This window comes from Rhinopithecus roxellana, chromosome 13 (assembly GCF_007565055.1).
Source record: "Rhinopithecus roxellana isolate Shanxi Qingling chromosome 13, ASM756505v1, whole genome shotgun sequence".
NCBI classification, from domain to species: Eukaryota; Metazoa; Chordata; class Mammalia; order Primates; family Cercopithecidae; genus Rhinopithecus; species Rhinopithecus roxellana.
The window spans coordinates 51,212,919-51,285,007 of NC_044561.1; the positions used below are offsets into that span (position 1 = coordinate 51,212,919).

The 72,089-nt window shown below is 43.8% G+C and overlaps 1 long non-coding RNA gene across 1 annotated transcript; it reads right to left on the minus strand.

The window, feature by feature from the left end:
* Window positions 1-25,346: 25,346 nt before the first annotated feature.
* LOC104680122 lies at window positions 25,347-56,183 on the minus strand. Its single transcript, XR_750411.2, has 4 exons — window positions 56,001-56,183; window positions 53,221-53,386; window positions 40,812-40,904; window positions 25,347-25,495 (listed from the first exon to the last, which is right to left on the minus strand). It is a non-coding gene; the product is annotated as an uncharacterized LOC104680122 (long non-coding RNA).
* Between the last annotated feature and the right edge of the window lie 15,906 nt (window positions 56,184-72,089).

Below are 72,089 nucleotides of genomic sequence, written 5' to 3' on the forward strand. Positions count from 1 at the left end.
AAAATTCTTCAGGGAATGCTTACCTGAAAACAGACATGAGAACAGTTTGCTAGGATATTCGTGGTTAGTTGTTTTCATCAATTTATTAGAGGAGAAATTTAGTTTTTATTAGATTATCAAATCAATTTAAACAGACACGTATTTGTATATCAGCATCAGGAAGAGCAATGTAAATGTCCTATGGGTGACATCATCATATTCTTTCCCAGCATTTCTCAAACCTATCTAGCCATGGAACCCTTTGTCAGAGAACATTTACTAATGATTTACAAGACATTCATGAAAAATACTCTCCTGACTAAAATCTTAGCAGAAAAATAGAATTCAGCCATTTATCCACTTAGGATAGGACCATAAAGAACTCAATATACATGTAAATAAACTATGTTTTTTTTTTAAAGCAACAGGAGAGAAGTCTTTCCAGCACATACTATTAACAGTCCCAGAGTATCTTCCCATGGCTGTGAATAACTAGTAGGTTGACCTGCTGCCTTACATAGTGTCTTTATCTCCCCAGTAATTTCCCAACAATCCTGGAGTACTGGAAATGGAAGACAGCTTGAAATGGTATCAAAGCCATTCATCGGCCTTCAGATCCTATTGTCACTAAACTAACTGAGGGAAACCAACATCAGAGCGAAACCTCATGACATGAGCTCATTCCTACACAGGGTCTGGAAAACATCACTTCCACTTTAAGTACACACTAAAAAAGGGTGATGATCCAGACAGACAATCTTAGATGCACTACACGGGTGGACGAGGGGATTGTAACCAGCCATCCAGGAAATCTGGCATCTGTCCAGAAAACAAGTCTAAATTTTGAAAGGGCTCTGCCTAACACATTCAGTTTATGTCCACAGGTCTCTGAGGAAGTGCACTTATAAAGAGGAGATGACTACGTTAGAAATTATGACTGAGGCAGCTTTTGTGCTGTAACTCTTGCTTAAAAGGGAAGTAGGCCAGTTCCCCTTTGAAACAGTTTCTGAGCAGCAGGTGGTTACCACCAGGAAGCGAGGCACACGATGCAGCAGTATTGATATCCGACTGTGTTGTAAAGATCTTTCCTTCATCCGTTCGAAAGATGTTACAGCGAGGGCAGAGAGGGTAGAATTTTTAATCAAAGAGACCAATAAATTACAAAGAGACTGAGTCACTTGTCCTATTTCAAAGAAATATCAGAAGAAGAGCTCAGGGCAGTAAAGAAAGTTGAATTAACGCAGCCGGGTGTGGTGGCTCACACCTGTAATCCTAGCGCTTTGGGAGGCCATGGCAAGTGGATCACCTAAGGTCAGGACTTCAAGACCAGCCTGGCCAACATGGCAAAACCCCATCTTTACCAAAAATAAAAAATAAATTTAAAAAAGCCAGATATGGTGGCACATGCCTGTAATCCCAGCTACTGGTACTGGGGAGGCTGAAGCACTTGAACCTGGGAGATGGAGGTTGCAATAAGCCGAGATCATGCCACTGCATTCCAGCCTGGGTGACAGTGTGAGACTCCACCTCAAAAAAGAAAAAAAGAAAAAAAAAAAAAGGATCTCAGTATTGGAGAACGTTTATAAGTAGCTTGGTTTAGGGGAGGACAAATGAGGAGAAAGATGATCTAAAATACCTTGGGACAATCTACTAGCCAACTATCTATACTCTCCCACCATAGTTTTCATTATTCCATTAATGAATGCTGAGTCTCCAGAAATTAAAAAAGACTATTTCTCCACCTACCTAGGCTGCAATCCATTTTAATGAAGCTAAGTATAGAGACAGAGGGAACCTAGATAATAATAGAAATAACTGTGCTAATGTTTAAAAGAAAAAAAGAATGAGGTTAAGGTCAATTGCAGTAAATAATAATGAAAAATATGTGTTATTCAATGTAGTCACTAAAAGGATGAAAATATTTTCAAATGTGACTCATTCCAATTGAAACAGGAAGGGAAGTAAAAGCATCAACATCTGACAAGACATTAAACTCCCTAAGTCAGAGCAGCACAGCCCCCCTGGGGAAGAAACTGTCCTCCTCCCAGTGGCACAGAACCAACTCACTCAAGCCAGGCGCTACGGAGAAAGTCACTGAATCACATATGTGTGCACACACACACACACACACACACACACACACACGACAATAGCCAGCCAGAGAATGAGAAAGAGAGAGGGTATACTGACCCCTAAAGGACCAAGGCAGACTGTAGGTATCTTTCAAGATGGAAAGGAAAGAAGAAAAAAAAAAAAAAAAAAAAAAAAGGCAATAGATAACTTAGCTCAAAATCATGTTGGGAGAGGGTTGACCTGTTCTTGGACCCACAGATCTTGAGAGAAAGAGTAAACGAGCCCAAATGTCCTCAGTAGGCACTTGAGGTAAGGAGCCAAGAGCTGACTTAGAACTAAGGAGAGGGAAGGAGGACCCAAAGGAATAATAAAGCAAGAAGGGGAGCACTTAAATACACCGCATGTCTTCAAATTCGCAGGCCCTGGGGATTCGTAACTTGAAGAAAATGACCAAAAGTTATTTCTGAAGGCTAGAAAAATGTACAGAAAACACACGCTGCTTCAAAAGTGGGAGTGGAGAGAGTGCGAGAAAGGGATGACATGCTTCTGTGAATAAATATTCCCACTATAATTCCCTAACTGGCAAAGTATCTTGTGTGAATGATACTTTTTAAACCCATAGGTAGAAACCTAGCTGAGAAATAATCAGCGCAATTAGGCAGAGTACAAATGTGTCCGTATTTATGCAACTTTCTTGGTTTTTTATTTTTTTAAAAAAAAGCATTAAACTTCACATCACAGAAGAATGAAAGGAGTGTCATTTGTCTTAATTTTTTAATATTTTAATTTAACCTAATCAAGATTTTGGTACGAGTGGAATCAACTTCTAAGAAGGCAGATAGAATTAGAGTCTTGAGGTGCAACTAAAATCTAGATGCTTCCTCCTGACTTTCCCCCACCTCAGCCTCCTCATCCAACTGCCATTGAACCCCCTCCACCTTCCCAGACTGAACTCAGTACTTCCCCTTCCTTCACTCTATCTCCTCTTCCATTTTCATCTCTCCTTCTCCTCTCAACCTTCTTGCACTCTTTTCTAGATCTCAGTTAATGAAGTCGGCATCCATCCAACCTCCAATGCAAGAAATATTTTGAAAACCCCTGCTTGAAATAAATGTCACTTCCTTCACCTATAGAATAAAATCCAAACTCCCCCAGCATAATAGAGAAAAGTTCTTCACATATAAGTGCCCATCTACCTTTCAAACCTGTCTCCCCTCCTTACTCTCTGTTCCCAACACACCCAATTATCCTCCAAGCCCCCAAACCCAATCACATTCCCTTCATCTGGGGTGCCCTCCTGGTCTTTGCCCAGGGAAATGCTATCTACTCCAAGACTCAGCTGAAACACCAGCTCTCTGTGAAGCCCTCCCTAACTCCCCAGGCATAGTCTGCAGGTCTCTCTTTTATCCCTCTATCGCCTTGGGTTAATGTAATAGAGCTTCCCTGTTTCTGGTAATTGATCTGTTTTTAAGACTGTCTTCCCGAGTGGAAAGCAAGAAGATACTGCCTTCATCTTTGCATGTGAGCACTAAGCACCTTTGTCATCTTCCCTAAAGGAACACACTTCCTGCTATGTGTTTCTCCCTAGTGCTACCATATACTTGCATGTTTACTTGTTTATTACCTGTCTCCCTCCACTGGAATATAAACTACATGAAAGCAGGTATGTTTGTCTATTCTGCTCTCCCCTGTAGCACCAATGCCCTGAATAATGCCTGGCACATGATAGGCATTTAATACATATTTGAATGAACGTGGATCCAAAATGACTTAGAACAGTATCTAGCACATTCAACATACAAGTACCTCCTACTTCCTAGAATTTTTCTCAGTATTCCTCTACTTCTCCCTCCATCTCCTCTGAATTCCTACCATGACTACATGAGGTTTCACAATACTTGGCATTTCATCCATTAATGTATTTTAATCTTGTCTTTCTAAGAAGATTATAAAAATCCCAAGGACAGGTGCCACGTCTTTTAAGAAAGTCAGTATTAAGTATAACTAGTGCCAGGCACTTCCATGCTTATTGGATCACTTAATTTTTTCCCTAAACATCCTGCAAAATTATTATATTATTCCAGTTTGACAAATAAACTAACAGAGGTGCAGATCTACCCAAGCTCACGTGGTCTTTAAGTAGCTATTCAAATCAGCTTTGACTCTAACTTTCATGTTCTTTCCAGTACCTCACACTGCATCTGTTAATTTAGCTCTGACACGGTGCGGAGGCTTATGCCTATAATCCCAGCACTCTGGGAGGTTGAGGCAGGTGGATCACCTGAGGCCAGGAGTTTGAGACCAGCCTGGCCAACATGGTGAAACCCTGTCTCTACTAAAAATACAAAAATTAGCTGCCGGGCGCGGTGGCTCAAGCCTGTAATCCCAGCACTTTGGGAGGCCGAGACGGGCGGATCACTAGGTCAGGAGATCGAGACCATCCTGGCTAATATGGTGAAACCCCGTCTCTACTAAAAAAATACAAAAAAAAAAACTAGCTGGGCGACGAGGCAGGCGCCTGTAGTCCCAGCTACTCGGGAGGCTGAGACAGGAGAATGGCTTGAACCCGAGAGGCGGAGCTTGCAGTGAGCTGAGAGACGGCCACTGCACTCCAGCCTGGGTGGCAGAGCAAGACTCCGTCTCAAAAAAAAAAAAAAAAAAAAAAAAAAAAAAATTAGCTGGGCGTGGTGGTGCGCGCCTGTAATCCCAGCTACTCAGGAGGCTGAGGCAGGTGAATCGCTTGAACCCAGGAGGCAGAGGTTGCAGTGAGCCAAGGTCATGCCACTGCACTTTGGCCTGGACAATGCGAGTGAAACTCTGTCTCAAAAAAAAAAAAAAAAAAAAAAAAAAGTTGTGTTAGTGATTGAATTGTGTCCCTGCAAAATTTATTTATTGAAGCCCTAACCCACAATATGACTGATAGGGCCTTTAAGGAGATAATGTTAACCTTTTAACCTTCAAGGTCACATGAAGTCATAGTCCAATAAGACTACTATCTTTGCAAGAAGAGAAAGAGACACCAGGAATGTGTGTGTACAGAGAAAAGGCAGCCACCTGAGAGCCACAGGAGAAACCAGCCTGTCAACACCTTGATTTTGGACTTCTAACCTCCAGAATGGTGAAAAAATAAATGTCTGCCATTTAACCACCCAGTCTGTGATATTCTGTTAGGACAACCCTAGAAGACTAATGCAAGCCCATTGTTAAATTTTTCCAAAGCTACAGAAAAGCCAAAAGAAGAAAAACAATCACCCACAAACTCATCATCCAAAAGCAATCGCTATTAACATATATTCTATGATCTGGTCGTCTTTAACTTCACATATTTTTAAATAATTGTAATTAGACTGGAAATACAAATTGGTTACACCAGTTTTTTGATTAATATTCTTAAGTTTGTGTACCATTTTTACATTAATATTATGATACAACAATTACTATTTATCCATAAGAAGAAACTTTTCCAACATATTTTTCAAAATGTTTTCCCTTGTGAAAAGAAGAAAAAAGTTTTCCCTTGTGAATTGTGTATTCTTTGCCTACTCATCTATTTCTTTGCACATTATACAAAGAATATTCTATTTTATCCCTTTTTTGGAATGATTTTCTACGCCTTTTCTCAATTATCTCACCCAGTAAGTACCTACCATTGTGCTGAATACAAAACGAGTGTGACCTAATGTTGATGATCAATCATTAAAAATCATTCACCCAACAAAGTGATCAAGGTTAACATCAGCAGTATGAAGTCATGTTGATATCACATGCACCTGCCATGATGCAATGAAAAGGGCACTTCATCTTATGGTCTTCTTCCCAGAAACCCAAAACTTTGGTCTAATCGTGAGAAAATATCAGACACATGCATATAGGGAACATTCTACAAAATGTCTAACCAGTTCTTTTCAGAAATGTCAAGGTCGTGAAAAACAACAAAAGACTGAGAAACTGTCACAGACTGGAGAAGACTAAGGGGGTGTAATGACTAAATGCAGCATCGAGTCCTGGATTAGATTCTGGAAAAGAAAAAAAGTCATTAGTAGGAAAACAAATCAGAATAAAGTCTATCGTCTAATTAACAGTATTGTATCAATGTTGAGTTCTTACTTTTTATAAATATGCCACTGTTATATAAGAGGTTAACATTAAGGAAAACAGGTGAAGAGCACACAAAAAGCTCTCTGTACTGCCTTTGCAACTCTTCCATAAATCTAAAATGATTTCGACATTAAAAGGTGGGTTTTGTTTTTAATAATTCACTCTGGATGCGTAACTAGTGGCATTTCACAGACAATCACACCTTTAGCCAACACAACCTTAACCCTTTCATCAACAACCTTAAATTACAAAATAGAAGAAGTATTTATTGAGTTCCCAATCAATTAGAAGATAGCTAAGACCCAGAAACTGAGATTACATACTGAGTGTGAGTTTGCTGAGCTGAAAAGGAGATTGACAAGAACAAAATTAGGTCATAAGACAGGTCAAAATCATGCTCTCTAAGCAGAAAAGGTGGACTACACAAACTAAAGACAAGTTCCCCCAAGGCGGCATGGTATGTTGGAAATATCCTGGTTCTGAAATGCAATCACACAACTGCCAATTTCCAGTTGGTTAGTAACCTTAGGAAAGTAAATAATCTTCCAGAGTCTTGGTTTCTTCCAATTTAAAACTGAAGTGGTAAGGTTTACTTTATGAAACTCTGGATTAGGGGGTCAATCAACTTTTTCTGTGAGTTAGACATATTAGATTAGGGCCCACCCATAGGACCTTGTTCTAACTTAATTACCTCTGCAAAGACCTTATCTCCAAACATGATCACATTCTGACATATTGCACATTAGGATGTCAACATGTAAATCTGGGGACAAGGGGAAGGAAAGAACAGAAGGAACACAATTCAATCTATAACTCTTTAGTTTTTCTAGCTTCTAAAGGCCACCTACATTCCTTGGTTCATGGCCCCTTCCTCCTTTTTTTTTTTTTTTTTTTTTTTTTTTTTGAGACGGAGTTTCACTCTTGTTGCCAAGGCTGGACTGTAATGGCATCTACTTGGCTCACTGCAACCTCCACCTCTCGGGTTCAAGCAATTCGCCTGCCTCAGCCTCCCGAGTAGCTGGGATTACAGGCATCCACCACCACACCTGGCTAATTTTTTTTGTATTTTTAGTAGAGACCGGGTTTCACCACATTGGCCAGGTTGGTCTCAAACTCCGGACCTCAGGTGATCCACCCACCTTGGCCTCCCAAAGTGTTGGGATTATAGGTGTGAGCCACCACACCTGGCCTTTCCTCCATCTTTAAAGCCAGCAGCATTATGTCTCCAAATAGTATCTCTCTCTGACTTCTGCTTCCATCACCATGTCTTCTCTGACTCTACCTCCTACTTTTCTTAAAGGCCTCTAACTATTACATTATATAATCCCCCTTTCTAAAGATCCTTATTCACATCTACAAAGTCCCTTTTGCTACATAAAGTACCATAGTCATGGTTCTAGGAATTAAGACAGGGACGTCTTTGAGGAGCCATTGCTCTGCCTCACACAGGCACGCAACAGGTTCATTGGCGAGCTGCAGCCATTGGCCCATACTTGTTCTGCATCTCTCCAAGAGGAAGCATGTGCCAGTTCCAGGCATCTTGCATCTGCTGAGCCCTTTTTTGTTTGTTTGTTTGTTTGTTTGTTTGTTTGTTTGTTTGTTTGTTTTGAGACGGAGTCTCACTCTTGTCAAACAGGCTGGAGTGCAGTGGCGCAATCTCGGTTCACTGGAACCTCCATCTCCCAGGTTCAAGCATTCCACCTGCCTCAGCCTCCTGAGTAGGTGGGATTACAGGAACCCGCCACCACACCCGGCTAATTTTTGTACTTTTAGTAGATATGGGGTTCCGCCATGTTGGACAGGCTGGTCTCGAACGCCTGACCTCAGGTGATCCGCCCACCTCGGCCTCACAAAGTGCTGGGATTACAGGCATGAGTCACTATACTCGGCCAGCTAAGCCCCTTCTTGAACCTCTGCTCTTACCTCAGTTCTTGTAACCAAAACATCATCCGGGAAGGTAGATGCAGCAAATAGAGAAAACAGGACATGTGAACATCACCTAGCCCAAGATTCTAGAAACCTGGAAGTATGGTCAGTCCTTTGACTCTCTAGTTGCCCAATCCTGCATGTATTCACAAGCCCATCAATTTCTCATGGCTTCTCATGGTACGTTTTCATAGGTTTCAATTGATTCCATAAACTGGGTGATTTGAGCATCTCAATTTGGTCTGTGAGACTTCCTCTTCCATGACAGCAAGGAGAGCCTTGGGGCACTGGAGGTGGGATATTGGAGGCTACCACGGCATCAACGTAATTTTCCACCTGCTACCAGATTTCATACAGGGGTAGATTTTTGAGTCAACAGAGCATGGTGAAATTTGAGGGAGGAGGGTACAATTCAGGACATGGGGCTTGGGCTCAGAGAGGACAAACTTGGATGAAACCCAGCAATGAGCAGCCCAGAGCCCAGTGGGGGCCTGAGCATCTGAGGCCTCAGGGGTTGGGGGGATGACAGAGCAGCAAGCAGTGACAGAGAGGAACTTGCTGGCCACCTTCTCCCTTCACTCCCCACGCAACCAGCCCTGCTTGCACAGTGCCCAAGGCTCAGGGCAGGCCAGATGCCAGAAGCATTGGGTAACCTGCTTTGAGGTGGTTAGACACACCGATGAACTTGGAATCATGTGGGAAAGCTGACAGGCAGGGCACGAACCAGCGGGCAGGAAAGGAACCTCAGACAGAACGCTTGGTTTCTCTTTTGTGCCGTTTCTGAGCTATCACTTCCATAATTTGTGAAATCCAAACCAGAAGAGGAACGTTAGAAGGCTTGTGTGTACACAGGTTGAAAAAACGTTCTGCCCTTTTCCCAAAACACCGAGAACAGAAGCATTCCAGATTTTTAGGAAGGAAATGCATATTTAAGTTCAAAACTCCATTTGGAAAACATTAAGAGGTTCCTTGGTATAGCAAAATACTGATTTTTTGACTTTTAGAAATGAATTAATTGTTCTTTCAAAAAGACTTTAAAAGTTACATTAATATCCTTTCAATTCAATGTCAATCTTTTAAAAACTAAAAAAGAGAAAGGGCCTTCTCAATGGCATGGTCACAGAAACACTTTCAAACCACTACATTGTGGTTCTTTTATTAGAATGGGAATAAAATGTGTCTTTCCTGGTAAAAGAACATAGTTACAAGGGCCATGCCAAAAACACTGCCTTGAGACCCCCAATTGCAAATCAGGTAAACCTCACATGTGTCACCTGCATTAAACCCACCAGCGACTGGAGGAGAGTGTCACAGTGAGCAATGGATGTCTTTAGAAACACACAAGCGGCCTCTCACAGATCTCTCCAAGTGATAGAAGATGCTATAAACGTACAAGAGGGTATAAAAAAGCAGCCTTTGCTGACAGAAACCCTTAGGGTTAAGCTGTCAGAAAATAAATGATGCTGGTATAAGGCAAGGAGAACTTACTTGCAAAACAGAACAATCTGAGTTTTCTACCTCTGACATGGACTTATCTAAAAAGATGCTACATGAGAAATATTTTCAAGAATTCTGATAGCATCCTAATTTCAGAGACCCTTGATCCAGCGTGAGTTTATAACCAGAAGGGTGAAGAACTCTTCCTGAGAAATGTTGCACTTTACTTCTACGTCAAGAAGCCATTAGCCCTCCCTTTAATTCCAATTACAAAAATTCATGGTAAGAAATGAATCAGAGATGTGAGAACAATGCAACTGTAACAGTGTTTATTTCAGCATCATTTCCGAAAGTAGAAAATTTGAAACAAAACCTAAGTGCCCATTGATAGGGAAATGATTAAATATTAATATTAAATGATTAAGTATGATTAAAACTACAGCATAGGCAAAAGGTGGAATAGTATGTTGCTGTCAAAACTCAGTTTTTGAAGAGTAATGATCTGGAATACAGTATGTTCATTACACAACACAACATTAAAAGGAGGATATAAAGTTAGGCATTCAACATGATTTCAGTTTAATCTCTAAAATGGTGAGAATTCTTGTTTTCATAATAATTTTTTGTATTTTCCAAATTTTCTACAATGGAAATGCATGACTTTTATAATCAGGGGGAAAATTATTATTCAAAGAAATGGATTTGTCCCAAAGAAAACCCCCTTTTCGGTGACAGTATGGTTACAATAGCCCAGCACATGGATAAAAGTGACTACAATAAAGGTTACCATGATCCCAAAGTCTAAAACATCATCTCTCTGTGCCTCCTCAGCAAGGTATCCTCCTGCTAAAGGCAGTGTCTACACCCGTAGGTGGAATACTATTACAGACGCTCTAGAGAACCAGGCCAAGAGTGACTTTTCAGTCACATTGATGGCTCAAAGTTTGACCACAAAGCAGCCTTAGCAGAGTAGGTTCTGTCTATTCAACAACAGATGATCCTGCCTCCCAACTGTCACAGATAAGCCATTCAACAAATGCACCGCCAGCCCAAACAACACTTGTAGGGTTATAGCACTCTGTGCGACGCGTATTCATGCAAACGGCTAAAGTTTGTGCCTGGCTAATTTTAAAATGTGCTGACTATAAAATTTTCCCAGTATTTCCAGGATAGGGAAGAGCACCTCTCTCATTAAAACAGCTTCTCTGTTCTCTGTTTCTTCTTTCCACGACTTAACATTATCATCACCAGCTTTGCCTTAGGTGTACAACAGTCGAGAGGACTTGTAACTGATGCCCAGTGAAAGGGGAAAACTGAGCCGTTCAAACGCTTCACACACAGCCTGAGCAGCTGTGTCTGCATGCATTAACGAGCATGCATAGTAATGGAGATTTAGCACGGATACAGAGGGCCATCTAGTGACCAGCTAAGTAAAAAACACAGTGCAGCCTGCAAACTACATGGAGGTAGCCACGGCTCCTTCACCTAAAGTTGTGCTTTATTTGATAAATAAGTATTGAACATCTAATATGTCCAAGGCACTGCACTACATTTAGGGGCTATAAGGAACAAGACAAAAATCCTTCCGGGAGAGACAGGATTTTCCATAATTTAAATCTGATGGAAAAACATCTCATTAGAAAGTATTTTTTCTGTTGTCTCTATAAAAGACAAAATGAAATTTCACACTCACAACAGAAAATCCCTCAAAGGAAACCCAAATTATGTCCTTTCCTATTGTAAGAATCTTCTAAAAGCACTAGAAATAAAGTAATATTCTATGTCAGCAATTCCAAACTTGCAATACATGCAACAGGTTTTTTCTTTGATTTGTGTAACAATTTCCCATATTTCTTCCCCAACCCAAACGGCTGAGCATTATAGAAACAGTGCTCGTAACATGAATTAAAACAAACTTAGTTCTGATAATTTTAGAAATTAACTTTATCGTACTCCTTAAGTTCATCAGTCCCAACATTAGGCTCACAAACGAGCCAAAAGTAAATACAAAACTGGAAAATGCTGAATACAAGCCTCAAAACTACTATCAAAGACATGAAAGCGGGAACTTTTCTAACCTAACATCAAAAGGAATGTGTGTGTGTGTGTGTGTGTGTGTGTGTGTGTGTGTGTGTGTGTGTGTGTTTTAATCCTTTACTCCCTACCACCACTAAAAAATATTAATATGTGAAAGTTTTGGAATGTATTTTATTTGAATGTCATAATGTTTTGCCTATGTAAAATGGCACATTGCAAACTACACCATCATGCACATCTTTTCTGTTATAAAAGGAGGAAAACAATTAAATAGTGCTGTGCACAGAGCGCGTCAAGAAGTTTGTGCGCAATCCTAGAGAAGGCTGAGTGCCTTTCGTCTGGGAAGAGCCAGTGACAGTCCAACTCACTAGATCATGTAAGACCCATAAAAGTAAAAGCAATTCATCTCAGTTTATTTTATTTGGGGTTTTTGGTGAATAAGGAATACAGGATATTGCCATTGTCTTCAAAGTGAAGACTAAGAAACATTAAATTATTCAGTAAACGCAGTAAGTAAAAATAAGCTCCAGTTCTACATTATGTACATTTCAGAAAAAGACACGATGATGAGGGTGGTAATCAGGATAAAACAGAGACCATGAGACCAATGTGGTCACTTACCGCGAGCTACATGCCCCAAAGGCAGATTGGCTATCTTTGGGAAAATATCAACCCTTTAGATTTAAAGGGTGAGTGAATACTTCCAGAATGTTTAAGTTAAATGTGTTTAGCTATGGCCATTGATGCCTTTTTGTCCTCCTTCATTTTCTTCCCAATCTTTAGGGTGGCTCCTTCGGCCCTCTCTAACCTGCCTTGGCCTCTCTCACTCCAGCAGCCCTGCAGCAAGCCTCACAGTCCCACGCTGGCCAGAGGAAGGCAAGGGGGCTCAGCCCATGAAACTTCATACCTGTCTCAGCTCAGCCTCTTTCTTTCTGCCATCTTCTATAGTCATGGCTCTCAAATAGCTCACTTGTCACCATCTTCTTCTGACAGTCTCTTCCCGATGGCTTGAATACAAGTACCAGGCCAGGCTGAGCCCACAGACGGCACCAACCAGACAGGCCACTAAGAGGAGGCCAGAGTTAGACCTACTGGATCCATGCATGCTGCATACACATTGGTGTGCACACACACACACTGCATGAGCAAGCATAAACACACACACACTCCTACTTACTTACCTCCTCATTACACATTATACACCTGAATACGCACACACAGACACCCCTACTTACCTCCTCATTACACATCACACATCTGCACACACACACACATGCACACCACTACTTACCTCATTACACATCACACATCTGCACACACACACACACACACCACTTACCTCTTCATTACACATCACATACTGGCGTGCACACACACACACACACACCACTACTTACCTCCTCGTTACACATCACACATCTGCACACACACACACACCACTACTTACCTCCTCATTACACATCACACATCTACACACACACACACACACAACCACTTACCTCTTCATTACACGTCACACATCTGCACAGACACACCCCTTCCCACATACTTCCTCATTACACATCATACACACACACACATCCCTACCTGTGTACCTCATTACACATCATACACCTACACACTCACACACACAGCCTTTGATAAGAATAATTTTATGAGATAAATGAACAACTGATGGCCATTGTCATTAAACCAAGCTTGTTTACCCCTGATTTCCATAGTGTCGGCTCCCCAAAAAGGAGGCTGGGTCAATGCTGCTGTGTCAGCAGAAAGAACAGTGTGCTTCCAAATGAAAAATACCCAGAGAAATCACAAAGAGAGTTATGGTGATTAATCAAATTGGAAGACTCAGAATTTACCTTCAAACAGGATTTCTCTAATGCCTCCATTCACAAGAGCATTAAGAACGTACACATCAGGACAGAACAGTGGTCCAGCAAGACCTCCATCCAGACAGCTCCAGCCTGTCCTCTTGTCACAGGCCCCAGCAAGGACCCCGTGCCACTCCTCCCCACCTCTCCTAGGTCTGCACCCGGTGCTCTGTCATCCTGGTAGACTGTAGGTGGGGGTGGCCATGACCCCATTGGCCAGGACAGTCCCACTTATGCCTATTGCCCTGGCAAAATTGTTATTAGCACTCTCTTTTTATTCTAAAAAGAGCTTTGGTCTGGATAATACATTACATGGCAATTTACCTGTTGGAATGTTTTCTCCACCAACACACCTTTCCTATCTGTTCAGTTGCAGTGTCAGTATAAACATGGGATGCTGATCCTTGCATAGCCCCGTGATTATACATTAGCCCTGTCCGTGGTTCCCAGAGGCCAATGTGGACACCTTGTAGACCATGTACTTGCTGTCCAAGGTAAATGGATCACACGTGCCTTCTGCCTTCTACCTTCCATCTTCAATCATGTTGAACTCGAATCTGCATCAGACACACAGGTGAGTGAATACTCAACGAGAGAGAAGAACTCTAATGTATTGAATCCTATTAATGGATCCACAATACAAATAATTATCTGTAAGGTTAAGGAAGATAGTCAGCTACTCAGTAGTAAGTAATCACTGAAACCTTTTAAAGAAGCTCAATTCAAAATTCAAATGGGGTGAAATCCACGAACATCTTGATTTACTTTTAATACTAGTAAATGTAGAGAAAGTGGCAGAGCATAGTTCACATGAATTATTAGAACCGACATTCAAGTGTAAATAAGCCTTTTATTTATAAATGTCATCTGTCCAAGTGTGTCATGAAGCTGTCACCTCATGGCAGACACTCAGCGAGTATTCGTTGGCTCATTTATTCACAGAACGAAGCCATTTCTCAGGCTCCATTTGCAGGCAGCATCGCAGGTGGTGATGAGGTCAGGTGGGGATCAGACATGCCTCTCTTCAAGCCTGGCTCTGCCTTCTTAGCTCTTGACTTTGAACAGTCCCTTCACCTCTCTGAGTTTGTTTCCTACCTTTGAGTAGAGATAATAGTAACCAATCCCTTAGCATCATTATAATACTGCATTTAAAGTCCTTATCACAGTCCCTGGCACTGAGAAAGCTTTCAATCTTTATTTTCACCTAAAAAATTCATATTGTGCTTATTATGGCCAGGCCCTGTTCTAAGCACTCAGCATATATCAGTTCATTTCATCCTGTTAATGACCCCATGGTATAATTTTTTTTTTTTTTTTTGAGACAGAGTTTCATTCTGTTGCCCAGGCTGGAGTGCAGTGGCATAATCTCAGCTCACTGCAACCTCTGCCTCCTGGGTTCACACGATTCTCCTGCCTCAGCCTCCTGAGTAGCTGGGATTACAGGTGCATGCCACCACACTCAGATAATTTTTGTATTTTTAGTAGAGACAGGGTTTCACCATGTTGGCCAGGCTGGTCTCGAACTCCCAGCCTCAGGTGATCTACCTGCCTCAGCCTCCCAAAGTGCTAGGATTACAGGCGTAAGCCACTGTGCCCAGCTGACCCCATGATATAAATATAGATATTAGTATTGTTCCCATTTTACAGATGCAGAGCTGACACATACAGAGGGTAAGTCCCTCTTCAGAGTCCCACAGCTGGTTGCCACCCAGTTAACCTGGCTCCAGACTCTACTCTCTTCATGCTGCACTAGGCTGCCACTATGGTTTGAACGTGTTCCCTCCAAAGTTTAGGTGTTGAAACTTAATGGCCAGTAAAATGGTATTTGGAGGTGGGGGCTTTAAGAGGTGATTAAGCCATAAGAACTCCTTTTTGATGAATGTGTTTAAAGGCCCCCGAGGCTTCACACAGCAGTGTTTCTAACATGCTCTTCTACCTTCCACCAAGCGAGGACACAATATTCCTCCCCAACAAACGGTGCAGCCCTCACCAGACAATCCAACCCACCAGCGCCTTGATCTTGGACTTCCCAGTCTCTAGAACTGTGAGGAAATAAATTGCTGTTCTTCATAAATTGCCCAGGCTCGGGCACTGTGTTTTAGCAGTACGACATGGACTAAGATAGCTGCTATTCCATTTCTCAATATTGCTGGAGCCCACATGGAGAATTGCTAGAGCTCATCGAGGCCAAAAGCCCAGGAGCTAAGTTAAAAGCTCACAGGTAGCATCCGCAGTAGCACACGGACTTGAGCAGCACAGTTACTGCTCCCATGATCCCCAGCACGGTGATCCATAGAGATAACCAGCAGCCAGATCATTCCATCTTAAACCCAGATGGACCCTGAATTATCTTCTATTACTTAAAAAAAAAGCTGCTTATCTTCATTTTCCCTTTTGCACTGATACAAACAGATGTGGAGAGAAGATGCATCCAACAGCACCATATCTCCAGATAAAGAAGCAATCCTGAATCATTCCTTCAAAGTGAAAGTGTTTCAAAGAACCTGCTGCTTAGTTCAACCTTTACTTCAGAGACACATTCAGTGGAAAATCATAACTTAGTGATAGCTTGAAGGACTTGCTGAACTCACTAGCGTAAGAGTAGGTGGGGTATGGGGGTCTGGTACGGGTTTGTGTCCCCTCAAAAAATACATGTTGGCATTCTAACTTCTAGTACTTAATTTGAAGTAGGATCTTTATGGAGTAATCAAGATAAAATGATGTCATTAGTGTGGGTTCTAATCCAATACTACTGGTGTCCTTACAAAATGGAAATTTGGACACGGAAACAGACACAAATAGAGGGAAGATAATTTGAAAAGACACAGGGTCAGGTGCAGTGGCTCACACTCGTAATCCAGCACTTTGGGAGGCCAAGGCAGGAGGATTGCTTGAGCCTAGGAGTTCGAGACCAGCCTGGGCAACAGAGGGAGACCCCCATCTCTACAATATATTTAAAAAATCAGCTGGGTATGGTGGCGCGTGCCTGTGGCCCCAGCTACTCTGGAGACTGAGGCAAGAGGATCACCTAAGCCCATGAGGTCAAGGCTGCAGTGAGCCATGTTCATTCCAGTACACTCCAGCCTGGGTGACAGAACGAGACCCTGTCTCAAAAGAGAGAGAGAGAAAGAAAGAGAGAGAGATAGAGAGAGAGAGAAAGAGAGTGAGAGGCACAGAGAGAGAGACACAGAGAGAGAGAGAGAGAGGGAGAGACAGAGAGAGAGAGAAAGAAAGACAGTGGGAGACAGAGAGAGAGAGTGAGAGACAGAGAGCGAGAAAGAGAGTGAGAGACAGAGAGGGGGGAGAGATAAAGAGAGAGAGTGTGAGAGACAGAACGAGAAAGATAGAGAGAGACAAAGAGAGAGAAAGAGAGTGAGAGACAGAGAGAGAGAGAAAGAGAGAGAGAGGGAGAGAGAGAGAGAGATGACCATCTACAAGTCAAGTACAGAGGCCCAGAACAGTTCTCCTCACAGTCCTCAGAAGGAAACAACCCTGCAAAGAACTCATATGAGCTGGACAGTGGGCAGAGACTGGACAGTGGGCAGGGACTGGACAGTGGGCAGAGACTGGACAGTGGGCAGAGGCTGGACAGTAGGCAGAGACAGGGAGCTCAATGCCCCCAGGCAAGACCAGCAGAACCCCACCCTTGGCATCAGAGGGTCCACATGCTCTGAGCGGAGGCCTGATGTTGTGCATCAGCAGAGCAGCCACTGCAGACCCAGGGTGAGTGGCCTAAACTCCCAGCTTCCCACAGAGGAAGGGCCAAGCCACACAGCTCAGCAAACATCCATTTCCTGTCTCCTCCCTCCCACCTGACTTGCTGACTGAGGAGACCCTGAGAGACTCCCCACTCTCCCACTGGGGTCACCTGCCCATTAAAGCCAAGAAAAGTCCCATCCAGCTCAGCTCCCCTGGCCAGCCCTGCCCAGGCAAGAAAGCCCCTTGCTCTAGCACTCCTATTTCAAACCCCCGCCCTCTTGAGGTTTACAGTCATCACCACTGATGCCTATTTTATTAAAACCTGGGACAGGGGTGTGTTCCCCTCCACAGGTTCCCTTCCACCTAGATTAACCCTTTGCCTAATTGGCAGAGGTGTAGCAAATGAACACAGTTGAACCTGAGGGTGCTACCCTGCAAAAGCAGAAGTCCTTCCCTGTATATTCTTTTATTATTATCTTTAAAGACAGGGTCTCACTGTGTTGCCCAGGCTAGTCTTGAATTCCTAGCCTCAAGAGATGCTCCTGTCTCAGCCTCCCAAGTAGCTGGGATACAGGTGTGAGCCACCATGCCCCGCCTTCCCTGTATACTCTTCTCTTTGTCCTTGACCTCAAGTCTTCCCTAGCAAGTAACTATAGGCCTATATACCCCAGACCTCTATGCGACTTCTGGTCACTTACCTATGAACACTCCATTCTGCCCCCTTAAATTTCACTCCTCTCTGTGCTCAGTGATTACCATTCTGGAGCTGGTGCCCTGGAAAGAAAGGATATAAATGAGTATCAGGGATGATTTGCACTCTGTAAAATATTACATTTGTATTCAGCACCAGCTTGAATTAAACCCTCCAGATTTGTAGGAATTACCTTTCTTACTGAGGTTTAATTACTTCTATGATTTTGATCTACCAGGAGAAAAAAGAAAATGTACAAGACACAAATTTTAAAAGCAGAAAAGGGAGCACCAGACAGCTGACAATATTTTTCTTAATACAGAGCTTATAGATCCTAATTGCCTTCAAACAGCTATCACCCCGTGGATGAAATAGAGATATCTTTATTTTTAATAAACAACAAGCAAAGAATATTTTATGCAGTGTTCACATGGAGGCACCAAACATCTTGCCATGCCAAGGATCAAATAATTTTATTAATTGACCAATCAAAACCTTAACCATCCCTACTGTAGTCCAAGAATATTCAGTAACATGGGGAAAATATTTGTACAACAATGTTAAGGGGTAAACGGTAGAATTCAGAATTAAATATTATATAATATATGTATAATCACACACAATGATTCTGTACAGGCACAAAAAATAATGAAATACTTTAAATAATGGTCATTATAGCTGAGTGATGAGTTCCAGGTGATTCCAGCATGTTTCTGTATTTTCCCAATTTATTAAAATAAGCTTACATTACTTTTTTAATCGGAGAAAAATGTTACATTATATCTTAACCATTTAACAATTATATATTTACTTTATAAGTACATGAATATCTAATTAATTTTACATACCAGGCTGCTAGCCCATTAGGTAAAATTTTATAACTAACCCCAAAAGTTATTACAAACTGTGTACTGGAACCCAGAGAAGCTCAAGATATATAACTGCAAACAAAAATTAAATAAAATATATGAGGTGTTATCACTTCAGCAAGGATAGTTTTTGGTAACTGATTCTGTTTTAGTGTGCCACTAGAAATATATCCTCTTCGTTTATGTCCTCTCTTGCTTTCTCTGAGCATATAAAATGACAGCTTATGCGGAAATCAAGTCGAGGTCAAATTACCAATATTCTGTAAGTGGCTGGAGGTCAGAATTACCTTCTAAAGAGCCCTGAGTCCCGGAGTGAGTTTCTATTTATTCAGCATTCTACTTCCCAATCTCAGCTAACCAAAAAAAAAGGAGAAAGGCGGGGGGGGGGAATGGGTCCCAAGCTCAGGATTCAGCCTGTGTTTTCAAATAATCAAGAAACAGAAAGGCAGGCATATGCAGGCACAACCAGACAGAGTACAGGGTCGAAGTCCCTTGTATTTGTAAAGGCAAGTGTTTGATTAGTTCCATTCAGCTTGAATAATTCTAGTTGTGTGATATAAGAAAAAGAAAAAAAAATTGTACCCTGGCAAACAGCTAAAAAATCCTTAATGGGCTTTGAGGGCTCCCTATAGTCATTATATTTTTAATGTAACGGGCAGCCACCATGTGCCATGCCTACTGCTGGAAACGTAAGATGCCATGATGGGTGAATGTGGCCCTAGATCCTTGGAAGAGTGGGGCCACTTCTTTCCCAACTGTTGAATCCTTTTATGTCTATTTTTGGTTTTAATACATGTTATGGAAGCATAATCGTCCTTCCAAAAATACTTGGTAAGCAACATTGGTTTAATTGTGTATAAAATTTATTTTAGCTTTAACAAGGCATCTGGATCACAGATTCCTATAAAGATTGCAAAGTCAGGCCCCGAGTGATACAGTCCATGGGACACTGCCTTTCCCATCCCTATCCATTCCTCCTGCTCCTACTCCCAGCTGCCTTGTGTGAAAAGGTCAGTTGTACTGGTTTACCCAGGATAATGAAATGTCACTTTGAATGAGCTGCTATAATACTATCTTTACTGCTTTTGCATGTTCCTTTCTATTTTTATCTCATCTTTGAAAGATGCTTCACGACATCTTTGCAAGATGAATGGAAAAGGCAACGGGGCATGAGTTGAAATGCGGACTATGCTAAGGCTTTACAACTCAAGACCAAATTCCACATTGATACTTCCTATTCACTTCCATAGTCTGCTTGCTGCTTTCCCTGACTCCTCCACCCTATCCCACCCCAACCCATTCACATGGACTTCAAAAATTCAAGTCTGGCAGGGCATGGTAGTTTATACCAGTAATCCCAATGCTTTCAGAGGCCAAGTCAGGAGATTACTTGAGGTCAGGAGTTCCAGACCAGCCCAGGCAACACAGTAAGACCCTGTCTCTACAAAAAATATAAATAAATAAAAATTTTAAATTAACTGAGCATGGTGGTGGGTGCCTGCAGTCCCAGCTACTCGGGAGGCTGAGGCAAGAGGATTACTTGAGCCCAGGAGTTTGAGGTTATAATGAGCTACGACTGCACCACTGCACTCCAGCCTGGGCAACAGAGTGAGACCCTATCTCTAAAATAAGTGAATAAATGAATGAATTAATGAATTAATTAATTAATGGATTGATTTTAAAAACAGTCAAATCTGATAATGATATTACCCAGCCTAATCCTTTCCAGTGGTTCCATGTCACTTACCAAAGACAGTCAGAACTGCTTGTGCGTATTCCAGGCCTTTCTGGTCATCCTGCTGGCTCCTTCCCCACTCCTGCAGCCAATGTGACAGCCCCACACCTGTGCGCATGCATTCCCCAAACCCACTCCACCCTCATCCCACCTCATCACCAGAAGAGCAACTCCTATCTGCACAAGCATCCCATCTTCCATGAAACATGTTTCTCAGGAAAATGTTTAATTAGGAAAGAAATTCAAATCAGTATCTTCTTTGAAGAATACTGGAGGGATGGGCTTGGCCCTGGAGAGAAAGTTACACTCAACCTTAGAGAATCTTACCTCTGCTTTTTCTTTTATTCGGTACCCAGTAACTACTGATGAGGTGGACTCTGTACCACACATTGATTTCACTACTAAAGCCCCAGGAGACTAGACAAGTCCTGGAACCAATCCGGGCTGGCAAGATTTCATGGGAAAATGTGCATAGAAGTAAAACATGCAAACACGTATTTTGAGTCCTTGTGAAATACACTTCTGCAGAAGTATATCTTCCACTTTTATCACATCACTGTCCCCATGAACATCTGGGGAATAAGGTGGCCACTCGGAGAGTTAAGCTGCAAAACCCTCAGACAATACATATAAATGGCAGGTTTAAGAGAAAGAATAGCTCCCAGTCCAGCAATCCTCCCATGGGGATGGATTACCATGTCTAAAGATAAAATGTGCTCCTTGTAAACTAGAGTGGCCAGCCATGGAAGCTGCCCAGCCTGTGGGCAAATGTTGGCAGGCCCCACAGAAGCACAGTGCAGGGAAGGGGCTGGCCCAAGGACTCCAGTTGCCTGGCCCAGGGGCAGCTCTATCTAAACGAAAGAGTGTATTAACTTCCTAGAGCTGTCGTAACAAATTAGCACAAACTGAGTGGTTAAAAACAACAGAATTGTATGGTTTCACGGTTTTGGAGGCCAGAAATCTAAAATCCAATATCATCAGGGTTGGCTCCTTCTATAGGCTCTGAAGGTCAAGGCATTCCATGCCTCTTTCTAGCTTCTGGGGACTGTCCAGAATCCTCGACACTCCTTGGCTTGTAGCTTCATAACTCCAACCTCTGCCTCTGTCTTTACATGGCCTTCTTCTCTTCTAAGGGCATAGAATTTGTAAATTGTCATTGGATTTAGGGTTCACCTAATCCAGGATGATTTCATCTTAAAATCTTCAACATAATTACATCTGCAAAGATCTTTTTCCAAATAGGGTCACATTTATAGGGTTCGGGTGGACACACCTTTTGAGTGGCTCACCATTCAACCCACTGCAGAAAGCATCCATTATTCTGATTGAGCCTTCACCACTGATACCCCCAGTTCTGAATCCAAGCTGATCACCCTTCTTTCTGATTGTGATTTCATTCCCCAGGTAGTGAGACCTGCCTGGCATTCTTGAGAATCCAGGCTCTCTGCAGTTATATTTCTTGTGAAAAATCAATGGATTGGAGATCTGGTTTTACACTTGAGTCTCATGAGAGAAGCGTGTGTCTGTGCTAGAGAGAGAGAGAAAAAAAAAATACCATCTCTTAACGTGTTGACCCAATCCTCTCTGAGGCTGCCAGCCTGGGGCCAAACCCAAGCCTGGCAAATTCTCCAAGGTAAGCCATCCTGAGAGGCCCCTGGAGACACTGCCTGTCTGCAAAAGACCCTCTGCTATGCGTGGCCAAGTGAGGATGAAGAATCAGAGCGAACTAGAGCTCCTCAATGAGCCAGTAGTCACCCCAGATCCTTCCACCCTATGTCTGTGCTGACCAGTGGGGTGCACAGTAGTGTGCCCTAAGGATGTGATCCCTTGGATTATTCTTTTGGAAGATGAAGAGTGGAGTCAGTCAAAAGGCAGAAGAAGAGATAAAGAAGAACCTTAAAGACCATTCTGACTCCTCATGAACTGTCTCAGATTGAGTGATGCCCACCGTTCAAACACAAGTGTGACCAACCTGTGGCCAGGTAGCTGCTGCCTGAGAAGTAAGGACTTTCTGCCCTGGAATTTCACGTGGAGCCTCTCCTCCCCAAATACACCCTGCCATGTGTCATTGAAGCTGAAATCATACTTTCCAAGCCTCTCTCAGCTACTGTCAAAAAAGCCAATAGAAATAGATCTACATTAAGACTTTTTAATCCATTTTGTGTTGCTAGTTTTGTAATTGCTGTTGGTGTTTTTGCATGATTTCCAAAAGATCTGGCTTCCTGGAGAAGCTGGCAGTTTTCCAGTGATTAAAACTATTCTCTGTGATAAGAAAATGATTGGCCGGGTGTGGTGGCTCACACTTGTAATCCCAGAACTTTGGGAGGCCAAGGCAGATGGATCACTTGAGGTCAGGAGCCTGAGACCAGCCTGGCCAACATGGTGAAACCCCCGTCTCTACTAAAAAACACAAAAACTAGCCAGGTGAGGTGGCACGTGCCTGTAATCCCAGCTACTCAGGAAGCTGAGGCAGGAGAATCACTTGAACTCAGGAGGTAGAGGTTGCAGTGAGCCAAGATTATGCCACTGCACTCCAACCTGGGCAAAAGAACGAGACCCTGTCCAAAAAAAAAAAAAAAAGGATTAGGAAGTAAGATTAAAGGTCACAATGACACTATATGTGTGTCCTCAGGAAGACATTTTAGCGGAGAAATAAAAGCTTTCAGGTGCTTTCATCTGTGAGCTTCCAACAAACCTGTGAGCTTCTGGCAGTTGTAGAAATTCTCAGACGAGATATGAACTCATTTCCAGACCCACGGACATTGAAACAGGGAAGAAGGAGCTAAAGTGAAAGGACAGAGGTAAGGGACGGTTTGTAGCACTAGAGCCAACAACTGGGAACCTCATAGCTCCAACTGAGTCATCCTGGCTCATGCTTCTGAAGTTAATTTAACTTAAAGAAATACTTTTTCTTTATGGATGAAGTGCATGGGTCTGTGCTGTGTGTCCTGCCCAGCTTCCCTTCATTTTCTGTGCCAAAATCAGCCGAAATGCTGTGTCTGCCCATTACTTTTGGCCAATCAAGTAGAAATACAGGGGCTAGAAGCTCCAGGACATTCCTGTCCCATTTCCTCCCTGTCCCCTATGATACCAACATCAGCAGGAGATTGTCCAAAACTGGCAGTGGTTTCTGGAGGGAAGGAAATGGCTTCCTAGCGGGAAGGATCAGGGCAAGGGCCACTCATGCTTCTGCGTTTCATGTCAGACCTAACGCCTCTGTGCCACTGCCTGAAAGAAAAGAAAGATTCTGGAGGATGTAAGTGCTGGAATCATCACATGAACACCCTTAGGGACAATGTTCTAGAGGCCCACCCCTATGGCCCTTTGGATGGGTAATACCAATATCATTTCAGGAAACATCAATGAATAACTTAACATTTCCTGTAAAGAGAAAAAGGAAAGAATGACACGTTCAGCTGGCAAAAACCTTGGTGTTTAACATATGCCAACTCTTCCTTCTCTAAAGGCTTCAAAAGTCAAGGCCCATGTGAATACAAACATCACTGATTGAGATGACCATGGTTATTCAATATACTTCTGCCACAATGATACTTCTAAATGCTATCTAAGAGTTTTTCTGCAAGGAGTTTGGAATCGCCCATGTAAACCCACTGATATTTTTGTTACATTGCAAGGATTTTCCCCTAAAGTAAGGATCAGACAAGAGCCTTAAATGATAACTTTTTAAAACCTGCCTGCCTTTTTCTTAATGGAAGTTTTCCTTTTCAAAGGTGAAGGATGTTGTTCTTCATGAAAGCTTTGTTGCCACCAACAGAAATTCAAAGTAGAGAGCTAGAGGTGAATCAGGTAGGATTACCTACATTGCTGTTCTTGGAACGCAGCTCCACTTATGGGATAATTGTCAACTATTTTAATATTCTATTTTCCACGAAAACATAGTCCATGTTCAACAGAAGCCCAGTAAATTCCAAAGCGGACAATCAACAAAGCAGCCTCTGTCACCAGGCAAGATATGACTACATCTGGGTCAACAACATGAAGAAATACGTTATCGCTGTGTAAATATGAACAGTTCCAGGAAACAGATCTTTGCATTCCTGCCTTTTGTTTCACTGAAACTGGGACATGGAGCTCATGCTTCCAGACAAACGTCAAGTCTACTTTGACCCTGGCTTTCCCCAAGTACACGAACACTCCAGGGAGACAGAGAGTTGCCTGGCTGAAACCAAAGAATCTTCTGGCCACCCCCAAACCTGCCCCTGGCAGTGGCCTATACAAAGTAAGTCTGAGAAATGTGATACATCTTAGGAATGCACCTGGAAAACAGCAATATTATATCCACCCAGGGAAAAGTCTTCCTGGGGATTAGAGTGGGCTCTGAAATCTGAGGCTTCTGAAGCTTTCATAATTGTTATCCCAATTAATGTAACTGCAGACACCATTCTTATATTCCCAGGTACAATAATGTCCCATGCCTTTGAAGCTCATCAAGCCATTTGCTTCAACACTTGAGGAGGCAAGCCCCAAGGTTAACAGCCCTCCACGTGAGCCTATTATCTGCTTGCTGTACAAACGCATTTTCTTTGCATTTCAGTCATGCCCTGACCTTGGAGAGGACGATGTAAAGGGGAACGCCTGATTAACTTTCCATTTATAAACCAATTATTTTACTATTGGCATCTTCATTCTGCAATCACTGACATAAAATCTTTTACAAAACAAAATGTAATAAACGAGAAATCGATTGGACTTTTTTAAAGTTTGCTTTGAAGTCAGCCATTAATAAGAAATGTACTTTAATAAGAGAGCTCTGTTTGTAGTTCTTCGACATCAGAGCCCAGCTGTGTGGCTGCTGGAAGAGATGAAGCCACATTCAGCCAAGGCTTAGGAACTCTTCCTTGTTCATCTTTAACTGCAAGGACAGAGGCATACTATTTTTCTTTTTATTATTATTATTATTATTATTATTATTTTTGGTAGAGAGGGGGTCTACCTAGGTTGCCCAGGCTGGTCTCAAACTCCTGGATTCAAGTGATTCTCCTGTCTTAGCCTCCCAAAGTACTGAGATTACAGGTGTGAGCCACCACACCCAGCCAGTACCAGAAGTACTGCTTTTCTACTTAAAAAAGAGGGAAAGAATGTTTTCATGTAGATCTTCGCATGCTAAAATCACACCAAAACCTCATGCAAGGTCAATGAAGAACAAAGTTATCTACTCTCACCACAGAATCTTTGCATTGACTATCACTGTCCCGGACACTCTTTCCTAGAGGTCAGCATGGATCCCTCCTTTATCTTCTTCAGTTCGTCATCAAGTGTCACCTTTTGGTGAGACCTTCCCTCACCTCCCTACTGACAATTATGAACCAGCAGCCCCGACCCCCGCATCCCTTCTCCACCCTGCTTTCCTCCATAGCACTCCCAGGCTTGACATTCCTTACATTGCGTCCACTTCTCCCTTTTGATTATTGCCTCCCCACCATGAGAATGTAAACTCCATGAGGACAGGAAGATCCCAGCAACACCTAGAACAGAAGCCAACATAGAGCCAGCACTCAATAAATATAATGAGACATATACATAAAGTATTTACAATGGAAAGTCAAAATACCACTGCCCGTCATGAACAAGTCATTCCCCTTCTCTCCACAAAGATAGACAGTGTGGCGAAGCCACTGCCCAGGTGAGCCAAGAACAAAGAAGAGAGAGAAAAACTGCTTCTGTTCTCCCACATCAGATAAAAAGCACCGTGCCTTCCATGTCACCTGGGAGCCCAGACTCAGGCAACTACCATGATCCCTGCCCACACCTCCACCTGCAACTCCAAAGGGAAGAGGGGTAATATTCCCTCTGGCTTCTAGCTTGCTTGTGGCTTGCTGGTGAGTCGTATCCAGGGCCAGCTCCATGGAAACTGCTGTAGTCATACCCACGGTCCCACACTCAGAAGAGTCCCAAGCTTGGTTTCATGCTCTGCTGTGGCCATCTGGAAATTCTTGCCAATTTTACCTTTGAACTTGGGACAGTGGAGCATGCACGTGAGCAGAAGAGATTCGTAAAACCAAAAGAAAAACTTTATATTTTAGTACCTTTACCAGCACTTTTTCTCTGCTTTTTCAACAAGCAGATCCACATTTTCTTTTTGTACTGAGCCCTAAAAATTATGTAGTTGGTCCTGGATGCATTCATGTTCTTTGTGGAGGGAAAACTTTCTAAGGTGGAGAAAATCCACTCTGTCTAATGGTTCTGTCCTCCCAACTTGAAAGAAGCGCAGTCATCTCTTTTTGGCTAACAACAGCAACAACAAAGTTTAGATTCTACTAAATCCCAAATCAAGGAGAATAATTGAGCTGACGAGTTGCTTTGAAGGCAAGAAATAATAGAGAAAAAACTTTTATAAAAATAATTACTGGAAATGCTAATAAGAGTAGCTGGGAAACTACTTTTGTTGTTGGGAAGCTATTTTTGTTGTCTGGAAACTTCAGAAGGCTATTTATTGAAGTCATATGACAATTTATACTACATGTGCACCATGTACCAAAAGGGAATTATTTAATCCACCTCTTCCCAAGGGAAGAGTCAGGATTAGTAGACATAAAACCCAAGGCTTTACAAATACTGAAGAGAACTTGGCTATTCAACAATTATGCATATTAATAAATGGCAAAATGCATCATTAATTCTATAACTTTCTAATTTTGAGAAAACTCCATAGACTCACAGGTTAAATTAAAATAGAAAAAAATTAAATGTATTGCTAAAATTTAAAAGTTAGATGGGTCATTCACATGCTGAATGATAACGATACCCCAATTTGATAAATTTCAACAGATCAAAAAGTTCAACTTCATCTAACTTGTGATGGTTAATACTGAGTGTCAACTCGATTGGATTGAAGGATACAAAGTATTGATCCTGGGTGTGTCTGTGAGGGTGTTGCCAAAAGAGATTAACATTTGAGTCAGTGGGCTGGGGAAGGCAGACCCACCCTTAATCTGGAGGACATAATCTAATCAGCTGCCAGCAAACATAAAGCAGGCAGAAAAATGTGAAAGGAAAGACTGGCCTAGCCTCCCAGCCTACATCTTTCTCCCGTGCTGGATGCTTCCTGCCCTCGAACATCAGACTCCAAGTTCTTCAGTTTTGGGACTCAGACTATACACACACACACACGCACACACACACATATACATATATATATATATCTTCTATTAGTTCTATTCCTCTAGAGAACCCTGACTAATACACCAACTGAGTCATATTTTCCTAATTTGTCAATCCTTCCCTATTTCTCTATCTCTACTATTCTATGAAAGATAATACAAGACCTAGGAAATAAAATCAAACACCTACAGAAGTCAGACATGTAACGTAAACATGTGAACCAGGCTGAACACAAGATAGAAGGGGTAAGACAGTGGGACTGCATGTGTACCTTCTAAAACTTGTTTGAGGCAGAATGTTCTTTTGTTACCCAAGCTGGAGCACAGTGGCACAATCTCAGCTCACTGCAACCTCCACCTCCTGGATTCAAGCAATTCTGCTTCAGCCTCCTCAGTAGCTGGGATTACAGGTGTGCACCACCACACCCAGCTAAACTTTGTATTTTTAGTAGAGACGTGATTTCACCATGTTGGCCAGGCTGGTCTCAAACTCCTGACCTCAAGTGATCCGCCCGCCTCGGCCTCCCAAAGTGCTGGAATTCTACAGGTGTCAGCCACCGTGCCCGGCCACTTTTTAAAATCAAGGGATCTTCTGAATCTTTAATCAAGTCAGGATCTTCTGAAAAGCAGAAACCAGGGCAGGATTCAATGCACAAGTAATTTATTAAAAGAAGTGCCTATGAGTCTCTTATTCAGGCTGCTATAACAAAATATCATAGACTAGGTGACTTATAAACAGCTGAACATGATTTCTCACAGTGCCAGAGGCTGCAAGTTGGACATTAGGATGCCAGCAGCAGGGTTAGGTTCTGGGGAGGGCTCTCTTCTGGGTTGCAGGCAGCTGACTTCTTGTTACATCTTCATATGGCAAGATAGGACAAAAGAACTCTGAGTATTTTTAAAGGGCACTAATACCATTCATGAGGCTCCACCCTCATGAGCTAATCACCTCCCAAAGGCCATCACATTGAGATTAGAGTTTCAACATATGAATCTGGGGGGCAAAGACATTCAGTCTACAATGGAGAGAACATGAGGAGCAGACTACCAGAGATGTTAGACCATCATGTAGGTCTGACCTCCTTGAAGGAGAGAGGGAAGGAAGCAAGGTGAATTAGATGCTTCCTCAACTACACTGCATTTCTCCAGGAAGTTCTGCAAGGCCAGTTGGGAGGCCTTAAGCCACAGTCAGAGGCATCTCACCTCTCCCAGAAACAGGCCTGTCTGGGTATCCCACCTTGCTCAGTCATGAAAACAAGGTCTCAGGCCAATCAGTGATAGATTTCAGAGCATAGCAGCTGGGGCTGTTGGTCAACGATGCCACCTGCTGTCATAGATCTGAGGCCATTCTCATATCCTCCATAGTGCCCAATAGAATATACCTGGTCAGCAATCTGAGCTCGCCCAGGCCCTTGGTAAACTCTCATGCTTCATCATCTCACCAACTGTCATCTCTCCACACCTATACCTCACTACCAACCAAATGAAAGTTTAGCTATCCATTCCATTCAGAAACATGGAAAGAATTCATTCCTTGAAAAACGGACCTTGCAGGACCTGTGCTAGGAGCAGACACAACTTCAAAACAAGCTGTCCTTACAGACCTGTTGGAAGTCAGTCACTGGAGTTGCCTTCAGGCCAGAAAGTTTGCATCAGGTGTTCAGGTTGTTCTGTTTCCCCACAGAGGTCACAATGCCCTTGACTGAATGTGGCTCCATGGTTGGATAAGTTATGCAGGAATAAACCACAATTTAAAAATCATAATAATAACAAATGTTTATGCCAGCTTTTGAATCATAAAGCAATTTCCCACCCTTTCCTTTCCGTACAGAAAAGTGTTCCCCTTAGGAAACTTCCAGTGATACCACTGCTTCTTCCATGGATGCAAAAAACAGTGCTAGTGTTGTATTTTCAAAGGTGAGAAGGGAAAAAAAACAGCACTACCAAACTAAGGACCTGTGAAAATATCAGTAGCAGTGTTGCCACACAGAGAGACTGAAAATATAATGGCTGCATTCCCCAAGGTAGTCTCAAGTTACCAAAATCATTCTGTGGAAGGCCAAGAGAAAATAAAGAAAAAAGATCCCTGTAAATACGGAAGCAGTGAAGAGAGCAGCAATAGAAGGGCAGCCTTTTAAAAACACAAAGGAATTATGAAACATGAAGGAAGATTAACAGCTAAAGCTTCACAGGAACCAGAAGAAAACAGGCAACTGTCAGAAAGCCCAGGAACCCTCATACTCAACGTGTTCCCCAGAAAACACACTGCCCTAATGTGTGGTTTTTTTTTTTTTTTTCCAGGAAATGGAAACCCCATTTCTTCCACTGTACTCATCAGAAACCTGTCCATGTTTGACAACTTCTCTCCTTCACTCCTATACAACACATCACCCAGTCTTCTTGGTTTCATTTTCTCTTGAATCCATCTACTTCTCTCAACCCTAACGTCCACCCTGGTCCAAGTGAAGGTCACATTTTGCCTACTTTTTAACGATGGACCATCCAACTGGTCTCCTTGAGTCAACTCTTGCTACATGCCCCCATCATTCTCTAAAGAGTCCTCAGTGGTCCTCTTAAAACATAAATGTAATCCCAGCACTTTGGGAGGCCGAGGTGGGTGGATCACCTGAGATCAGGAGTTTGAGACCAGCCTGCCCAATATGGTGAAACCCCATCTCTACTAAAAATACAAAAAATTAGCTGGGTGTGGTGGCGTGTGCCTGTAATCCCAGCTACTCTGGAGGCTGAGGCAGGAGAACTGCTTGAACCCAGGAGGCGGAGGTTTGCGGTGAGCCAAGATCATGCCACTGCACACCAGCCTGGGCAACACAGTGAGACACCTCTCAAATAAATAAATAATTGGGATCATATTGTTCCACTGTAGTCTAAACCTCTCCAGTGGGTTCCAATCCAGTTGTCATCACAAAAACCCTCATGCTTGACAAGATCCTGCATGTTTGTAACCCCTCCCTTTCTAATATATCCGCCCCATCTCCTCAGTCCCTACACAGCAACCGCACAGGCCTTCTTTGGGTTCATCAAATATCGTGCTCCATCTTACCTCAGAGCCTTTGCAAATACTGTTCCCTCCACCTTTCCTCCCTCTCTTTGCCTATTACTTCCTGCATTTCCTGAAGCGCAGACGCCAGTTCCTCAGGAAAACCTTACCTAACATGCCCTGCCTACCCCATCCCAGAACAACTCAGTCTATAACACTTTTTGCAGCATGGTTGACATTTTTAGCATATTTGTAGGGTGGTTTGATTAATCTCTGTTTTTCTATCTAGACTTAATGCAGAAACTATGCCTGCCTTTAATTTTCTCAATCATTCCACCTATGGCTAGCCCAGCATCTGGCGTATGAATGAATAATTGGATGGATGGATGGATGGATGGATGGATGGATGGATGGATGGATGGTCAATCGATCCATTGATTGACTGATTGCTAAGTACCGGAATATTGTAGAGCCATAAGCCAGAAATATTATAAATCCATAAGCCATCTTTCCAGGGGCAGAAATAAATATCAAATGTAGATAGAGGCTAATGGGTAAATATACCACTTTTTTAATGTTTTCATTGCTGAATAGGTACCATATTCACATACTTCAAATCTAAAAGGTGTCCACTGAGAAGATTTGCTCCTGTTCTATGTCCTTCTACTCCATTTTCCACTGCCTTTATAAGTAACTCATTCAATAAGTATCTTATATTCGTTGTGTTTCTTTGCACAGATACAAGTAAATGTTATTTTCACTTTCTTACACAAAACAGAGAATAGTATACACAGTGTTTTGACACACTGGATGTTGTCGTTGCTTTTGTTTAACCGAACAACACAATCCAAAGCTCTCTGATTCATTCCCTAAGAGCTTTCTTCCTCTTTGTATAGCTCTGTGGCAGTCCATTGTATGGATGCACCATCCTTTATTTAACCCTTCCCATCCTGCTGCTTAGTCTTTTGCTATTTGAAACAAGGTGATAATGGGTAACATTGGGCATATGTCATTTTGTACCTGTCTGGGTCAAACCATAGGTCACTTCCTACAGAAGTGGGATAGCTGGGTCAGCTTGTAAACGCACTGGTGGTTTTGATAAATTGCTATCCACAGAATCTTTTTTTAAGACAAGTTCTCACTCCATCATCCAGGCTGGAATGCAGTGGCATGATCTCGATTCACTGCATCCTCCACCTCCTGGATTCAAGCAATTCTCCTGCCTCAGCTTCCCAAGTAGCTGGGATTACAGGCACATGCTACTGTGCCCGGCTAATTTTTGTGTTTTTAGTAGAGATGGGGTTTCACCATGTTGGCTAGGCTGATCTTGACCTCCTAACCTCAAGTAATCCACCCACCTCGGCCTCCCAAAGTGCTGGGACTACAGGCATGAGTCACTGCGACCCATAGCATTTTAAAGTAAAGGTTCATAAAAGTTGAATAAAGGTAAGTTAGGAGGTGGTGGAGTAAGCCTTAAAGGGAGAAATGTCTGGGTTTGAATATGAGTTCTATCCATTATCAGCTTTGTCAGCTTGAGTTAGATAAACTCTCTGAGCTTCAGTTTCCTCATCTATAAAATGGAGACAATATTCCTCTCCACATGGCTGAGGATGAAACAGAATAACACACATGAAGCATTTAGCTTCTTCTCTTGCATGCTCTCACGCAATCCATCACTTCAAACATCACCCATCACAGGAAGGCTCCCGAGTCTCCTTCTTCAGCTGAAACCTACCCTGTTTTTCCAGGTACCTGCTGAATTCTTCCTCTTGTATGTCTTGTATGCCCCCAATTTTTGTTTTGTTTTGTTTGAGACAGAGTCTCACTCTGTTGCCCAGGCTGAAGTGCAGTGGTACAATCTGGGCTCACTGCAACCTCCGCCTCCTGGGTTCAAGTGATTCTCCTGCCTCAGCCTCCTGAGTAGCTGGGCTTACAGGCGCACACCATCATGCCCAGCCAAGTTTTTGTATTTTTAATAGAGACGGGGCTTCACCACGTTGGCCAGGCTGGTGGCCTCAAGTGATCCGCCCACCTCAGCCTCCGAAAGTGCTGAGATTATAGGTGTGAGCCACTGTGCCCGGCCCCACGTCTTTAAATTACAAAATATCCAAAACAAAACCTTCTCAAAAATGCCGTTTAAAACTGTATTATTTTCCTGCATTCCCCATTTACCCAAAGACCAAGATAATGAGAGTTTTCTTCTTCCCCCCTTCTCCCTTTACCCACACTCTCAGTTCAGTCACCAATTCCTGATAATTTTTTTCTCTCCAAATCTTCTGGAATCTGTTTCTTCCATTTATTTCCATTCTGACCCAGAACAGGTGTCCAAGGTTTCCCAACCAGACTATTGGGAAAAAAGGGGGCCAGACTAGTCTGACTGAGTCTGGTCTCATAACCTTTCAGGACAACCTCTCTAACCAGTCCTAAAGTGATCTTTCTAGAATACAAACCAGGCCTTGTTTCTCACTTGTTTGCCCTCCACCTTCTGTGGGCGGTGTCTAAAGGAATAGCATGTAAACCGTATAAACCACAGCCTTCTCCCAGGCCGCACCTCCAGTCCCTCTCCTGGCCTCTGGCCACAGTAAATTTCTGCCTTCCTCTGGGAAACTCTCTCTCTCTCTCAAGCCTCCTTCTCTTTGCACAGGGGACTTTTCTACAAGCTGTTCATTTGCTCATTCATTCAGCAAATATTTTTAAGAGCCTGTTATATGCCAATTATCCTTTAACTTTAAAAAGGATGGTCTGACATGCCCCAGACTACTGACCTCCTAGAAACTTCACTGATGTAACAGACCCCTGAATTTGCATAGAGTTCACCTCCCACCACTGGTACACAGGTGTCTTCTAGGACAATGTTTCCCAACCTTGACACTATTGGCATTTGGGGAGAGATAATTCTTTGTTGGGGTTGGGGGCTATCCTTTGTGTTGTAGGGTGTGCAGAAGCATGCCTGAACTCTATCCACTAGATGCCAGTTGCTCACATCAACCAATTATAACAACCAAAATATCTGCAGATGTTCCCAAATATCCCCTGGGGCTTAAAATCATCCCAGGTTGATGCCCTGTATTCGGGCATCTATGATACTTGCAACTCCCAGATCAGTAAGTCCAATTAGCATGATGTCACTAATGGGTGAGCCAGAGCAATGTTCAGCAGAATGTCAGTATGATCAAGATCCCTGCAAACATGCAGATAGTGAATGTATACTGTTGTCCTTGCCACAGAAAGGCCAACCACTGCAGAGTCCCTCTAGTGATGGAGGTTGAGAAGAAATCATTTGCCAGATCAATAGTCACATATGAAGTTTGAGAATGTGTGTTGCTCTTCATCAGTAAATATAGCAAACCCAGTACGATAGCTTCAAGGGGGCTATCACCTAATAGCATGTGCCATAATTTATCTGGTTTTTACAGGGACACAGTGGGTAAACTGAATGGAGATATTATGGGGACCACCACCTTGCAGCTTTGATGTTCATGATGACAGCAATCATCATGACAGCAATCTGCACTTCCTCCTAGAATGCCTTGTTATTCCTGATTACCATCTTGAATAACGGGGAAAGAACAGTTGCAGATATTTTACTTGGCCCTTCCCACCATGTTCCTTACTTCACAAGTGAGAGTTCTGCCAACCACTAAATATATCTATCCCAATTACATATTTGGGGATCTGATAAATAACCACAGGGTAGTTTTTGGACCCAGTGGACCAAATGGACTCATTGTGAAACAGACTTGGGGTACAACTCTATTTATCACCTGACTTCCTAAAACTGCCAATCTAACAGGGGACAGGGCGGGTGGGGAGGGACAGCATAAGGCATTTAAGATCCCTTGGTATTGAAGCAGCTACGTTTTCTGGTGTAAATACCTGGGGTTCGTCATCTCACACGGGGAAAATTTAGGACATGGACACACATGAGGCATTTAGGAGCAGAAGTTTAATAGGCAAAAGAAAGAGAAAGGAAAACAACTCTTTCTCTAGTGAGAGAGAGGGAACTTCTGAGAGGAAAAGGCCTGCTGGGGGCGGATGTGCCAGATTTTATAGTCAGGCTTGAGGAGGCGGTGTCTGATTTACATAGTACCCACAGATTGGTTTGAGGCGGTGCCTGATTTACATAGGACTCACAGATTGGTTCGAGGCAGTGTCAGATTTACACAGGGCTCACAGATTGGTTCAATCAGGTATGATGTTTACATACCACTGGGGAAGGCTGGCCACCCCACCCTAGTCTTATTATGCAAATGAACTTTCCCCTTGGCTGGGTCATCTTGTCTGCTCCTTACCGTAGACCCATCTTGAACATGATTGGCACAGCTGCCAGCATCTATGTCTGCAGCTTGATTTTTTTTTTTTTTTTTTTTTTTTTTGTGAGACAGAGTCTGGCTCTATCACCCAAGCAGGAGTGCAGTGGCGCGATCTTGGCTCACTGCAAGCTCCGCCTCCCAGGTTCAGGCCATTCTCCTGCCTCAGCCTCCTGAGTAGCTGGGACTACAGGTGCCCACCACCACGACCGGCTGACTTTTTGTATTTTTTTAGTAGAGACGGAGTTTCACCGTGTGCGGCTTGATTTTACAGGCTGCTCTTTGTTAGAAAATGATTTGGGGCTGCTTTTCATTAAAGGAAAAACCTTACTGAGGGCATCCGTATCCTCACTATCTGCCTAAGTAATTTCTTCTTAACTCCTGTGTCAGTATCATCTCAAACCTTGTGTATTACTAATCCTCAAAAAGTCTGAATTGTCCCCATTCTCCGGCACTAGTTACTTGGGGAAATGGCTGCAAATTCCTTAAACGGGAAGATTAGAAGAACACATTTTCATGTATACTGTGGAAAATAGCAGGGTCCTTCTTCAAGGAGGCCTAAGTCTTCCCCTCAATCCACGCATCAGTCATTGCAATAAAAAATTGGGGACTCTCACTCAGTTTTCAGATGTATTTGGTTGGTGCAAAAATAATTGCGATTTTGCCATTAAAAGTCATGGCCAAAACCACGGTTACCTTTGCATCAACCTAGTAAGTCAGTTTGAAAACTTTACTTCAAGCTAGTTTTCAAGCTGGCTTACATTTGAAAACTGAGACTGATGTCAACCTTCTATTCTCCAGCTTTCTTTCTTATTATACAATCTTAATAACACCCTAGTTATCTGTCCTTCTGTCTCATGTCTAGGAACACCATGATCTCTTAACCATTGCTACAAATCTCTGAAGGTTGAGGCATCCTAAGTACTATTCTGCAGTGCTTCCAATTATCATCATTATGGCCACCTTGCCTCTGGTGGTTATGAGCTGTCATCCAGTTTTATAATTCTGGAATCTCATCATCCCCATTGACATAAAGAAGTTCAGTTCCAGCTGGGTGCAGTGGCTCACGCCTGTAATCCCAGCACTTTGGGAGGCCGAGGCAGGAGGACTGCTTGAGGTCAGGAGGTCAAGACCAGCCTGGCCAACATGATGAAACCCCATCTGTACTAAAAATACAAAAATTAGGTGGCCATGGTGGTGGGTGCCTGTAATCTCAGCTAGGGCAGGAGAATTGCTTGAACCCGGGAGGTGCAGGTTGCAGTAAGCCCGGATTGCACCAATGCACTCCAGCCTGGGCGACAGAGTGAGATTCCTATTAAAAAAAAGAAGAAGAAGTAGTTCAGTTCCTTGGAAGTGTCTGTACCCATTACCCCTGCCTACAGAAGACAGACACTAAGCTTCTCAAAGATGTTAGTGAGCCCTTCACTTGCGTACTCCTGCTGCATTCATAGCAAAAGTGTCTCCCAGTCTTTTTCAGGAAACACAGTGATGTGGCAGGTTCTCAAGATTTACATAGTAAATTCATTCTAACATTCCCAACTCCTTGAGTCTTAGCCCCTTTCTCAAAATAATGCCAGATACGCTCCAGCATCTCCACCTTATCAATTGCAGCCATCATCCTATCTAAACGTCATGGAGCTGTCTCAAAAGATTATTAGGACCAGCTCCAGGTAATCATGATGATCTAACACCCTCAAGATACGCTACTACAAGGTGTTTGCTAATTCATGCTTGCCAGCTCCTGTAAGCCTTCGACACATAGACTGTTTTCTCCTGGAGCAGGGATTATACTTCCTCATTGAAGCTGTACTCAGGCCTGACTCTGGTTGTTATCCAGGAAATAATGAAAGATAGTGGGGACAGATCTGGAGAAAAACAATGGTCAATGTGTAGAGCACCTCCAGGTGAGGTCATAGTCTAATGCCCTGGGAAGAGGAGGCTGTTCTCTCCCTAAGTTGCTGGGAACAGCTTCCGCCAGCCAGGAAGCTTCAGGGAATTGAGGACTACAATATTCTCAGCCTTGGCCATGCAAACATCACCATCCAAGGTCTTGGTGGTCTACTCTCCCATCAGGTCTTTACTTTGACACTGAGGAGCTGTTAAGGCTGTGCATCTTGCTTCTTTTGCATTTCTGCCACCCTTATAATCAGACCCTGGGTTTAAGAACCTTCTGTCCTGCGGGTTTTAGAGATGAGAACCTCCACTAAAGTGACTTCAGAAATACTCTGGCTTTCAGACAGGGCCTCAAGGTGGCAATTAGCTGCCCTACACTTGTTATTTTCTTTTTGCAAGGCTTCCAATGCCTTCAAAAGTTACTGCCCACATCCAAGTCCTTAGGGTTATTATTGCTCCAAAATGCATCAAGTGTCTCAGTGTCTTGTTAAGTCAGTACTTTGGCTTCCTCCTCTACCTCATCCTAATTAGCTTCAGATAAAAACTTTTGTAATTGTGATGCTGCAGAATGTCAAAGATTGTCACCATCCACTTGCTACTACCAAAACCCATCAGAAGCTCTGCTTTCTAGGGCCACGTTTCCCTGGACAGTAGAGCCTGGGGCACACGTTTATGTGCTAAGACTTCACTGACAAGTGCAATCCTGGGGAAGCAGGAGTATGAGGGAGACCAGTGAGGCAAGGAAGAGGAAGACCAAACACAAGGGCATGGGTTACTGAGCTCCTACGGTTTTTTTCTTTTCTTTTTTTTTTTTTTTGAGACGGAGTTTTGCTCTTGTTGCCCAGGTTGGAGTGCAGTGGCGCAACCTCAGCTCACTGCAACCTCCACCTCCCAGGTTCAAGTGATCCTCCTGCTTCAGCCTCCCAAGTAGCTGGGATTCCAGGCATGGACCACCACACCCAGCTAATTTTTGTATTTTTGGTAGAGACAGGATTTCACCATGTTGGCCAGGATGGTCTCGAACTCCTGACCTCAGGTGATCTACCTGCCTCGGCCTCCCAAAGTGCCGGAATTACAGGCGTGAGCTACCGTGCCCGGCCTACTGAGCTGCTTTATAATAGCCTGGATGATGGCTTGATCTCATATAATGTCCTCAGGAAGGTCACATGGATGCTTGCATCTCAGAACAGTATGTGGGGCGGGGCATGAGGTGGAGAAAGGAAAATAATCAGCCAGCCTATTCCTATCCACCACCTACTGCTAGGCAAAGTTGGCAACAGGGGGGTTTAGTTTCTCCATGCTTTCTAGATGCATGCCCCAGCCTCTTCAGGTGAATCTTCTTCTAGCCAATTTAGTACTGCATGGAAAGCAACTTGGCCTATACTACAGGCAGCAACAATGGCAGCAATGAACTGACTTTGTGAGTGCAGGAGCAGCATAAGCCATGGCTGGGGCCAAGTCAGCCAGTGGGCAAGAGAGGTAGGCAGCTCTTTGGTGGTACAGAAACTGAGTCAGAGACAAGCCCTAAACTCAGGCCTCACACTTGAATATAAATAAGCTCATTTCAGCACAGGCACAAAATGCAGAGACTAGCAAAGTCATGTGAAGTCCTATCTGATCCTTTGCAAACTCATGCCCTTAGTTTTTGGGGTTTGGGTGGGTTGTTTTTTTGTTGTTGTTTGTTTGTTTTTGTTGTTAGAGACAAGGTCTCTGTCACCCAGGCTGGAGTGCAGTGGCACAATCACAGCTCACTGCAGCCTCGAGCTCCTGGGTTCCAGTGATCCTCCCACCTCAGCCTCCAAGTAGTTGAGACTATAGGCACGTGTCGCCACACCCAGCTTATTTTATTCTCTCTCTTTTTTTTTTTTTTTTTTGGTAGAGACAGTATTTTGCTATGTTGCCCAGCTGATCTCAAACTTGTAGCCTCAAGCAATCCTCCTGCCTTGGCCTTCCAAAGCACTGGGAGATTTTGTTTTTTAGGCTGGGTGTGATGGCTCACACCTGTAATCCCAGCACTTTGGGAGGCTGAGGTGGGCCAATCATGTAAGGTCAGGAGTTTGAGACCAGCTTGGCCAACATGGTGAAATCCCATCTCTACTAAAAAAAAAAAAAAAAAAGCAGTGGTGGCTCACACTTGTAATCCCAGCACTTTGGGAGGCCAAGGCCGGTGCATAACTTGAGGTCAGGAAATCAAGACCAGCCAGGCCAACATGATGAAACCCCGTCTCTACTAAAAATAACAAAAATTAGCCGGGTGTGGTGGCATGCACCTGTAATCCCAGCTACTCAGTTGGCTGAAGCAGGAGAATCACTTGAACCTGGGAGGTGGAGGTTGCAGTAAGCTGAGATCATGCCACTGCTCTCCAGCCTGGGTGACAAAGTGAGTGAGGCTCCATCTCAAAACAATAAAAATAAAAATAAGAAACAAAGCTACATAACAGCTAAAATGTTGACATTTCCTTAATGCATTAATTGAACCTGAGACATTAACCACAGATTTTCAGGGAATTATGCCTGTTCAACCAGTAAAGCTGATGTAGGAAACCAGAATTGGTTTAAATGATGAATTGTATCCCATTGGGTACATTCTTTCAGCTCACTATTGCTATTCTGTCTTGTGGATTTTTGCTTAATTAGCTAGACAGATTGCATAAATTCTGCAATTCTGTTTTTACTTTAACTATGGCCAGAGCTCCTTTTCAGTTTCTCATAGCTTTCTACCCTTTAGTTGCTAGACATCCCCCATTATAAGGCAACGCAAAGTGTGTGCAAGGGACAGAAGTTTGTATATCTTAAACTACAATTTGGTAAAACACAAGACAAAGGGAGGGAAGGAGGGGGTGAGAGGGTGAGAGAGAGAGAGAGAGAGAGAGAGGAATAAAAGTCCTATTTGTACTTACCTTGAATTTGGGGGACTTGAAATATTTTAATTGTAAAATGTACTATATTGGGCTTCATCACAGATTTCGCTCTTAAAGGTACATTGACATGACCATATTATATTTTATCTAAATTAGGAAAATTCTCTTTAAAGACCCTGCATTGAATCTTTTTCATGCTAAGTATCATTTTGTGATATGAATAATTGCAACTGATTTTTATCTGTTGTATATATTCACATTTATCCATAAATCTTTCAGGAGGCTAGCCCTGTATTTTACATGTTTGGTTTAGGACTTAGTATCCAGAGCGTGCTTTGCTCTTATATTAAATGAATAATACAGTGCAATACAAGCCAATACAGACCAAAAACAGGAGCAACAACAGAAATGCATTCAATGGTATGACAGTAACTTTGTCATGCCAACAAGGTCCTCCTTGTACCTCCTTTGTACCCATTTGTCTTGGGTACAAAGTACACAAGACAGTGCACAGTCATTATATTTTTCTGGTTTTGCGTTCAGTAAACCAGCATTCATGTGGCATTTGAATACCAAGACAGGGCAAAGTTTAGACAGTCACCTTCCATTTTCATCTTTCATTATGAGACTTGACGTAACCAGCTGCCTTTGAAGTGCATGGCATGAACATGCCCATTTAACTCCCTGCTCTGCCAAAGGCATATGGAGGAACAAGACTGGTTGTCTTGATGTACAGAGAGCCAGCACAGTGTTCATCTATAATACGACTATGGAGAGGGGAGAACTTTTAATAAAAATATCCTGTATTTCAACATGAATCTTTCAGACTGGATGAGAAAGGATTTCTTAGACACCCAAGCTATTAACACTTGGTGGCCAGTCACGGAGCACACTGCCAGGCACACAAAAGCCTCCCTCAAAACCATGCATTTGCTTTAGGTCCTTAACTATTTCCAATTTATTCATTTTCTGCAATATGGTAGGAAAGAAACTTGCACAGATGAGAACCACATAGGAAAACACGCTAGGGATATGAGTTTATTTTTTAATTTTTTAACTTAAATCTTATTTAAGATTATTTTTTAATTATTAAATTACTGATTTTTTAAATTTTACAAATAACAGCCAATTGCATAAAAATAATTTATTCAATAATTCATTTTTTCTCCACTGATTTAAAATGCCTCCTTTGGCTGGGCACAATGGCGCATACCTGTAATCCCAGCACTTTGGGAGGCCGAGACAAGTGGATCGCTTGAGTCTAGGAGTTCAAGACCAGCCTGGGCAACAAGGTGAAACCCCATCTCTACAAAAAAAAATACGGAAATTAGTGGGGCATGGTGGCACATGCCTATAGTCCCAACTACTCAGGAGGCTGAGGTGAGAGGATGGCTTGGCCCTGGAGGTCGAGGGTGTAGGCAGCCATGATTGTGCCACTGCATTCCAGCCTGGGTGACAGAGTGAGACTCTGTCTCAAAATAAAATAAAATTAAATAAAATGCCTCCTTTATCGCATGCCAATTTCCCATGTATAATCCTCATACAGTTGAACATCTTAAGAGCAAAGACTAAGATTTCCCAAAGATGCAGCAATTCTGCCTCAAGACTGCAATACAGAAACTCTGCCCGAGTTTCCAGCCTGCCTGGCCCGGCCTACAGAATTCAGAATCAAGACTGCAATGTCAACTCTTTATTTTATTCTATCTGTCTCTTGATCTATTCCTACACCAGCATCTCTCTCTTTTAATTACTGAAACTCCATAGTTCATCTTCACCTCGAGGAATGTGAAAATCTCTCCATTATTCTTTTTCAAAAGTATCTTGCCTTTTCTACTGCCTTTGCTTTTTAACTTTAGAATAACATCTGCAACAGTATCATCATCTACATTCAGCCTCAAAGGAAGTTCCTTCCCTTCTTCCTTTATCCAAGGTATACTAATTAAGCATCTACTGTGTGAGGGCCACTGTGCCCAGGGGCTGCTCTCACAATGATCCCAAGTGTCACAGAGCCACAGTCTAATAGACTACAGACTAGTTAATAGTGATTTTCCGGCCAGGCTTGATGGTTCATGCCTGTAATCCCAGCACTTTGGGAGGCCAAGGTGGGTGGATCACTTGAAGTCAGGGATTCAAGACCAGCCTGGTCAACATGTGGAAACCCTGTCTTTACCAAAAAACAAAAATTAGCCAGGCGTGATGGCATGCACCTGTAGTCCCAGCTACTCGGAAGGCTGAGGCAGGAGAATCACTTGAACCCAGGAGGTGGAGGTTGTAGTGAGCTGAGATTGTACCACTGCACTCCAGCCTGGATGATGAAACAAGACCTGTCTCAAAAAAAGAAAAGAAACGAAAAGAAATAGTGAATTTCCACAGTGCAATGTAACGGGAGAAATAAAGGATGCCTGGATACTCAAAGGAAGGACTCAGTTCAGATTTAGAGGTTCAGGAAAGGTTTCCTTAAGAAGTGATAGCTAAGCCTCCACGTAAGCAAAGGAGTTGGCCAGAAAAGCAGAAAGGGGAGAATATTTCAGGCAAGCAGAAGAACAAGGTAGAAGGTAAGAGAAGGTAAGCTCAGCCAAGAGACTCAATGGAAAATGTTCAATGCGACTGGAAGGTGGAGGCCAAGGCCAGGGGCCTACAAGCTGTATTAGGGAGTCTATACTCTTTCCAAGAGCAATGAGCTGCCTTAGGAAGGGTGTTGAGCGGAAGAGAGTAAGGAAAATGTGTCAGAACATCTGATAGTCATTGACTATCCAAATGTTCCCCCACCCTTCCCAGCACAGTTTTGCTCCGTGGTGAGGCAGTGCTGTGTGAGGAGCTCTGGCCAAGGCACAGTGAGTGGAAGTGACCTGTGACATTTCCATGCTGAAGCTTGTAAAAACTGGTACTTGACCAGGCACAGTGGCTCATGCCTGTAATCCCATCACTGTTGAAGGACTAGGTGGGAGAATCACTTGAGGTCAGGAGTTTGAGACTGCAGTGAACTATCGTTGTGCCACTGCACTCCACCCTGGGTGACAGAGACCTTGTCCCCCAAAAATAAAAAATAAATAAATTTAAAACTGGTTCGTGACCTTCCACACTGGCTGCCACAGCAATCTGGAAGCCATGTGCTGAGATGGTGGCTTCCATGTATGGAAACAGCCTTGATCCCCATGTCACCACAAGGACAGCTGCCCTGGAGGCTTACCCAACCCACACTGGAGTTTTCGTGAGCCAGAAAGAAATCTGTGTCATGTAAGCCATTGAGGTAACAAGGTTTATTTACTGCAACAGGTGCAAACTGACTAATAAAGTTTGCAAACATGATCCAATGATTGGGATCCAAGTTTTCAAAGCTCTACAACGACATTAAAAATCCTTGTCATTTCTAGCAAAAAAACATGTCTTCCTGCTTTTGAAAGAAGGGACTAAGATAAACTCATGTCACTGCTTTGCCTTTTCAGGGGGTTACAGCTACTTCATTGATGAGCACATTACTCTGCTAAGCGGATGTGAGATTCCTCCTGTTTAGAGAACTGTAAGTAATCTGTGATATTCCTCTCTCTCTTTTTCCTTCTTCATGGTTCCACCTTCCTTGATGATGTATGTGCTTCTTTGTTCTTTCAGGCCTGGCCCTTCTCCCATCTGTCTTCAGCAGTGAGATGGTCCTGGCTGGTAACTCAAAGGTGGCCACGCAGCAGCTACAGCCACAAACCGTGTCTTCACACCCAGCCCTGCGGCCCCCTCCCAGGGCAGGACAGTCTCCTAACACTGCTGCTCCCGCAGGTGGAGGAACCTGAGGTCAAGCCTTGCCTGGTCTTTTATGCTTTGCATGAACTTGGATACATTCCCTGACTTCTCTGAGACTTAGTTTCTTCTTCTGCAAAATGAGGATGATAATGCTTACTTGAGGGTCTTATGGAGATTTATAGGGAATAACAAATGTAAAGTTCCCAGATCAGTGCCTGGCATAGGATAGGAATTTCCTAAGTCTGTTTTCCTTTTTCTCTTGCCCTTTCTTCTGAGGAAGAAGCTGAACCTTCTCAGATCTTCATGGTTTAATTCCACATCTATCTATCTAGGCCTTTTGATGGGTAAAACTCCATGCTTGAGTGTAGAGGATGCAAAAGATGGAACAATCTAGCTGGGGAGGCAATATGTACTCATGGGGAAAGGTTAACAGGCTTATTAATTAAATGTGTAAATGCCCAAGTGTTTAATATAGATCACAGTGCTCAAGAAGTTCAAAGAAAGAAGAGACACACCTGGGTTCCTGGGATTCGGGCTAACGATTGAGCACAAGGAAATGGGAAAAGAGAGGCCCTTCCTGCCTTCCTTCCCAAGGCCAAGTCTCCCCACTGCTGAATTGGCTACTCTTTCTAATCCAAGATGGTCATCAAATTAATAATGAGGAAGATACAGATTTTCTGACCAGCTCAGTCCACTCAAACCAGATACGTCCACAGGTACCATCTAATGATTCAGAAAAGTATAACAAGTATACTTTTGAATGAATTTGCCCACCCAGCACACGCTCTTGGAAGGCCTGCTCAAGGGTAGATACACTGGTTGTACTTCACACTGAAGGTTGGGACTTTGCCTGGCACAATTTGCTCAGGTAGACCCTAACACCCGCCCCAGGCACACAAAGAGGATTCCCAGAATAGCATAAGAGATTCCCATCGCTCTGTAAACATTGCACACAAATGCCCTCAAACTCCTAATTCTGGCGGCATTAGTTCCTTATTGATAGCACTTTCAGTTGGTTGAACTGTTTACGTGGCTATGACCAGCACATATAACTTTCGTCAAAAATCTAACAAAGCTCCAGCCACCATTCCCAAAGGAGAATGTGGATTTTTGTGTGATCCTATCATATTAAAAATGCAAAACTATGTAAAGTATGCAATATATCCACTTACCTAAGATTCTAACATCAAATACCACAAAGGCCTGGATCGAAGCAAAACAGGTCAATAGTGACAGGTCAGAAATTTTGTGTCTGCTTCTTTCCACCTCCTCAGGTACATGGAAATTTGAGGGAATAGAAGGCTTAAATTCAGATTTTAAGGTAGGCAGGATCCAATAGCTGCTAAAAAAAAAAAACCAGCAGCTGGTTAATAGAGGTATAGTGTTGTAAACAAAGGTGGACAACAATCCCACAGTTCTTTCTCCATATATGAACAACATATAGACCCCACATGTTCAGACCTGGAAGGTGGCCGAGTAGTGATGACTGTTCTTCTTCAGCATCAGAAAGCAGTGAGGATGGTCAGAAGACAACAAGACAGAGAAAACACTAGTGTCATCCTTAAATGTTGCAAGAACCGTAGTGTGAAGGCAGCTAGGTTTTCCCTATAGTTCCGAAGAGCAGCACTAAGACCAACAGATAAAAGTTACCAGGAGGCAAATTTCACCTACGTGTGAGGGAGACCTTTCAAGTAATGAAAAGCCATTCAAAAACCGGAAGAGCCACAGGAGGTGATGAGCGTCCTGTCACTGACAATTCCTACAAGGAATTCCTACAAGGCTGCCTTTCACTTTCTTGGCTGCATGGAATTTCAGGGGATCATGAGATTCTTCAGGCTTCGAAGTCAGGTTTTGTAGAGAATTTCCACATGGACAGAGAGGTTAGGATGGGTGTCCTCAAATGACTGCCCATAAGCTAACCGAAAATTCTTACTTCCTTTGATAATATTTTCTTCCACTACGAAGGTTAAGAATTTCCTGCATGTAGGGCTTAATACCTAGGTGATGGGTTGATAGGTGCAGCAAATCACTGTGGCACACATTTACCTATGCAACAAACCTGCATGTCCTGCGCATGTATCCTGGAACTTAAAATGAAATGATTTTTTTTTTTTTAAATGTCCTGCTTCAGATTATCAGTGAGCAACCTAATCGCATCATTAATGTTTCTGGTCTTTTTCCCACCTGACAGACCACATGTAGGTGAAATTTGTCTCCTGGTAACTTTTATCTGTTGGTCTTAGTGCTGCTCTTTGGAACTATAGGGAAAACCTAGCTCTCTTCACACCGCGGTTCTTGCAACATTTGAGGATGACACTAGTGTTTTCTCTGTCTTGTTGTCTCCTGACCATCCTCACTGCTTTCTGATGCTAAAGAAGAAATTCTCTACAAAACCTGTCTTCGAAGCCTGAAGAATGGTGCTCAATGGCATTTGTGTGATTCTCTCCCCGCCCCATCCCAAAGTCACACCAGCACTCATACTAAAAGCTGTCCACTATAAACCTCATCATTTATAATGCAAAAAGGGAATCATTGATTTTGAGCTGATTAGTCATCATAATGCTTTTCTCTTATATGTACTTAATCACTGTGGTTTCTTCGAGGATGGAAAGCTTTCCTTTCTGTGGGAGGATCTAAATAGCTCTCTAAACAGACACCAGCTGGGCAAACAGTGCAGAGAATTTCAGCACAATGTGATAAGAGCAGCCATACCCACAACCCAGGTCGCTTCTCAGTACAGCAGCCAAATTAGAAATAGCTACTGAGCAGATCCTTTTGATCTAACCGTAGGATACATCCATTTCTTTCTTTCTTTCTTTTTTAGACAGAGTCTCACGCTGTGACCCAGGCTGGAGTACAGTGGCGCAATCTTGGTTCACTGCAACCTCTGCCTCCCAGGTTCAAGCGATTCTCCTGCCTCAGCCTCCCAAGTAGCTGGAATGACAGGCACCCGCTACCACACCTGGCTAATTTTTTGTATTTGTAGCAGGGACGGGGTTTCACCATGTTGGCCAGGCTGGGCTTGAACTCCTGACCTCAGGTGATCCACCCGCCTCAGTCTCCCAAAGTGGTGGGATTACAGGCATGAGCCACTGCACCCAGCCAGGATGCATCCATCTCTTAAGAGAATGCTATATCCAGTTTCACGGTTAGTCGCCAAACCTGAAAATGATCAATGTATCATGGAATCGGAATGTGGCTCTCCCAGGATGGGAAACGGACAGAGCTGGTGCAGCACCCAAGCAAGGAGGAAATGGGAGAATGTCAGCCATGGGATAGGGGTAATGAAATGCTTCCCTTTAGTCCTCATTTCGGCAGCAGCCTTTCCCATCCTGCCTGGCATCTTCATACTGTACTAATATTTGTACAGGGGTAAGACCTTCCGTGTTTATTTCTTCCTTTTGTCCCGAAGGAAGCCATGGTAGTTTGCAATCTTAAACACAGGAAACACAGAACTCAGAATCCAAGAAAGCATACTTTGCCTCTCTCTCTTAAGGAGAAGTCTTAGCAACTATTGAACAAGCTGTGCCCATCCAACATCATATACTTGTTTGAGGCAGAATGAGATAGAATGAAGACAATGAATGAATGAATGAATGACTCCTGTAAGATTGCAGACTGTTGATAACCATCTAGAAATCATCCCTTTAGGAATGTTCTAGCGTGTGCATGGGTGTAGATGTGAGAAGAATCACAGTCTCCTCATGTTTAGGGAAACAAGGGCTGGCCAGGGGTCTTTGTTAGAGAGATTCCTCAGGGCTGGAGTTAGGACAAGTATTTCCAGCTCAATGCACCATGGGACATTGAAGCTAAAGGAAGAGACAGAGCAAATAAGGTCTTTAATGCCAAGGACACCTAGCATGTGACTGTGAGGACAGTCACCCTCCAAGGCAGGTCACATGAACTTAGACCCCACCTTTTTTGCTGTTGTTGTTGAGACGGAGTCTCGCTCTGTTGCCCAGGCTGGAGTGCAGTGGCCGGATCTCAGCTCACTGCAAGCTCCACCTCCTGGGTTTACGCCATTCTCCTGCCTCAGTCTCCCGAGTAGCTGGGACTACAGGCGCCCGCCACCTCGCCCGGCTAGTTTTTTGTATTTTTAGTAGAGACGGGGTTTCACCGTGTTAGCCAGGATGGTCTCGATCTCCTGACCTTGTGATCCGCCCGTCTCGGCCTCCCAAAGTGTTGGGATTACAGGCTTGAGCCACCGCGCCCGGCCGACCCCACCTTTTTAAGGGCAAGACTGTTTGGCTTCTTGCTCTGCTGGAGGAATGAAGCCAAATCCTTAATTTGCATTTCCCAGTTGAGCGGAATCAATCTCTTTTGGATCCTGACATACTGTGGTTGCCTTGACTGGGTAGTATCTTTACATGCTGAATTCCACACTGCCAGCTACAAACACACTTTCTTTATTTGCACCTTGTCTTTATATAGCCTGGGACACACTCAGAGGAGGGTGAGCCACATTCCCAAAGGGGTACACAGCTTACTTGGTTATGCCCACATTAGTGAAGCAAATGGGTCTACCCAGTTGGGTCCACCCAGTCCAAGTCTCAATGTCGAGCCTTGACCAGAGGTTAAATACAGGATGTGGTGAAAACAGCTAAACCATTAAACCCCGTAGGAACTGAAAACTACTCTATATATAGTGTATTTGTTCTCCTAGGAGCTGACGTGGGCATCCAAATCTAAGAAGTATGTTTAGCAAGATACTGATATCAACAAGGGGATGAGGCCCAGGGCATTATTGGGGTGACAAAAAGCTCCCCTTCCTTCTTTCTAGAAAAGAGGAAAGGAGTCAGGCTGGGTTCAGGGTTCTGGGAAGGAAAGGAGGGAGGCAGGTAGGGATTTGTTCTTGGAACAGAAAAGCACAAGCAAGCTGAGTGGGCATCCACTTCAACACACAGCACTGACCATCCTGCAGACACAAGTGCTGAAGGAGCCTCAGAACACAGCTGGCCTCATAGGCGGCACTCACGGGCCCACACAGCCTCCCCAAGCCTGCTGCCCCATGTCCCTTCATGCCCTGCCCACTTTCCTAACCTTCTCCCCCAGGAGTTTCCACCAAGAGGAGGAGCAGCTGAGCTCACAGTACCTGGAGTTCTGTTGCACACACAGCTGTGCAGGTTCTGCATCGCCCTCAGGCCAGGACAACACTGGGGCTACATTCACCCAGCTCCGCCACCTCCAGTTGCCCCATCCTGAGAAATGGTTTCAAGGAGCAGCCCCGTCCTTTGGCCTGGATTTCTCTATGTGGGCTCAACTCACCCTGTTCCGTGTGTCCTGCTCTTGTTTCTGCAGAGGCTATGCTGAGATGTCACTTTCTATTTTTCGGGGAACTTAGTCTTGGCCTCTCCTTTTGAACTGCTCAAGGTCCCCTGATATGTGTTCTTCGAGGTTTTTTTTTTTTTTTTTTTTTTGCAGAGGTTTGCTTCCCTGGAGATTAATAAATGCCCACAGCACACTTTGCTGAGGAAGCTGGGTGACACTCAGAGAGCTCTCTGTGTCTCTCTACCCTCCATGCTCTCTAGCAACCACATTCTCCACCGCAGTCTGTGCTCTGAAAGTTACAGGAGAGGACTTGCTGGGGAAAATCATTTCTCCAACTGAACTCCACGTTGGAAACTGTCAAGCGGAAACATAAATACAATGAAAGGCTTAGGAAGAAAACGCAACAATAAATCTCAAGAAGCAGAGAATAGAATGTTGGGTGTCAGGGGCTGTGGAGGGGGAAAAGGGGGAGCTTTTCAGTGGGTATAAAGTTTCAGTTATGCAAGATGATATGGTTTGGCTGTGTCCCCATCCAAATCTCATTTTGAATTGTACTCCCATAATTCCCACGTGTTGTGGGAGGGACCTGGTCGAGATAACTGAATCACGGAGGCAGTTTCTCCCATACTGTTCTCATGGTAGTGAATAAGTCTCACAAGATCTGATAGTTTGATAAGGGGAAACTCCTTTCGCTTGGCTCTCATTCTCTCTCTTGCCGCCACCACGTAAGAAGTGCCTTTCGCCTTCCACCATGATCTTGAGGCCTCCCTAGCCATCAGGAACTGTGAGTTCATTAAACCTCTTTCTTTTGTAAATTACCCAGTCTCAGGAATGTCTCTTTCAGTAACGTGAAAATGAACCAATATACAAGATGAATGAGTTCTAGAGATCTGCTGCACAACATCATGCCTATCGTTCACACAGTATAGTACGCTTAAAAATGTGTTAAGAGGGCAGACCTCATGTTAAACATTTTTACCACAACAAATAAACATATGATAAAATTAAGAACACAAGGAAATCTTTGGAGAGCGATGTTCATTACCTTGATTGTTGGGATAGTATCATGGGTATATGCCTATGTCCAAATTCACCAAATCGTATACATCAAACGTGCAGTTTTGGTTTTGATTTTGTTTTGACACAGGGTCTTGTTCTGTTGCCCAGGCTGGATGGAGTACAGTAGTACAATCATAGCTCACTGCAGCTTCAAACTCCTGAGCTCAAGCAATCCTCCTCCCTCAGCCTCCAAAGTGCTGGGATTACAGGTGTGAGCAACTGGGGCCTACCTAGTTTTTCAAATATATCAATTATACTGCAATAAAGCTGTTTTCCAAAAACAAAAGGAAACTCAACCATAGCTGGTGATGGGCCGTGAAGTGGGAGGAAGGATTCCTCCATGGCTCCCTAACTTTGAACTTGGATGCCCAGGTAAACGGCAAACCAGGGAAGACACAACAGACGCAGGTATTGGTGGATTTCCACCCACAACTGCCCCACACAGGCAACCACTATATGAAATGCTATCACCTCTTTGTTCGTGATATATATATGCAGTGATGTGATGGTAAATATTTAGCAACCACATCTCCAAGAAATTGAATGTATGCATGTGGGTATGTGTGCCTATTCCTTTATAAGTTTACTACAAATTTTTAAATTTTTTTCCAGCTTAATTAAGGTATACTTGACAAATCAAAAGTATACATATTTATAATGTATAATGTGATGTTTTGATCTACGTACACATTGTAAAAGATTAAATCAAGCTAACATATCCATCACCTCACCTCACATACTTAGCTTCTGTTTGTGGTAAGAACACTTAAGACCTACTCTCTTAAGCAATTTTCAAGTATACAATATTATTATGATCTGAATGTGTGTATCCCTCCAAAATGAACATGTTGAAGCCTAATCCCCAACGCAATAGTCTTAAGGAAACTTTAAGAGGTGAGGAGGCCATTGGGGTTGAGCCCTCGCAGATGGGATGAGTGCCCTTATAAAGGAGGACTGAGGAAACTTGTTCTTCCCTTCCGCCATGTGAGGACCCAGCTAGAAGGCACCATCTATAAAGCAGAGAGCAAGCCCTTGTCAGACACTGAATCTTCCAGCACCTTGATCTTGGACTTCCTCAGCCTCCAGAACTGTGAGCAATAAATTTCTGTTGTTTATAAGCCACTCAGTTTATGATATTTTGTTATAGCAACTCGAACAGACTAAGGCAAATACATTAACTATAGTCATCATGCTGTGTCTTATAAATGTTTTGACATAAAGGATGTATAGCACCCAATTTACAAATAAGAAGATTGACTTTTATGTAAATCGGTAAAGTCAATTGATTCTTACAGAATGGTTTTGTTGATATTTGCCAAACCATTGTAATTGCAGCCAACATATGGTTGCAACTGATGAACAAGTGTAGTTCCAATATGAATGCTGGTTAATATTTTTGTTTACATTAACAAGTAAGAAGAAAGCAAAATAAATGACAAAGACATATGGTGGAAAGCCTTTTCATCATTCATAAGGGCAACTCTTTGTTGAATCAGGTTGTAGTTGTCAAATACTAGAAGACTGTTTCCTCAATTTTTGTGCCATTTACAATGCGGCAGCATTGTAATGGCAACATGGCAAACTTTTAAGTCAAATCTGCATGACTAACATTCCCGCCTACCCTGCCACTTCCTTGTGTCTAGATAATCAACAAAACAAGCAAGCTCTGACTGGCAGCATTTGTCAATTTTTTGGTGTAAATACTCCCATTGTGGCCTATTCCAGGCTACCAAGGTGATATTACTGAACACAGAGCTGCAGAGAGATGTACAGTAGCAAACCAGAGTAGCGTATTTTCACCACGCAGATGCAATAGCTGCCAGGCGCGGTGGCTCAGGCCTGGAATCCCAGCACTTTGGGAGGCTGAGGCAGGCAGGTCACTTGAGGTCAGGAGTTCAAGACCAGTCTGGCCCACAGGGTGAAACCATATCTCTACTAAAAATACAAAAATTAGCTAGGCTTAGTGTCACATGCCTGTAATCCCAGCTACTTGAGAGTGTGAGGCAAGAGAATAGCTTGAACCTGGGAGGTAGAAGTTGCAGTGAGCCAATGATGCCATTGCACTCCAGCCTGGGCAACAAGAGTGAAACTCCATCTCAAAAAAATAAAAAATAAACAGATGCAATAGCTATAAATAACCTCAAAAGCACAGCTAATAGTAAAAGGCAGTAAAATGATTAAGAAATGATGAGTTTAGAATATTATTAAATTCAATATAATTTATTTAACTATAAGTGTAATTAATTTTTAATAATGGCTGTGTTTAACAACTGGCTTGCAAAATTCCTGAAAAGTTAACTGTTGGCTCTTGCATGCCGGTTCAACCCAGCCCCAACACACCATGACAAAAATGCCAACAAAAAAATGTTATTTTGTTTTTGTACTTTAAGAAATGGTAATATGCTGCAGGCACTGGGAGTTGCTTTTTTATACTACATTATGTCACCTTGTCTTTTTTTTTTTTTTTTTTTTTTTTGAGACGGAGTCTGGCTCTGTCTCCCAGGCTGGAGTGCAGTGGCCGGATCTCAGCTCACTGCAAGCTCCGCCTCCCGGGTTTACGCCATTCTCCTGCCTCAGCCTCCGGAGTAGCTGGGACTACAGGCGCCCGCCACCTCGCCCGGCTAGTTTTTTGTATCTTTTAGTAGAGACGGGGTTTCACCGTGTTAGCCAGGATGGTCTCGATCTCCTGACCTTGTGATCCGCCCGTCTCGGCCTCCCAAAGTGCTGGGATTACAGGCTTGAGCCACCGCGCCCGGCCGTCACCTTGTCTTTTGACCCTCAGCATGATCCTTGCCCCTTCTTTGCTCTCAGCTGATGAATCACAGGATGGGGCAGCCTGGGAACAGCACTTACGGTCTCTGTTCTGAGATTACCAGCGAGAAGTGCATGGTGGGGCAAACATGGATTTCACTCTTCCTGGAGCAGTGACAGCAGCAGATAACCGGGCTTCCGCAGTCGCAGCGGAGGCTTCCTGATACCTTCTGATTTCTGAGGAGCACCACCTCCCTAGGATTTTGCTCCCTGACCATCCCTTGCAACCATTTTTTTTCTTTTTTCTTTCTTCTTTTTTTTTTTTTTTTGAGATGGAATCTCACTCTGTCGCCCAGGCTGGAGTGCAGTGGCGTGATCTCTGCTCACGGCAATCTTCGCCTCCCAGGTTCAAACAATTCTCCTGCCTCAGGCACCCGCCACCACGCTCGGCTAATTTTTGTATTTTTAGTACAGACGGGGTTTCACCACATTGACCAGGATGGCCTTGCAACCATTTTCCAGGCACCTGATTTCCTGAATTAAACCTTTCCTGCTCGAAATAAATAAAATGGTTTCTGGTTCTCAGATTAAAAGGCTAGAATGTATTCATGCTAATGCCTGTTACCTACTCTCATCATTTTCACTGTGGTATAATGTCCCATTTTGTGACCATATCCCACAGGATTCTCCCTAACTTGGCTCCATTTTACAACCTGCCTGCCCAGCCTCTGATGCTTTTCATAGCCAGTGTTCTCAGATTAGACTAACAGAGACCGTGCAGTGGCGTTTACCCAAATGGTTCTCATGCTTACCCATTAGCGTCCTCAATCCTTGATCTCATTCCCCCTCCTTTCCCCATAGATGTCCCAGTGGATCCTGCTTTGCAGTCTGTCACCCTTGGTGTATAGGCTACCATAAGTTGAAGGAGGGTCTATTGCTGGAGAAGACTGGTTCATAGGCGTCAGTTCAGGCTCGCAGCTGCCAACATGAAAAAAATCATCTCAGAAAAATGTAGCTCAGCTGCTTACAGTAAGTCCTTGTTATACCTGCGTTTATCTTGGTGGGACACAGATGCAACCGTTTCTCTGTGCTAACAAGCTGACTAAGCTCAGCCAGGACTCTTCCGGAGGGTCCTCCCTCTCCCCACATAATCTACGTTGAGATGCTCAGCACAGAAGGCAAGGCATTATGGGACAAAAAAGAAGTCTCTCTTTAGAGGGTTCCCGGCATCACCAGAACTCCCAATTCTCCTCCACCTCTTTGTATCCCTTTATATCATTCATTCCTCATTCCATGTTTGGTGTCACTGAGCCTTTCAAAGAGGGCAGATAAAGCTCTCTGTATTTCACAGAGAGATCCAGAATTGCAATTACATCCATGACACAGATTTTCATGCCCCTCAATTCTAGGGCACTCATAGACCACAGTAAGAGATGCTCCTGCTCCTTCTGAGGAACCCCAACAGGCGAGATGCACCCCCTGACTGTCCCACCAAGCGTAGACCATCCGCCCTCTCTGACTGCATGCTTTCCTCTGTCAACATGAAATGGCATGTTGTTCCTGAACATCCCATGATCGTCTGTGCTTCTATGCCTTTTGCCTATCCTATTTCTGCTTCTGGGCACACCTTTTCTCTCCTTGCCTTTGGGTTGAAGCCCTACTCACCCTTTTAACACCCAGTTCATTCTGAGTTGGACTTTTGGAAGGATCAGAAAGTATCCTCTGTGTAGACACTACACATCACTTCACCCTCTTTTTCCCCAAGGCAAACAACACTAACCTAGTCCAGGTCATGTTCCTGTTAGGCCCAGATATGCCTCAAAAATTCTGGCAGAACAGCGCTCCAGGCAGCCCTTCCCAGTCAATCACATGAGCAAGCAAGATACATGCCTCTCCGTGTCCCTGTCTAGGTTTATTCCTTTTCTGGAGACAGGCTGGGGGCTGGCAGCTGAGGCTGTGTATTGCTAAGTGCAATTCCAGGAGTCTGCAGAATGGAAGCCACATCCTTCTTTTTTTTTTTTTTTTTTTTTTTAATACAGAGTTTTGCTCCATCACCCATGCTGCAATGCAGTGGTGTGATCTCAGCTCACTGCAACCTTGGCCTTCCAGGTTCAAGCAATTATTGTGCCTCAGCCTCCCGAGTAGCTGAGATTACAGGCATGCACCACCACACCCAGCTAATTTTTGTATTTTAGTAGAGACGGAGTTTCACCATGTTGGCCCAGGCTGGTCTCAAACTCCTGACCTCAAGTGATCCTCCCACCTCAGCCTCCCAAAGTGCCGGGATTACGGGTGTGAGCCACTGTGACCGGCCAGGAGCCAAATCTTTGATGCCTCCAGGACCAGAGGCCAAGCGGGCCTCTCTTTACCTGTGCTTTCTGATCTGTGCTAAAATCAGGTGCTCCGTCTGTTCCCCAGTCCTAAGCCACTTGGATGCACATGTGGTTTTGGTACAGTTTCCTTTAATTTCATGTTAATGATTTTTCTTACTACAACTCTTTTTGTCAGAGCTGTATTTCTATGCTTTTTACCTTCATTGGCAAAGCTTCTAGAAACAGAGTGTTATTGAAATTTTAAAAATAAAAAAAATTACATAAAACCAAGTTCAGGTATCTCCACTTCCAAGAAGCCTTCTCAAATACCACCAACCTAAAATACCCTATTCTATGTCCTCTGCACCTTGTATAGGATTCTTTATGCCCTTGAGGGACGAGGTAAAGTCTTCCCCCTTAATTTCTGTCGCTTTAGGAGCAAACGTAGTAACAGACAAGGAGTAGACTTACTGTTTAAGAGCTGTAAATTTCCCAAGTTCAGAGTTCATCAGCTAAAATGTAAACTCACTACATGCTTAGCATTCACCTTGGCACATCCAGGTTACCCCTGTGGGACTTGAGGGGCAAGGGGAACAAATGCCAACGTGACGATCATTCAGCTTGCTGTGCCATGAATAATAAAGTCCTTTGTCTCTGACACAGGGATCTTGTGTCTTCTGCCAGCTTCCACAAAACAGTAACAAGCTAAGTTATTAACTTGTAAGTAGAGTAAAATCTGAGACCCTTTGCAGGTCCTGGTCTGAGTTCATGTCTTTCTTCTTTGGGACTGGCCCCAGAGTCAAGCATAGGTCCTGATTAGTATAAATGTAGAAAGAATGAAGTTCAATGGACTAGACTGAAGACAGGCAACTTTCCTTCTACTGAATACCACTTAGCCCAGTGTTTCTTTTTTTTTTTTTTTTTTTTTTTTTTCCTGCCCAGTATTTCTTAACCTCGGCACTATTGACATTTGGAACCAGGTAATTCTCTGTTGTATGGGGGTTGTTCTGTGCATGATAGGATATGTAGCAGCATCCCTGGCCTCTACACAGTAGATGTCAGTAACACCCATCCCCAATCAAAAATGTCTCCAGACATTGCCAAATGTTCCCTGGGAGAGCAGTATCATCTCCTACCCTCACCACTGAAAACCACTTATTTTACCTATCCAGAAGTGGGGGTGGGGTGGGGAGGAGGAAGCAAGGGGTTATAACTAAATTATCATTTAGTGGAGTTTGAGATGCTAATGTACCGGAGAAGTATAAAAATATTGCACTCACCTGCCTCTCCACTCAAGGTTCACACATGATAAGTCATGACATATTGCAGCCAACAGTAAACACAATCTTCATGAGCACCCATGGGTGCCGGGCAGGAGCATCCACTGCATCGTCTCATCCACACCTTCAGCCATTCTGCGAAGTGGGCATTTCCACTCTGCAAGAACCTGAGGCACAGGGAGGTCACGTACCTTGCCAAGGGGAAGAGTCTGGACTTGAACACAGAGCTGTTGATCTCTGTCGCACGTGTTCTTAATCATTAACCTATTGTTAATGATCCCACAAAGAAAGTGGGGGATGACATGGAAGAGAGGGGATTGGAAGTTATGAAATGGGAAACCAAAGTTTACTTTGAGGGGGAAAAAAATCAAACTTACATGTCAATAGCATCCTCTTAAAGGTTGAAAATATGTAACCCTTTAGATATTTTAAGAGCACATAGAGTACCAGAATCTGTAACAACATGTACTTTAATTCCTATGTAAAATGTTAAAATACAGGCCCAAGTAAATGGCTCTCTTTCCTGCACCCAGAAAAATGCGAACCATCCAGTCTAGGAAGCGGCAAAGTGACAAAACCTGTTTGAACAAACCCAATGCTACACTCCACTTCAATGGAGTACTTTTCCCATCTGGTGGTGGATTAAAGAATTGTCCCTAAAACACTTTTTTTTTTTTTTGAGGCGGAGTCTCGCTCTGTCGCCCGGACTGGAGTGCAGTGGCCGGATCTCAGCTCACTGCAAGCTCCGCCTCCCGAGTTTACGCCATTCTCCTGCCTCAGCCTCCCGAGTAGCTGGGACTACAGGCGCCCGCCACCTCGCCCGGCTAGTTTTTTTTGTATTTTTAGTAGAGACGGGGTTTCACCGTGTTAGCCAGGATGGTCTCGATCTCCTGACCTCGTGATCCGCCCGTCTCGGCCTCCCAAAGTGCTGGGATTACAGGCTTGAGCCACCGCGCCCGGCCCCTAAAACACTTTTAAATCCAGTCGTGACTTTGCAAAGTAGCATCAGTGCCGGCCTGAGTCCCAGCAGTTAGACACGTATTGATCCCCCAGATTGATTACTAATTGACACCAGATTCTGGTAATTGCAAGGGCAGGTCAATTACTGACTGCCTACAGAATTATTAGTACAAAGATGAGTAACCCCTAAGGAAAAACACTATTTCGACTTTATTTAAACTTTTCCCTGAGAAGCTAACATTCCCCTACATCATTAATTCTCAGAAATATTTTTAATGCACTATAATATTTTATCCTGGAGGCAGAGCAAAATAGCAAGAAATAAGAAAGGGGAAGAGAGGGAATGGAAGAGAGGGGCAGTCGCAGTCATTGCCATAATGGGTGGAGAGCCAAAAATAAGAATACATAATTAGACTGAAAATATATGAGGCCAGGGACAATGGCTCATGCCTGTAATCCCAGCACGTTAGGAGGCCGAGATGGATCGATCACTTGAGGTCAGGAGTTTGAGACCAGCCTGACCAACATGGTGAAATCCCATCTCCACTAAAAACACAAAATTAGCCGAGTGTGGTGGCAGGCACCTGAAATTCCAGCTACTCAGGAGGCTGAGACAGGAGAAATGCATGAACCCGGGAGCCAGAGGTTGCAGTGAGCTGAGATCACGCCACTGCACTCCAGCCTGGGCAAGAGTGAAACTCTGTCTCCAAAAAAAATATATATATATATACACACACACACGTGTATACATATATACACGGTATATATATATACACATAGTATATATATACACACAGTACTTGTAATGATACGTATTGATACACATATAGATATATATGTATATCAGTTAAAGATTTTAAAAGGGGTAAGTCAATTTCTCTTGGGAATCTCAAAAAACATCATCCAGAAAAATGAATGACTCCATAACTAAAAGATTAACTATACTTAAAAGTAGAATTGATGACCAATACTGATATATCCAGATAACTCATACTGACGCAAATATCTCTCTCCAATAATTTTATTTTTTTCCAATATAATTCTCATGTCTTCAGTCTCCCAATCTTTATGCTGTTCTCTTTCTTTTTACAGTAATATCATAGAAAAATCGGTAATACATTTTTATTCATTAAATTGACAAATAGTTATTGAGCACCTGCTCTGTGCCAGGTATTACAATACAGCAGTGAATAAGACAAATCCTTGTCCACATGGGGCTTACACTCTAATTGGGGACACGGGCAATCTACAATAAGCGTATCTCAGGTTCCACAGAAAGCACTAAATATCATCTCATCTAATTTTTCCAACTCTATGTGGTGGGTCCTATTATTTTTCATTTTACATGTGAAAAAAAGAAAAGGCTCAGAGAGGTTAACTGGTTTGCCCAAGGACTCAGATGAGCGAGTGGCAGAACCAGGATTCAAAATCAGATATGCCTTCTCCAAAGTCCACCATCATCCAGCTGCAAGTTTTCAACAGCAAATGCAGCCAGCGTCCACTGATGACAGCTGTGTGCCAGGCCCTGGGGAATACAGAGGTGACTGGGGCCTGCCTCCAAGAGTTAGTGCAACATCTGGCTGCCTAGGGGACACCAGGCTTCCAGTGTCTAAGAGCACACCCACCTGCTCACCAGCATTCATTAAAAATAATAAAGACTCCCAATCTCAGCTCCAACATTCTGAAAAAAATACCAAATATTATTATTTACAAATTATAGCAAAAGTTGGCCAGGTACGGTGGCTCATGCCTGGAATCCCAGCACTTTGGGAGGCTCAGGCGGGTAGATCACCTGAGGTCAGGAGTTCGAGACCAGCCTGGTCAACATGGTAAAACCCTGTCTCTACTAAAAACACAAAAATTAGCTGGGTGTGCTGACGCATGCCTGTAATTCCAGCTATTCGGGAGGCTAAGGCAGGACAATCACCTGAGCCTAGGAGGCAGAGGTTGCAATGAGCCGAGATCAAGCCACTGAACTCCAGCCTGGGTGACAGAGCAAGACTCTGTCTCATAAAAAGAAAATTACTGTAAAAGTGAAATTCAACAAAAGGATTAACATCAAGAGATTAACATCAGTGATCTCCCTACAAGGGGAGGAAAAGCTAGGTCTGAGACTCTTTGGATTTTTGTGGGCTTTCCTTCCCCATTTTATTTAGAATAAGGCAATGGAAGCAGAGCTCTTGCTTCTATACTAAATGCATTTTGAAGGGCTCAGTGACACCAAACATCAAAGAGGAATGAAACATTACAAAGATGTTCCCCTTTAAATAAATGTGAGGTCAGCGCTTTTAAATATTATGTGCTTCTTGGACACCTATCCTAATTCAAGACAGCATCTCACACAAACTGGAGCTGGCAAGCAGTCAAATAACCTGGCTGGGCACATCACTGATAAGGCCAATGACTCCCAGCACCTTCTGACAAACCTTTGTTTCCTGCTTCTTGTCTGAAGTACACTGTTTGTTTGGCAAAAGCCAGGAGACGTGAGAACCTCCCACAGCAAATGTTGATATAAAGAAAATGTCCTAAGTGACCAGTGATATTTATCCAGGTATTATTTCCACCACCTGTGCAGAGTTTACCAAGTAGGTGGGTAGGGTCGCTATCTTGGGTGCGTTCAGCTTGAGTTGCCCGGATACCACATCTTGAGTTCAACAGGGAACATAAATCTAATTGTTCCTCTCTTCACTTAAACCCTAAGGATTCCAAATTAGATCACATTGCTGAACCACATGAGTGAACCTTGTGCATCTGAACTCTCAGTGTGGTCTGCAAAGCTACACTCTGGAACTAAAGGCAGGAAGCTTTGCTATCGACAAGATGTTAGCGTCTCATCAAACACAGCCAACGTTCAAGAATCTTGCCCCTTGGCAGGAGCGTGTTTTAATTGCTGGCGATATTGCAGAACAGATTTCTGAAGTCTAATTTTCTTTCTGCAGCCAAATTTTTGACGTGTATTAATAACATCCTCGTAAACTTCCATCTGTGGGCACAGTCATCGCTGCCATTAATTCAAAAATATAGCTGGCTTCCACAGATCTAAAAAAGAAAAAGAAGAAAATTTGGAAAAATTATTCCCAAAAAGGACACGATTATAAAGTTTATAGTAGGAGCAAACTTCAAAGCGACAAATCCTATAGAATGTTTAGAAAATTTTAATATGGCCGGACGTGGTGGCTCACGTCTGTGATCCCAGCACTGTGGGAGGCCGAGGCGGGTGGATCACGAGGTCAGGAGATAGAGAGACCATCCTGGCTAACACGATGAAATCCCACCTCTACGAAACAGACAAAAAATTAGCCAGGCGTGGCAGCAGGCGCCTGTGGTCCCAGCTGCTCGGGAGGCTGAGGCAGAAGAATGGTGTGAACCCAGGAGGCGGAGCTTGCAGCGAGCCAAGATCGTGCCACTGTACCCCAGCCTGGGTGACAGAGTGAGACTCCACCTCAAAAAAAAAAAAAAAAAGAAAAGAAAATTTTACTATAATTAAACTTCATGGAAATGTTTAAGGTCTCTTTTCATAAAAGCATTTTTTTTCTTTTGACTATATTTCCATTTTATAGCACTTATCACAACAGTAATTAATGAATTAGCTGCATAATGATCTATTTAATGTCAGTCTCCCTGCTCGTTCCTCCCCAAAGGGAGGAACCGGGACTGATCTGTTTACCTTCCCAATGCTCGGTATATTGACAAATAGCAGGGGCTCAAAAAAATTTTTTTGTTGCTGCTATCTCCGCAATAGGATTATGATTGCATTGTCAGAAGTGTCAATTAGCTATCTCAAAAGCACTCGGCTTCATTTAATGACTTCCTCTATACTACAGTTAGGCAAGATGTGACGGAAGTAAAGGAAACATGGAATCTCCTTGTATATTTTTTTGCAACAACCTGTGAATCTACAATTATTTCAAAACAAAGAGCTTTTCTTCAAAAAAAAAAAAAAAAAAAAAGATTTTGCTCCCTGCCACCAGCTTCTTGGATTTCACCCAGATCTTAGGAACTTCCATCTCAATCGTCTCATAATCACAATATACTTGGCTTCCTGATTTCAACAATGTTTTCCAGGAGGTTGACTTTCAACAACCCAATATGAGCTGGAAGCTCAGCGTTCCTTCCCACCCACCCTTGACAGAGCAGATTACTTTATACAACAACAGCCACTTTGCTGAGACAGCCAGCCAAAATGCCAAGTGTGGTGCCAATTTTTTACAATTGATTCCTTTCTGTCTCCTCCACACAGAGACCACCAAAAAGCTGTCACATGGTAGTAATTTTCAAGAATTCGCTGGCACATCAAGGGTCAGGAAGAAATGTTATGTTGACGAGCTGGTCATTTGCTCAAGATTTCTGCAAGAAAATACAGAGCATGTGCACCCAGGTTCCCAGGTGACAAACCACACACCCAAGTATTATTGAGCCTTATCCGTGGCAGTCTCATGTTACACAAAGAAATCAGGCCACCACCGAGCTGCCAAGAGCCTTGGAAAACTATGCAAAGTGCATTAAAATCAACAGAAAAGCTTCTCATGTCACAATATTTAGATAACTTCTCACTTCTCCAAGCTTCCCCCAAAAACCACCCCCTCCCTGGCCAAAGTTTGACACTACTGCCTTGAATCACACAGTCAGATTTGGACTTTTCAACAAAACACAGAACAGATATTAACTTTCCCATGAACCTGGGAATACGGTTGGCAGTTCTGGGCATGAAGAGAGATTCCTTGTCCAGGGGCAGAGCTGAGCCAGGGTTGCAGGGAGCCAGCAGAAGGTGGTTCCCAGCTGCCCTCACCACTCCTGAGCTGAGCTCACTCTCTGGGCCTCTGTCTTCACAAATGATGTCCTTCCCTGGAAGAAAAACAAAGTAAGACCAAAGGCCAGGCGCAGTGGCTCACGCCTGTAATCCCAGCACTTTGGGAGGCCAAGGTGGGTGGGTCACCTGAGGTCAGGAGTTTGAGACCAGCCTGGCCAACACGGTGAAACGTCATCTCTACTAAAAGTACAAAAAATTAGGTGGGTGTGGTGGTGAGTGCCTGTAATCCCAGCTACTCGGGAGGCTGAGGCAGGAGAATCACTTGAACCTGGGAGGCAGAGGTTACAGTGAGCCGAGATCGTGCCACTGCACTCCAGCCTGGGCAACAAGGGCGAAACTTCATCTCAAAACAAACAAACAAACAAACAAACAAGGCCAAAAAATCTGCCTCTAAATTCACATCAGTCTCTGCGGGTCAGAAGACAAAGTCTGTCTCACTCTCCAACACCTTCACAGGCTTAAAGCATGACCTTCCACTGACTCGTGTGAAGGCAACGGCAAATAACATTCAAGGAGAAACAGCTTTGACGAACCTCTCCCAACAGTGAGGCTAGGAGAAAAATAAATGAAAATCAATTTGCATGATCACCAAGACAGAAATGGGGCAGAGGGAAAGAGGGCTGAGAGAGAAATGATCTTAGTTATTAAAATTTTTAATATGGCAGCATGATTAAGACATAGTCTCCCTGCCAGGCAGCAAGTCCAGAGGGAGACAAACTGCCCATCTTCTCATGGGTTTTTAGCACAAGAGTAATGCCCATTGGCATAGCAGTTTCAAATCAATACAGCACTTTCACCTATAGAAACTCACTTAAGGATGGGTGCAGTGGCTCACACCTGTAATCCCAGCACGTTAGGAGACTGAAGCGGGCAGATCACCTGAGGTCGGGAGTTCGAGACCAGCCTGACCAACATGGAGAAACCCTGTCTCCACTAAAAATACAAAATTAGCCAGGCATGGTGGCACATGCCTGTATTACCAGTTACTCAGGAGGCTGAGGCAGGAGAATCTTTGGAATTGGGGAGAAGGAGGTTGCAGTGAGCCGAGATGGTGCCACTGCACTCCAGCCCGGACAACAGAGTGAGACTCTGTCAAAAAAAAGAAAGAAACTCACTTAAACACTCAGCCATCCTGAGCTATTGTACCCAATTTACAGAAGAGGAAACTGAGACTTGGAGAGTAAGGGGCAGAACCAGGAGAACAGTGCGATGAGTCAGGCCTGCTGTTCTGTAGGGAGATGAAAGAAGCAAGTGAGGATTGCCGCGCTAGTCTTTGGGAAAAATGAGATAAAGCATAGATCCCCGGGTCGGGTGGGGGGAGATTCTTCTCCTCCTTTGGAGTAGGCCTAGGGCTACAGAAACAGGATTTCAGAGAGTTAGGCTTGTTCTTATTCTGACAATCCAAAGAGAATAGTCCCTAAGCAGATAAATGTTCATTTCAAAGGTGATTCTCGAACATTGTCTCCAAAAAGAAATCCACCCAGAAATGTGAGATGAGAGGGCTGTACACAAGGGCCTCAGCTGCTGCTTCCATCAGTGGCTCCAACGGGATACTGGTTTAAGTTAAAATATCGAAGGATTTGACAGTGAGCGGCTCCTTGAAGGGACTCTGGAATACGATCTGGACCCCCGATGGAGAAGTAGGAGCTCAAAGACCAGGCCCACTGAGGAGGCAGGAGGTTGAGTCTCCCACCAGAACCCAGGCGCTGGCCTGGCCAGACTCCTGACTGCAGCCATGAGGAGAGAGAAGCCCCTGTTGTCCAGCCTTCTGTTCACACATCTGCATTTTCTCAGTGCAAACAGAGGTGACCTTGAGGGGTCAGAGCAGGAGAGTGAGGAGGGAGAGGAGCATCACTGTCCCTCCCTGATGCCACAGTTTCCTTTTCACCACTGGGGATAAAAATGCTTGGCTCCAGGCCAGGCACCATGGTTCACACCTGTAATCCCAGCACTTTGGGAGGCCGAGACGGGCAGATCATCTGAGGTCAGGAGTTCGAGACCAGCCTGGTCAACACGGTGAAACCCCGTCTCTACCAAAAATACAAAAATTAGCTGGGCGTGGTGGTGCGCAGCTGTAGTCCCAGCTACTCAGGAGGCTGAGGCACGAGAATCGCTTAACTCTGGGGAGGCAGAGGTTGCAGTGAGTCGAGATCACGCCACTGCACTCCAGCCTGGGCTACAGAGTGAGACTCTGTCAAAAAAGAGGAAAAAAAATAAAGGTTGGCCCCACCACCTCACAGAGCCGCAGTTAAAAGCCAACTTGGGCCAGCGCCTATTGCATCTAGGAAGGTAAAGCCTAGTAACCTGGGAAAAATAACTGTTTTCCAACTCAGCCTGTGATTCCATTTTGTTTTATTTAGCCTCGTTCCGGGCATGCAGTTCGTAGCCACTTGGGAGGCCCGTGTACTGCATCGTTTCCAGTGTGCCGAACCGGACTCATGCTTCCCTGATGCTGGGCCAGTGTGACCTCATTTCTCCTCCTGTTAGAGATTTTGGGGGCACGCCTCCCTGGGCAGAGGCTAAGGGGAGCAAAGAGTGCGCTCCCAAGTGCTAGCAGCCAAAATAAACCATCAGGCTTAGTAGTAGGGACTGGAACAGCCCCCTGCAATGGCTAAAATACACGTCACATAAAATTTACCATCTTCACCATTTTTAAGTCTACAGTTCGGCAGTGCTAAGTACATTCACATGCGTGTGCAGCCACCTTCACTACCATCTCCAGAACTCCATTCATCTTGCAAAACTGCAACTCTGCCCCATTAAACACCCCATTTTCCGTCGCCCCAGCCCCCGGCAACCACCGTTCTACCTCCATCTCTATGAATTTGACTACTCTAGAGACCTCGTATAAGCGGAATCATACAGCAGTTGTCCTTCTTTAACTGACTTTTTTCACTTAGTGTAATGTCCCCGAGGTTCATCCATGTGTCCAAATTCCCTTGCTTTCCAGGCTGGGTGCTGCGCTGGTCTATCTACGGCCATGCAGCATTCTCTGTATTTAGTCCCCACTCAACGGACACCCGGGCTGCTTCCGCCTCTCGGCTATGGTGAATAATGCTGCTGTTAGGACAAGCAGACACATATTTGTTGGAGTTTGCAGCCCTTTCTCACAGCTTCCCAAACAGATAAACAGAAGTGAAGGGCGCATCCCAGAAGACTGTTGTTTCCGTATTGCAGGGTTACTGCCCAAGTCCACCTGAAGGTGATGGGCCGGGCCCTTCCAGTTCAAGCTGGGGATCAGGGGTCTGTCTCAGACGCTGCTAAGGCCCCCTTACTGTTCAGTGCCTCACACACACACAACACCCACCACAATGCCCAAGCTTCGCACAACATGCACCCCAACTCTCTCATATACCCCAACTCTCACAACACACACCCCAAATATCAGATGACCCAGCTCTCACACACCTCAACTCTCACACACCCCAACTCAAATACACCCCAACTCACACACACCCCAACTCTCACACATCTCAACTCACACACACTGCAACTCACACCTCAACTCTCACACACACCCAGACTCTCATAACACACACCCCAACTATCAGATGACCCAACTTGCACACACCTCAACCCTCACACACATCCCAACTCACACACACACCAGCTCTCACATGCATCCCACTTCACACACACCCCAGCTCTCACAACACACACAACTCTGACACACCTCAGCTCTTACATCCCAACTCACACACACCCCAGCTGTCACAACACACACCCCAACTCTCATACACACCTCAACTCTCACATTCCAACCCACATGCAGCTCTCACACACACAACTCACACCTCAACTCTCACACACACCCCAGCTCTCACACACCCTAACTCTCACAGCATACACCCCAACAATCAGATGACCCAACTCACACACACCCCAACTCTCACACATGCCCCAACTTACATACAACTCTCACACACCCCAATTCACACACACCCCAACTCACACACACCCCAGCTCTCACACCCCAGTTCTCACACACCCCAACTCACACCTCAACTCACACACATCCGAACCCACACACACCCCAGCTCTCACCCCAACTCTCATACACACCCCAACTCTCACAGCACACACCCCATCAGACAACCCAACTCTCACACACCCCAACTCACACCTCAACTCACACACACAACTCACACACACCCCAATTCACACACCCCAACTCACACACACCTCAACAATCAGACGACCCAACTCTCACACACCCCAACTCACACCTCAACTCACACACCCCAACTCATACACACTTCAATTCTCACACACTCCAATTCACAAATGCCCCAACTCACACACACCCCAGCTCTCACACACCCCAATACATACCTCAACTCTCACACATCACAACTCTCAAATCTGAGCCCCACCAATCAGAAACTCTGCCATGTCTGGGGACTTCACGAAGACGGCCTCCAGGCCAACTCAACCTAGAGTCAAGTTCAGTGTCTGTTTGCTCCTGGCTCTCCATAAGAGTTTGCTTGGACTGAGGTGAACATTCATCAGCAGAGGACTCTGTGCAAAGGGCTTGTTCCACGCATGCCAGCACCTACCTGACTCACTGACCTGACCCAGCACTTCCCTAAGCAGTAGCCACATGGACTGAGTAAGTAAGTGGTGCAATAAGCAAGGATGAGTGCAATGAGAACTGCACAGATGCCGCTTAATCAGGAGGGCAGCAGGGTCTTCCCAGACTCTCCTGATAAGGGTACCTATGGTGACAAAATCAGAAAGTGGCCCCAGACTTCAATCTTTCTGCTTTCCTGCTTCTGGGCCCCAGCCCTCCTTGGAAGGCTGACTTAACCACTCACCATACCAATAAACAAACCTCCCTTCAACCTCAGGCAGTTCACGCATCGGATGGCCAAAGTACAGAGAAGGATGCTTTCCCTCCCCTTTTCAGGAAGATTGGAGAAGTCCTGTGGATAACATCCACAGATTGACTGGCTTTGCCAGGCCTGTGGATAGTTACAGTCACAGATGTCACAAGGTGCACAAAACAAAATGATCCAGCCATTAGAGACCAGGCTGCTTCTCAGCAGGGTGCAAGGCAGGAAATCAAACAGCCACTCAAGTCTCTAATGAAGAAACCCAATCAGAAACAACAGAAGGGACACCTTCTCAACTATCTCAATCAAATGTGTTGTCATCTTCTGCAACAGGCCTTACTGTCTTTGAACCAATGCATTCAGTCATATCTCAAAAGACTCCCAGCTCTGCATCCAGTTGGCTTGAACTTAAACCCATTTTACCAGGAACCAGGAGGACAGGCTACCTAGGCAGAGCATGAGGCTTTCAACTCACCTCTTGTGGAAAGGGTTGCTCTGAGTTTATTTTTTAAATGAAGAGGGCAACTGCAGAAAAAATTATGTGTAGTAAATATACTACTCCCCACCTCAAGTAACCTCTTCACAGTAACCTAGACCCAAGAAAGTCTGTCATTAAGGTCCATAAAGGAAAAAAAGTGCACATCAACATTGAGGTTTTTGTGGTGAGCCATGATGAGTTCTCCCTAGAGTTTGCTGGTACTATCTCACCAGGCTCTTTTATCCCAACATGGCTGTGGTTTAGTCTTCAAACAAGTTGAAAGATAAGCAAATACCCTTCCTTCCAGGTTACATTTGACTGCCCTCAGTGTCAGGTGTATTTTGTGAATGCCAGCATTATCATAAAAAGCCACAGTTCACCCACACACAACCACAGAACCCCCATCTAAAATAAACCAGAACTGGGGCAGAGTTTCTTATCCAGAGAACAAAATCAAATGTACTTAAAAGGTGATACAGCTGGCTTGGTGATCGTGGATCTTCTTGAAGTGGGAAATGACAGAATTAGAGAAATCAGATGAGTAAATCAAACCCCTGTAAAACCCGGCCAAAAATCACAAATAAAGTCTTTATTTTTTTTTTATTTCAATAGGTTTTTGGGGAACGGGTGGTGTTTGGTTACATGAATAAGTTCTTAAGTGGTGATTTCTGGGATTTTGATGCACCCATCAGCTAAGCAGTGTACACTGTACCCAATGTGTAGTCTTTTATCACTCACCCCTCTTTCCCCTACCCAAAGTCCAATGTATCATTCTTATGCCTTTGCATCCTCATAGCTTAGCTCCCACAAATGAAGTCTTAACAACACCAACAACAAAAATTAGGGTGTACTGACTAAATGTGCACTGTCTAACTCAGTAGTCATTAGCCACATGTAGCTATTTCCATTTAAATTTTAGTTCATTAAACTGAAACAACATTTAAAATTCAGTTCTGCAGTCATGTTAACCATACACGTCAAGTGCTGAAAAGCTACATGTGGTTAGTGACTACCATATTGGACAGCACAGATACAGAACATTTGTATCATCATAGAAAGTTATATTTTCCAGTATAAGACTACTAAAAAAGAGAAAGGGAATAGAAAAAAAAAAAAAGGTCTTAAAAAAAAAAAGGTCCGAAACCTAAGCATCCACTGTATACCTCTCTTGCAGCTTCCTGGAGCCTCATTCAAACACAATATTCAGTTGACTTGTTATGAGACTCTAGGACTAAATAACCAATGTTGTTTCATTAAAAGATAGCAGCAGTACATGAGCCATGCCTTATTATTTTTGTAATTATTATAAATTTTTAAATAAACTGAGAGCAGCCCTTTTAGCAAAAGATTGGTTGATGGCCTCCTGTTTATTTTGGGAATCTGTTCTCCTGATTTCTGGTGGGATGATTTTAGATCTTCCCGGAAAGGAACAGGAAAACATCATACTTCCCACTTCAAGCACTTTTAGGATATACTTATTTATGATCCTTATTCTTTCCATAAATGTTCAACATAGATTGAATGATTTTTCTTATTTTAGGAATTTTCTTAGCATAAGCATTTGCTAAGGACCACCCCAACTTTGGATGCTAGTATGGAACAGCAGAGAGTATCTTAGTCAAGGCTCTTTGCAAATCAAGTAATGAAAACCAACTTGGGCTCCTCGATCAGAAAAATGAAATTCGTGAGAAGGATATTGGGGTGCTTCATGGAACCCGAGGATAAGGAGACTTCATGAGTGACTGAGGGACTTGGAAATCCATGAGCTCTCTGCCACTTAGCTCCATGTCTCTTTGTACAACTACTTTCTCCAGAACTTCATTGTTCACTTCATAGGGTAGAAGACCATCTTATAGCTCTAAGGAATACCTATGGCCACTCCATGACTTCTGGATTTTTGTGTGCTCCTTGGTACTCAGGATTTCTGAGACCCAGTTGTAAGTGCTCAGGAAAGCTGATTTACCCAGCTTGCCCCAGTGGTCCAAACAACCATGGAAGGAGGGGGGAACCATCTTAATGCAAACATGGCAGCCGCAGACACTGAGGTCTCAGAAATCCTGAGTACCAAGGAGCACACCCCCAGCACTGTGGGACCTGAGTCGATGGTTCAAAATCCAGCCACGGGCCACTAAATTTCCACTTAAAACCATTGTCATGGACTCATTAATGATTTATAGTTGGGAGAGTTGTGTAAACTAAACTCCATTTTGCCATTGACAAAATTGTGGAAAGAAGGACCTTCCTGACTTGTCTAAAGTCATAGTTACTCAATGGCAGAGACAAAAGAATTATATGTGTTCCTTAATTCCTGCCTCCTCCTATTTCTACCACATCCCATTGAAACTTTCACCAATTAAATATAATTGAAATTGTTGAACTTGCACCTGCTAATGATCCCTCGATTATTAACTATTCCCATATTTGAATGTTGTGTACATTCTTTTGCACAGTTCTAATGATATGTGCAACAGGAATCTTGTCTAGGCTGTAGATGAAGCTCGTGGAGGTGAAAGACCCACCCACAGGCATGGCATCCACTAATTATCATGGGGTCCAGGAACCTCCCCCCCAAATTACCAGAATCTCTGTTGGGCCGAGGAGCAGGTATAACAGTGCCAAGTAGGGTGGCCACAGAAGGTGGGAACAGAGGAGACTATGACAGTCCCTGGGACAGAGTCTACTGTGCTGGATAAAGGTTGAATCTGATGTGTCAGATTCACCAGCAGGACCTGTGGGATAGAGGGAAATGGTAATTCCAGATACGACTCTGCCTGGATGCTGCCCGTGGGCTCAAGCACATTGACAGTGTGTACATGATTTGGGGAAGAAAAAGGATGTACAATACAAACAATTAAGAGGCTCCCAGCATCTCTGAAGAGGGAGAGCCTCCAGAAGAGCAGAGGTTGGAAGGTGTTTCTCTAGCGGCAAGGGAGGGGTAAGCCCCAGCACACCTAAAGTCCAGGAAGCAGAAGAAGCTGCCTTCCCTCCTCACTTTCACTGCCACCCCCACCTCCCCACCGCCCCAAGCAAGTATCAGCAGCCCAAAGGAGTCTTAGAGCTCTAGTGGACTTGGAGCTCCAGAAACAAAAGCAAGTTCTACCAGCAAGTCCAATGTAGAAAACTACGGGGAACGACGCTGATTGGCCCTTTTTGCATTACCAGACAACTCCAGGACCAATCACCATGGTGGGAAGGAAGTGGTACCATAGGCGGCACACCCTGCGTCAGGTGCCTGTTGAGTTAGCCAACCCCCCACAACCACACACATTAGGGGAGGACCAGCAGGACCTCAAAGGTGAAGAGAGGTTCCGTTACTGGAGGAAGAAGTGCTAAACACACCAAAACAGCAGATATCTACTGGGGACTCCCCGCCTGAGGGATTTCTAGACGGTTAACCTAACAAGGTCAAGAATAAAAGGTATGAATAAGTCGAAATCACTTTAGAGAGGAGTTTCTGAAAAAGAAGGTGCTAAGATAAAACCTTAAGGTTCTCCAAGAGGATAATATGGAAAAAAGACAAGGAGCTAAGACAACCAAGAAATAGAAGTACAGGAATGAAAAAGACAAAAGAAACTAAAGAGCAATAAAAGTAGTCACATAGGCTGGGCGCGGTGGCTCACGCCTGTAATCCCAGCACTTTGGAAGGCCGAGGCCGGTGGATCACCTGAGGTCAGGATTTCGAGACAAGCCTGGCCAACTTGGTGAAACTCCATCTCTATTAAAAAGACAAAAAATTAGCAGGATGAGGTGGCAAGTGCCTGTAATCCCAGCTACTCAGGAGACTTAGGCAGGAGACTCACCTGAACCTGGGAGGCGGAGGTTGCAGTGAGCCAAGATCACGCCACGGCACTCCAGCCTGAGCAACAGAGCGAGACTCCATCCCCTCCTCAAAAAAAAAAAAAAAATTGTCACGTAGTAGCACCTCCTAACTCTACATACATTCTTTCATTTAATCCTCCTAAACAGCCCTGAAACAACTCTGCATGATAGATTATCACCCCCACTTAGAGAAATCTGAGTTTCACAAAGTGAAATCACTCACCCAAGGTCATTCAGCTAGTTATACGGCTGGATTGGAAAAGTAACCTAGGTCTGACTGACCTCCAAGCCCCTCCCACCCCCTTTCATGTCTGTCTGCCCCCTCCCCACTATACTACCCCCACATCCTGCAGTCTGAAAGTCAATCATGAGGACTTTGGAGCTTGTGTGAATATTTCTGAAAATGCAGTAATATCCATATCAGAAGTTCGCATATAAGAATTCAATAACTACTTGAACTGGAATGGAGGGAATTGGAAAGCCAGGAAGGTGTGAGTTAGGGCTTCCCACATGTTCATGCTGTAAGCATCTCTGTGTGCTTGTTAAAATTGCATCATCTAGGTCTTCATCCCCAGAGATTCCAATTCTTTGGGTCTGGGGTGAGGCCCAAGAAGTGCCACTGCAGCAAGCATCAGCTGATTCTGAGGTCATCCTTCAGAAACCCCGGGGAGAGACCAGAGAGGAATTCATGATAAGAGGCTGTGATTAAAGAAGAAAAGGAGAAAGGTGTTACATTCTAAGGTTGTGAGAACTGGAAAAGAAGAAAAAGAAATGTGTCAAAGGCAACCACTAAATCTACCTATCTGCCTTTGACAATGAATGTTGTCTTTATCCCAAGAGGAGAATATTCTGGAAGAGCTGGGCAACTGGTAAAAGGAAGGGGAGAGGGGGGAGGTGCCTCCTGCATCACTAAGTGGCAAGGTGCCAAACCTAAGCTAAGGCTTAAAATAATTGTTAATACTTGATTTAAGGTTATAAAAGAATAAGGAATGAAAATAAGAGGAAAGAATGCACTAAGTCAATGTTATTGATTTACACTGTGAAAGAAATGCCAGAACTATTATTTGGATGTCAAAATAACTCCAAGAAGAGTACAAGGCTGTTTTGATAATTTGAAACCAAATACCTGCCTTCTTTGAGATGAAGCTTTCAGACATAGAGCCTCCTTCAATCCCACTGCGACGTTCTAC